General features: G+C 28.8%; 4 protein-coding genes across 36 annotated transcripts in view; 3 read left to right on the forward strand and 1 right to left on the reverse strand.

Moving 5' to 3' along the window:
- The window catches only part of LOC107445181 (SH3 and cysteine-rich domain-containing protein), a 181,208-nt gene extending 179,339 nt beyond the window's left edge, over positions 1 to 1,869 (forward strand). For all 3 annotated transcript variants that reach the window (XM_071184157.1, XM_043045475.2, XM_071184159.1), the window contains one exon: positions 1 to 1,869. This exon is cut by the window's left edge and continues 5,570 nt beyond it. The gene's annotated coding sequence lies outside the window, so the exon portion shown is untranslated.
- A 669-nt stretch (positions 1,870 to 2,538) lies between these two features.
- LOC107437335 (zinc finger protein egl-43) lies at positions 2,539 to 9,253 on the reverse strand. 28 transcript variants are annotated; one of them, XR_011637434.1, is made up of 5 exons: positions 7,946 to 8,415; positions 6,907 to 6,966; positions 6,545 to 6,622; positions 5,839 to 5,882; positions 2,539 to 2,913 (listed from the first exon to the last, which is right to left on the reverse strand). XR_011637434.1 is itself a non-coding variant. In XM_016049287.3 (5 exons), the coding sequence occupies exons 3-5, from the start codon at positions 6,563 to 6,565 to the stop codon at positions 2,588 to 2,590; spliced, it is 417 nt and encodes a 138-aa protein (XP_015904773.1). In that variant the 5' UTR covers positions 6,566 to 6,622; positions 6,907 to 6,966; positions 8,667 to 8,720; the 3' UTR covers positions 2,539 to 2,587. The 28 variants fall into 28 exon arrangements, 11 of the variants coding, with proteins under 11 accessions (XP_015904773.1, XP_015904772.1, XP_042901406.1 ...); XR_011637435.1 differs by having other exon boundaries at positions 5,867 to 5,882; positions 6,519 to 6,622; XR_001583226.3 differs by having other exon boundaries at positions 6,515 to 6,622.
- Positions 9,254 to 10,549: 1,296 nt separating this feature from the next.
- Positions 10,550 to 31,074, forward strand: LOC107437336 (uncharacterized). Of its 3 annotated transcripts, none has more exons than XM_016049294.3 (12): positions 10,550 to 10,920; positions 12,577 to 12,674; positions 14,137 to 14,252; positions 16,745 to 16,797; positions 17,241 to 17,304; positions 18,897 to 18,976; positions 20,602 to 20,658; positions 20,743 to 20,824; positions 20,901 to 21,025; positions 22,619 to 22,679; positions 24,431 to 24,529; positions 27,467 to 31,074. In XM_016049294.3, the coding sequence occupies exons 2-12, from the start codon at positions 12,646 to 12,648 to the stop codon at positions 27,766 to 27,768; spliced, it is 1,068 nt and encodes a 355-aa protein (XP_015904780.1). In that variant the 5' UTR covers positions 10,550 to 10,920; positions 12,577 to 12,645; the 3' UTR covers positions 27,769 to 31,074. The 3 variants fall into 3 exon arrangements, with proteins under 3 accessions (XP_015904780.1, XP_015904781.1, XP_071040322.1); XM_016049295.3 differs by having other exon boundaries at positions 10,610 to 10,695; XM_071184221.1 differs by lacking the exon at positions 24,431 to 24,529 and having other exon boundaries at positions 10,658 to 10,920; positions 27,467 to 29,873.
- A 14,611-nt stretch (positions 31,075 to 45,685) lies between these two features.
- The window catches only part of LOC107437338 (SEC14-like protein 2), a 48,927-nt gene continuing 22,523 nt past the window's right edge, over positions 45,686 to 72,089 (forward strand). For both annotated transcript variants that reach the window (XM_043045469.2, XM_043045468.2), the window contains exons 1-8: positions 45,686 to 45,807; positions 58,491 to 58,610; positions 59,722 to 59,791; positions 62,156 to 62,199; positions 63,767 to 63,829; positions 66,175 to 66,268; positions 69,085 to 69,179; positions 70,632 to 70,710. In XM_043045469.2, coding sequence (XP_042901403.1) covers positions 58,557 to 58,610; positions 59,722 to 59,791; positions 62,156 to 62,199; positions 63,767 to 63,829; positions 66,175 to 66,268; positions 69,085 to 69,179; positions 70,632 to 70,710 — 499 coding nt within the window. In that variant the 5' untranslated portion in view covers positions 45,686 to 45,807; positions 58,491 to 58,556. The remainder of the gene's footprint in view (positions 45,808 to 58,490; positions 58,611 to 59,721; positions 59,792 to 62,155; positions 62,200 to 63,766; positions 63,830 to 66,174; positions 66,269 to 69,084; positions 69,180 to 70,631; positions 70,711 to 72,089) is intronic.

Raw genomic sequence — 72,089 nt, forward strand, 5'->3', positions numbered from 1 at the left:
AAAGTTTAACTCTTTATTAAACTTTTTTATTTTTACTATTTAATTTATTTGATCATCTTCTACTTCTAAAAACGGAAGAAAATAGAAATAGCATTCCTTAAAATGAATTATTGAAATTTTATTCACATGCTTATTTATTATCTGTGTTGTGTCCAGTTTCCTTTCAATCAGCTTGAAAATTTCGTGTAAAATACAATAATAATTAATTGCTGACTCACAGGACCAAACACGTGTTTCATGTGAGGCGATATTTCCTGTTAAGCAAGTTCGTGTTAATGAAGTTCATCTGTATTATTTTCCAGACAAAATAAGGTGTCTACTGGATTTCAGAAAAATAAGAAATTATCAATGGTGGCCAAAACCAATTAAAAAGTATAAAAACGCTAAAAAAATATTTTAACAATAGAATATATTAAATGATAATTATATTCTCAGAGGGAAATATGTAACTATTTTTCTTTAATCTTGTAAGTATTAAACTTTTGAATTGAACTTCGAAAAGTTTAATGAAATTTTGGGTGATTAGGATACATCAATATCCAATTTAATTTATCAATCAATTTTAAAATAGAAGACCATCTTTATTGAAACAAATTTTTTATCAGTCTTTGAAATAGTATGCTAGAGGTGAAATAACTATGTTTCATCAAAGCTGTAATTTATAATATTTGAAGAATTTGAGATTATTAAAATTTTCAGCCAATTAAAGTACATTAATATAATTATCCAAATTTATTGAACAAATAATTTAATTGTAAAATAAAATAAAACTTTTTGTCTAATAAGCTAAAAACAAAATACTATGCATTTTCACTATGAAATTTATCACTTTTGTAACTAATAAAATTAAAGTAGTTTGGACTTAATTCATAACAGATTGGCAAAATTTTTGCATAATCATGTTATGCCAATATGTGACACTGTTATTAATTATTTTAAAAAAAGTCATTCTTTTATTGACACAACATATGGTTTTTAGTGTTTTTCGTTTTGGCATTATGCTGTAACACAAATAAAAGTTAATTGTGTTATCTATTTACAGTGATTTGATAGTTATATCACTAATTCCATTTATGTGATATAAGTGACGTAGATATAACATGTCACTCTGTAATGTGACATCTAATGGATATACAAGAGCTACACATACGAACGATCATCAAAACCCCCTTGCACGTGAAAATGGCTGCTTCAGATACAAAACTAATTTCACTTAAGTTGTACAAATCTTTTTCAAACATTTAATATGTTCTGCTAGAAAATCTTTAAAGTATTTGGTGCTCATTGGTGGCATACTGAAAGCAACTAGTAATACATACAGAGTTTTAAAAAAAAAATTGATTATTGTTAAAAGAATTTTGTAGGGTCAAGTTTCTATAACATTTGATGATCAAAATTAGATTTGCATGAAAAACTGGAGTTCTACAATAGACCAAACACAAATTTAAAAATATAATCCAAAGTAGTTATGTTATTTTATAAATATATAATTTTATGATGCAACGTCTCTTAATATCTTATTCAACTATGTCTGAATGATAACAAAATTTTGTTATTTAATTATTGATGATGATAAAACAATCATGTGTGGTTCTGTTGTACATATCTAAGGAGAAAGATTCCAAATGTGTCATGAATGTCAGTTGTTACATTCATTTTGTGTAAAATGAATGAGAGGAAGATATCTTGAAATCATACATCAAAATTCATTTAACAAGACTGCTGGACAATCACTAACTACTTTATCACAATAAATTTCGGTATGCTTTGTATAACTGCTATGATATTGTGTGATGTAATAAAATTTAAAAACAAAAACATATTTGTTAACAGAAATCTAAGTGTTGTAATAAAATGTGACATAAATTATGGGTCTCCAGTCATTTTTGTTACTGATATTAAGCTGAAAGATTTACTAGAGGCAAATATGCAACCAAATTGATTAATGCAATCTAATAGCAAACAAAAGAAATTTCAAATAATGGAGTGAAAAAAAAGGTGAAATAAGTAATCCAAAGAAACCAATGCATGGAGCTCAGAGGGTATATATATATTTTTAAAATTTCTTTTCCCTATCTGTATTGCAGAAATATATGTGTGTTTTGCCTTTCCCTATCTTTAATCTTTTCTGTGTTGTAGAAAATAGAAACATACAAATACATGCAATCTCAATTATTTTTAACTAAAGTTAAATAGAAATTGAACTGGGAGAAATGCAAAGAACCAGCTGTTGAAGTTACTCAACTAAATCCTCCAAAAAAGTGCAAAATAGCCTGTTTATTAAACAGGTAGTGAACTCAATTATAAAAAATTTAATTTCAATTACAACTTGTCAGAACAACAAAAAAAAAAGAAGTATCATATGTAAAATTTAAAAGGACTTAAAGCCATTCATAACTTTAGCATATCAAAATAGCGACACAAGAGCCTTTTTTACCCACATATAAACGGTAACTTTTTAACCCATTTACTAATCTCATTATTGATATTTCAAAAAGCAATAGAAAAATTTTACAAATGAAATAGAAAAACTTATGATTCTTGGACAATAGCAATTTTATTAAACATAGTACAGCAGAAATATAGATCACAATAAATTGTTTATATCATTCAATTGACTTATAATATCTTTGTGACAAAGTTTTACATGCCGATTTCTAGATGCTCTTTGGGTAAAAGCTTTAGAACAATATTTACAGATGTGCGGCTTTTTCCCTGTATGAGTATTTAAATGATCCACTAAATATCGTTTGTGTGCAAATACTTTAGAACAATACATACATGTTATTTTTGATTGTGGAGATACTTCTGGAATGGGTTCATCTTCTATGGGTTCATAAGGAGTAAATAGATAACCTCTGTCGTCGATAGAATCAGGGTACTGATCTAACAAAATATCACTTTGAAACAGGTCTGTAACAATATAAATTTTCACTTGTTATTAATACAATTAGATCCAATAATGTGAATCATTTGCTTTCAAAACCAGCTCAATCCACACTATTGTTAGGGTTGAAAAGTTTCATGGCTGAAAGTGGCTTTACTGTGCAAAGTACAAATCACCTTGGTAACAAAATCCAATGGTATCACAAATTGAGTCCAATGCAAAATAAGGATTTAATAAAAAATGAATTTTTGAAAAATTCTTTACCAGCAGCATGGGAAACTGAATAATGTATAATAAAGTTTTTAAAAAGATATTCAAAAACCCTAAATTTTAATTTTAAACAAAAAGTAATATATATATTAAATTGAAAGGTAAAGCAGTAAATTTTTAAATATCATTGGAAAAACTGTGCTACTCTTGAAGAAATCAAAACTCTAATCGAAACAAACTGATTTTTAATTTTTTGGAAATGAGCTGGTTTTCAAAACTAAACTATGCAATTATTAATGAATGTGATAAAAAAAAGCAAAACTATAAATTAGTTAATAAAATAACAAATTAATAATAAAATTATAATATGATAAATATTATTAATATTATTTTTATCAAAGTAAAAATATTCTGTTTATAAAAATAATAATAAAACTATTCAAAGTCTTAACTACAATATAAGATAAAAATATTCAGTCTCTAAATACAATAAATTTACGAATACAATGGAAATAAGAATTGGTAAAAAAAATAATAATATATAAATTATATAAGAAATTTAAGTCTTTAACCTGTTTATCTTAATTAGATAAATTTGTATTAATCGCTTACAACAACACAGGAAACAAAAACAAATTTATTTTGTGGAAAAATAACAAGATTTAAACCTAAATTGCAGGGTTCATAACCTGCAATTTTTGAATATGATAATGTTTATAAGTACTTTATAATTAATGAGTGTTTTGCATTCCAAACTAAACCTTATTTACGTAGATTTGGAAAAATCTACATAAATAGTGTAAAGAACTTTATAGCTGTTTTTCAAACAAATTTTAATATACTTGGAAAAAATATGCAAATTATAACATTAAAATTTTCAAAATATAATGTTAAAAAATTTTATTCTTTTTTTAAGGAAGTTTTCCTTAACAAAAATAAATTTAAAACAAAAGAATTTATGAAGTTCAAAGATTGATAAAAAATATTAAAGTAGTTAAAATATAACAGAAAGAAAAGATTAAAAAATTAATTATTTTATAGAGAACATATAAGACCTGCTACAATTACATTTTTTTAAAGAATACAAGGTAAACAACATTTTTTTAATAATAAATACCCCAAAAATAATATATATTTTGTTCATAAATTGTTAATACATATCAATATTATTTTACTATCATAAGAACTAGTTAAATCATTATCTATAACTGCACACTTGTATTTACGTTGACAAAAATTTCACAAAGTGGTAGCACATTGATGTTTTGAGACATTAAAGAGTTTTCTAAAAATTAAGCTACTTTATCCACACTTAAAAGCAAAACTGCCTCACTAATAAATCGAACATACTGATGTTTAAATCATTGATTTGTCATGATAATTAAACTATCTTCAAATTTAATTTTTAAAATTAAGATACTTATACAAAATGATAAATGTTACTACCACTGAGAAAATTCTTTCTCCTCAATTGTAAAAGTAGGCTAATTAATTATCAATATATAATCTAAAAATTATTGTGCCCCCCCCTCCCCATTGAAAGTTAAATTTTCCCCTCTAGTCAGTTAAATCTTTATTTCTTTCTGGAACATGTGCAGCCTCTCTTCAGAACTGAAATATAAGCAGATAGTTAAAGGATGGTATATTTAAAATGGTCAACTATTTTCAAAGAAAAAGTATATATAGAAGGCTCATATTTTTCTTAATTGCAAAAAAACATCAACAAAAATTAGCATACAAGATTCTAAGAAAAGCATGCCAGATTTTTGCATGTAAACTAAATTAACCCTTACATTTGTGCTTACTAAAAATAGAACAAAATTATAACATTTAAAACAAAACTAAAAGAAAATAAAAACAATCTTTACTTTGTTTTAATTTAAAAAATAAATAAAACAAAAACACTGCCAGGGGTCTGTCAGACATTTTGCGAAGGGTCCGTTTTTGAAAAATTGTAAAAAAATTACTCGTAATTTGTGAATATAAAATAAACGTTAAGTCCCATTCTTTCAACCAGGGTCCGCTTTTGAGAATTTGTGCAAATAGGATCCGTTATTGCAAAAAAACCTTTTCAAGGAATTTTTAAATTGTAAAGACATACAAGATTATGCTCAACACTGTAAAATTATAATTAAAAAAATTAAATTTTAAAAAATAAACAGCAATTGCAGCTACTAAATTAATGATGCAACATATAAATATTTGGTATTTAGTCTATGCTCCTGAACGTAGAATATTCACTTCGGACGAATAAAGGAAGAAGCGTCTGCCGAAGAGAAAATTTAGTTTGTTTACATCTGTCTTTCTTTCCCCCGCCCTTCCTGGGAAGGGTTTATTCGATTTAGAAAACAATAATGAAGATCAGCAAATTTGTGAAGGGTCCGATTAAAAAATAAATTATTTTGCGAAGGGTCCATTTTTAAGTTAAAATATTTTGTGAAGGTCCGTTAACGGACCCAAATTTCTTGTAAACAGACCCCTGACTGCATATTCAGCTTGATACATAATTTTTAAAAAAATAATGTACAAATAAACAGTACAAATTATAGTTATCAATTTCATATGAAACACATGTAATTACATTTAATTTTTAATATCAATAAAAGAAGTATGTAATGAAAATATTTCAAATCAGCAATAACAAAATATAAACTATAACATTAACCAGGTAAAAGTACATTTAAAAATAGTATATAACATTACAAAAAGAAACTTAATTTCATTAAAAAAATAAAATATACTTATATCATCGAGTAATACAATATTTACAGCATGTTCGACAAGACTAAAAAATAAACAAATAATTATTATTAAACATATTAAAATAAATCAGCCGAATTACTGAAGCACCACAAAAATCTTACTATATCAGTTAATTCTTTTAAGGACTTAAAAAATTGATGAAAAAAAATATTAATAAAATTTAGTGAGAAACATTAATTAAATTCTTTAACAATTTATGCTTAAGAAAAGCATTTTAATCACTTTTCATACAATATATACATCAAAAAGTAACAAAGATTAAATGATATCATCAAAATTTAACTTTAACACTTAAATAAATAAAAATAAAAACATTTTGTACATACACATTTATGCCTGAACTATTTTTGTCTTAAATATGGAAAATTAAATACTTATTTATAAAAAAAAATTTAATTTGTATATGTAACGTCCATAAAAGTTAATGTAGTTCATTGAGAATCATGGTTTATAGAATAGCGTCATCTTTAAAATAGATCTATCTTAAAATAAAAAATATTTTTCATAAAACAAAGAAAAACATTTTCATAAACTTAACATAATGAAAATAAAATAACTTATAAAAGTAATTTAATTTTCCTTAGATAGTAATCTGAAGTTATTAAAAATTATTTGTTATCATTAATTTTATAAGTAAAAAAAAAAATTATATACTTGCTTAAAAAAGTAAACAATTTTAATCACAGTATTAGATGGAGATCTCATATTTAAGCTGGAGCTCTCTTCAGGATGATAATGCAAGCTTCAGTCATTTTTTGAAGGCTAAAAAGATGTAACATTTTATCACCAATAAAAATTTAGAATACTTTTTGACTAACTAGGGTGCTGAAATTTCAATTAACACTCTTTCACCGAATACAAAACAATAATCCTCACCATAATGAGTAGAGTTTTATTGTTAATAGAAATTTATATTATTTCTTGAGATAAAATATAGTAGGTAAAAAACTCAAGTAATATAATAAAATTGTTTTTAAATAATATTTTTTAAGTAGAAGATATTATTTTATTTTATAACATCATATAAAAAAATGCGGAAAACATACTTTTGCTATAATTTTTATCACACCCTAAAATTCTCTCTCATTTTCCGAAAACGATGATTCCTATAAAAAAATATTTTCTCCGATTTAGTCAAATTGAAAAAACAAGATTTTTTTTTTTTTAGTTAATTAATTTTGTTACCGAAAGTATAAAAAGGCATTAATTGTAATATGCTTAATACTAGGGTATAATAGTTGATAAAAGGCTAATGACAAGTTTGGGGCACAATTCTTCTTCTGACTTGTCATTTTAAGTGATGTTGATATTGAAACAGTACTGAAAATTCAGTGCAAATCTTAAACACATATTCACAAAGATATTCATCATAAAATAAAGAAAATAAAAAATAAACACAAAATAAAGTAACACATATTAACAGAAAATTGATTATGTTTCTCATCAACAACACTTTCAAAATAAAACTTAGTTATAATCAATTTTACTTAGCTCTTTAGCTTCAGATTTTTAGTTTCGGTTGTCAAATCTTAATGGGATTCTTCAAAATATTAACAGGGACAAAATAAAATAATAAGCAAAATAAAGCGATTTTATCCAATTTAGCTACAATGAAAAGTTATACAAAAGTTAAAAAATTTCCTATTTGTAAATTTTTGGGAAGTTTTAGCATATTATAGCATATAAATATCTTATTTTGGTCTTGTGAATTTTGTTATTTATATTATTTTGTTTTGATAGTACACACGATAAATGCTTAAAATTCAAATTGTTTAACGTACTAATTTAAAAAATGTACTGAGTTGAAATTTCTTTTTTAAACATTTTTAACCCTGTTTATGTGCTTCTTTTCTTCTAATCAACGCATCACAATTTAAAAATTCTATTTCCTTTCATTATTTTTAGCTTGGGTTTCAGAAGGTAAAGTAACTCTAAGTTTAAGATTTTCAAGATTTTTTTGATACATAATGATATGAATTTATGTTATTTGATTAACAATGAAATGCTCAAATTTGAAATAATTTAAAAGTCAAATTCATTTGGAAAAATAGTACTAAAATTATTTTAAAAATAGGAAAGCACTACCAAACTGAAAATCATCGTCTGACGACAATGCATGTAACAGGACATCTTCTTTTTGAACTTAATTTATTTTCAGATAACAGGATCAAATGTCACAAAAATGAGTTTCATTTTTACATAGATATACAGAGAGAACGAGTGAGTGAGCTTATTTAAATTTGAAGTGATTAAGTCATTATTTAAAAAAGACACGTTTTGATAGGGAATAACTCCTGATTTAAGCTCATCATTATTTTATTAATTTTTTTAGAGAAACTGCAAAATACTAGTAAGCTTTCTTGACAATAGTTTAGTATTTCTATGTAAATCGTAGATATTTCAGCTTAAAAGCATCTTTTTTATAATTATTACATGCTTCAACAGGAGGCATGTTCAAAATTTCAATTTCTAGTACACAAAATATACTTTTTTTTTACAATTTTAGCAACAATCTTTATACTAAGATAAATAAGTCTGTGGTGTAACTACCACTATAAATAATAAATACCAATTCACTAGTATATAAGACATGTTAACTTGATTCTATCATGAGGTACCTTTTGATAGATGAAGGTTGACATAGTCGATAATTCCCCCACAAGTCTTTAAATATCAATTTGTATTTAAAATTAATTGTTTAAACAGACTATAAGTATTATAACTTAAAGAAAATGGTTTTCTTTTAATAAAGCGAAGGAACTTTTTTAAATATTTAATGTAAAACGAAATAAAATTTCTTGATTACACTTTTAAAAAACAAGACATTTAGACAAAGGTTTTTTGGAAACGCTCTTAACTGTATATTTCTGTTAAATAAGAGTACCAGGGTTGCCAGTAGAGCTGACCAATATTTTCCGGAACAGGTATTTTGCACCTGTTATTTAATCATACCTGTTATAAAAACAACAGGTTAGGCAGAAATTTATTTTACTACTTTTTTTAAAATGTATTATTGGCGATCGAAATGGGCTGCAGGTGGCGTAGAGCAGAACTCTCTACCTATGGCAACACTTCACATTCTTTCCCCATTAGCGTGTGGAAAGTCATAGAGGAAGGAAGTACGTTAGTTTCTCTCTTGATTTTCATATAGATTAAAATCTTTTAACTTGAAAAACTATATGGAACTGAAAACTGCATTAAACATAGTTCTAAAGAAAAGTATCATGGAAATTTTAAAAAATATTTTTATTAAATAAAAAGGAAAAATATTAAGAAAAGGGAAAATGTCGTAGTACATTCCTATACAACTGAAAAGAGGAGGAGAGGGAAGGGAGAAGGGCTAAAAGCATGAAACCGGTCTCTTCCCAGATGGCGTATTCGAGTGTTGCGATCGCCAATAACTTTCGGTTCCTTTTTCGATCGTGACCTTCAAGGTTACGAATCGACTCTCTCAATATCTTTACATGAAGGAGTGTCCTTTACTTCCATCGTAGTTATTTGTTGTAGCAATTCAATCAATGTTCTATGTGAAGAGTGATATTTGTCATTGTATTGAATTTCGTATGTTTTTTTAGCGTTTTTATACTTTTTAATTGGTTTTGGCCACCATTGATAATTTCTTATTTTTCTGAAATCCAGTAGACACTTTATTTTGTCTGGAAAATAATACAGATACAGTTGAACCTCATTAACGCGGCTTAACATGAAATATCTACATGTACATGAAGCACATGTTTGGTCCTGTGAGGCAGCAATTAGCTACCAAAGTAAGGGAGCCCCCTTCCGCAGAGGATCAAAATTATGATATCGTATCTTCGAATCATCCTCAAGGATGTTTCCCAGACCGTAGACCTAGACCGTAGACTCTAGAGCGACGTAAATAAACAACAACAAAAATTAAAGAAATTTTAATAAATAAATTATGTCTAGCAGGGGACTGATGGTAAAGACATAGTTCCCAGCCGAACACCAAAGTCAAGTATCGTGACCGTGGTCAGTGAGCGGGTGGTGATTATTTTGATCTTCCTGCTCAGTGACCGAGGGTGGGTGATATCGGTGCTCAGTTTACCGTACCGGGGGAGCCATTCTCTCTGCAGAGGATCAAAATTGTGATAGTTTGTCTTTGAATCATACTCAGAGATGTTTCCAAGACCATATCCAAATTGCCCATTGTGCATTGTTAATTGGTCCCGCAGTGGACTGATCGTTAAGACACGGTTCTCAGGAGATCACCGAAGTCAAGTATCACTGTCTACGGTCAGTGTGCGGGTGGGTGACCACTTGGATCAGTCTGCGTATGGGCCGAGGGTGTGCGGTATTGGTCCTCGTTAAACTGTGCTAACGTAAAGTGCTCGACTTCGTGCGCAGGTCGTTGGCTACCGAAGCGGGGGTGCCATCCCCTCCGCAGAGGATCAAAATTGTGATGGCATATCTTCGGATCATCCTCCGGGATGTTTCCCAGACTGTCGCTAATAGCCCATTTTGCAGCTGTAGTGCGACGTAAATTAACAACAACAACAACAACAGCATTGCTAATTGAAGTAAAGAAAGTACCGATCTACAGATAAATTGATCATATTCTTATTCGTTGTCATGAAAACAAGTTTATGAAATTATGAATGAAGTTAGGAATCACGAAATCAAGTCATAGTATTTTTTGAGGACGACCCACTAATTTGTCCTCAAACTATACTGAAATATTGAATGAATCGGAACGTGATTGGTGCAGTTTATTCGGATCAACCCGATCCGGATGTAGTACTCTTTTTATAAAACTTTGATGAAAAGAAGAGAAGAGATTTATCTTGATTTCTTGACATATTTTTGTCTGGCTGGTCTGGCTTTATTATTAGTTTCATTGTTATGTATTTTTACATAATTTATTGTGGCTAAGATGTGAATGAAGTTTATCTTGTATCTTCATACTAATTATTATTAATATGTACTTTTTAGTTGCTAATTATATTCTATACTGAAGAAGAAAACTTTTATTTATGAACTTGTGCCTATTCGAAAGTTTTGTTTATCGAATACATCTTTAAGTTTATAAATCAACTTACGTTAGTTTTTCATCTTATGTTTTCTTATGTAAAATGCTTAATTATTGAATTTTTTGTATTGATAGATTTTTGAGTTATGGAAACGCTATTTTACTGACTTCATTTCGAATTTAGAACTATCCTTATGTACATGTTTTCCAAAAGTACTATATTCGTAACCTTTGTTATATATCAGACTTATAAATGTTCTGTTCCGAGTAATATTTAAATAGTTCTCAGGCGTAATATATAGTTTTTAATAAAAATATAGGATGTCAAATCTCAAAGCCAACAATCCATTTTTCATTGAAACTAAAATGAAATATTGCTGTTTTTTTTTTTCTTTGTTGTTAATTCAGAGTGCAGAATTCTATCAAATGTTCTGAAACAAGACTTTTAAAATTTACGAATTTTCCATGCATATAACATTAAAATAACCGTAACTAGTTGAATTATTTCCACTTTCTTCTGTGCCAAAGTTTTTATTATTTTATTTAGAAAGCTAAAATTGCTTTCCTTTAAGTTAATCAATGTCAAATTTGTATAATTGCTTATATAATGAATCAGTAATTTACAGCATTGCAGAACTTGGACTTAAATATGCCTGTTCCTAAAATAAGTTATTATGCAGGGATTTTGATTGTTGTATGAGATAAACATCACTGCTTTGGTCATTATATCTTGCTTTATATCTTTATTAAGATCAGTTAATTATCATTTGTTCACAACTCAAATATTTTTATTTCTTTATTATTAGTTAAAATTGCACATTTCTTTATAATATGAGAATGCTTATAAACAAATGCTATATATTTGTTTTTTTTTTAGTGAAGTGGATTAGATTTTTTTTTATTTTCCATGAAATATAAATGGGAGATCGGCATTTCCATTTTCATTTGCTTTTCAAACTCTCCCTAGACTACAAAAATGATCTTTTTTACTAAGTTTTATCAAAAAGCTTTATTTGACATAATTCAATCAATCGAAAATTTGTGGCCTCTTGTCATATTTATTAAATAATAAAAAAATAGTTAAAAAGTAAAAAGAATATAATTTTCAGAGCAAACAATCTAATCTTGGTTGCAATTTTAGAATATTTTCTGTTAAGATTTATTTTTAAATAAATCCATGGTGATCACAGAATTCTCGAGAGAAGCTACTAGGGCAATGAAATCCGTGTATAGTTTGCGCCAATAGTTAACTGAAAACTTTAAAATAGCAGATCAATAGTAGCAGTCTATCTACCAGCTATTATTGTATTTGATTGTGTTAATTCCCGAATTATGACATAGTATCCTTTTAAAGGCAGTATAAAGGTACGTTTTAATGCATTTTAAAGTGTAAAAAAAAAAATTCTTTTTAGATATTTTACAAGATCATCTTGTTTGAATTGAGTATTTACAGTTAGCTAAGATTCAGGAAGTGTTATGTGAATCAAAAATCAACAGTAAATCAAAAACATTATTTAGGTACTTAAAAATTCAAACTTCATGTTAAAGTCATTTTAAAAACAAGTTTCCTGGCAAAATTTATCTATTGAACAACTAACTCATCTGTTAACACTTTTTTCATGCTCAAACTAATATATTTATATGTGTAACTTACATATGAATTTTAAACCGTACTTATATTTTTTTAGAAAAATTCTGTTTAATTATAGCTTTTTTTCTCCTTCAGTTTTCTTTGGATTATCTTCACTTAGGAGATAAGATTATAGTTATTTATCTGCAGCTGCAACAGTATTCCATGGATCGAGCAAGCAAGGTTTTACGCAGGTGACACTTACCACAGTTAATTTATTTTTAATTGTGTTGTATAGAATTTAATAGTATGGCTAAGGATATTGGTGCTGTCTTTATGAAACAAGTGGGTTTAGTCAAGGTGGACTAAGCCGAGAAACATGCAACATGTTTTTACAGATTGAGTTCACTTGAAAAAGCCAATCTTTATATTTACTTAGTGGGTTTTTTAACATTTCCACTTAATTTTCTTGCAATTATCTATCAGAATTGTTCTATAAAAATTATCAACTTATTGTTTGATAACTTTAACTTTCTATAAATTATATAAATTTGTTTACAAACTTTTTACAAAATTCATAATTTCTTTTATTTCTTTAAAAAAAAATTTAAAAAATTATCTAACTTTTCATATAAATTATATTATTTTAATGTAAACTAATTTAATATAATCAAATACAAGATAAAAAAGTATACAATTGAAAAAAAATATATTCCTTCATGTTCAGTAAGATTTTAAATTATATACTTGGAATGCTTAGAATACAAATATTTAAAATTTTTATTTATTTCAAAAGGACAAAGTATAACAAAGTTGTTAATTTTTTATACATTGTAGGACATATAAAGAATATAAGCATTGAAAGATACAAATAAACACACCATGTGCTACAAAAAGACATGCACATTTCATTTCATAAATATGTATTTATAATTTAAAACTAATGGTACAACATATTATACTTTACATTTTACAAAGATTATTTTCAGTAACTCTATTATTAAGTAATTCATTATACANCGTTTATACGACGTTTTTCGGGGGTCCCTTCGGCGTCGTATAAACGATGCTCCACTGTAATTCATTATACATTTAGAATGCAAAAAAAAAAATGATTGAAATAGTTATTTTATAAGCATTTTTTTTTATTAATCGCTTCAGTATGTACTATACATATAGAATATACTAGGAAAAAAAAACGCTCGTATCTCTGGGCAAAGCTGAATCATTTCATGAATAAACCCACTTATCCCTAACGAAAATTAGTTTTTTTCATGAAAAAACCCACATAGATTGTGCTTATTCTGAATCCTGTTGCCCTTTTTGCCAATCCTTAAAACAAGTGTTCAAAAAAGAAGAGAAAAACCAATTAAAAGCATACTAATACTTGAAAATTTAAATTTATAATATTAGGTTCATGCATTAATCATAATTATTCATTATAAAATTGTAAATAAAATTGATATGATATACTTTGTATTTAGGTATTAACCTTGAGGTTAATATTGATTTTAATTATTGCAGCATTTTGAGTAATAATCATATTATGCAGTTAATATTTCTTATACAATACTATAACTGTATGTTTTTGAAAACATAACATGACATTGACATAACTTGAAAACATTACATGAATGACATTTTAAAAACTAAATAATAATAATTTTTTATAAGAGTAAACTAGTTAAATTAATAGGTAAGCATTCATAATTACAGAAGTGGAGTGCGTTTAAAATCAATTGGAGCTGGTCACTCAGATTTGAACATGGTGATTTCAGAATTGAAAGACTTGAGGCATGCCACTAAAGCCTTCATGACTGCCCAAAATTCTGGTAAGGTGTTGCCTTCCTAAAATTTGTAATGCATTTTAAAATCTGTAATATACTATATTTTCTTAGTTTTTATTAGAGTGTTCAAAACTTAGCAATTCTCTTTTGTTGTTATTATTATTATTTAACTTTTAAAAAACTCTAAATAAAACCTCCAGTTTGTCAACTCAGAAAAATTAGTTTTTTTCCTGATTATGAGAAAGGTATCAGAGAATCATAATTGTTGTTTTACTGTTTCTACCCTACTTTTCAGTGCAAATTCAGTGTTGAACATTTAAATCTTTGCCCAAAATACTAAGGATATTCTAAACTAGTTATATATTATTGGCTATTTATTTAATAAATGGCTTTATTTTTTAAAAAAATTCTTTAACTGAAATTTAAGATACGATAATAAATATTTAAATTGTGCTATCATTAAAGTTTAAAACTCAATTACATGTTCATGATTAACAAGATTTCATTGTATGGTTCACTCAGCACGTTTTCATGGGTATCAAGTCAAATAAGCATAAATTTTCTGGCTCATAATGGCTGCTCTCTCTGAGAGCAGAGATAATCTGAAATTCTCTAGAAATTATAAAATACTGTACTGCAAAACCTCGCATTCTCAGTGAAATTTACCCTCAATTCTAAAATTTTTTGAACTATCAATAATTAGCAATATTTATCATATGCATCACTATATTTACTCATTATAAAGCATTTCACTCCATCATTAGGCACTTATATTTTTTCTTGTTATCGATTTTAATACATTATTCGTATTTAATTCATAAATAATTCTAATTAAAAATTTTAGTTTTACTATATCTTTAGACTTTGGTGAAAAAGTATTCTTCTAATTCTATTTCTACCTATCTAAAGCTTCTCATAAAATTAATTATGAGAATTTTAAATACAAGGGTTGTAAATTAAATAGTGGCAACTTAACCTTGAAACTCACAGAAGGGCAGACATGCGCAAATAGGATATGGGAGCGGTGAGGTGACGCTGTTGTCGATGTGTAGAGTTCAAAAAACAGTCAATCTGCTTAGAAGGGTAGTTGTTGTGTGGCGTTAAGGTGAAGACTTTCGTTTCCATCGCTCTAAAGCATGTTTTCTAAAGGCTTAATGTCGAAAAAAGATGAGATGCTTGAACCCATCGTGCTACTGTCCTATCCAGTAATGCATTTGCGCCACAGGCTTCCACTAATCCTCGATAGAATTCTGTTGCATTTTTGCCACATACAACCTCGATTTCAAGTCACGACCGTTGATCACCTTTTGAAAACATGCTTTAGAGCGATGGAAAAGAAAATCCTCACCTTAACGCCACACAACAACTACCCTTCTAAGCAGATCGACTGTTTTTTGCACTCTACACATCGACAGCAGCGTCACGTCACCGCTTCCATATCCTATTTGCGCATGTCCGCCCTTCTGTGAGTTTCAAGGTTAAGTTGCCACTATTTAATTTACAACCCTCATAGAAATAATAAAAAAATGCTTTTGTTCAAAATGGAAATTTTTAGGTTTGAAACAATTAACAACTTCAGTTTGAAAAATTAATAATTTCAAGATATTTTTTCCCCCTGTCTGTTCTAAATCCTGAATACATATAACATATAACCGAACTGTCAACTGTACTGGATTTACTGGTAGACTGAATTTTGCCAGTTTCTCATGCTCTACTGGTTCAATAATAATTCTTCTAATGTTTATACATTTTGGAAAATTCCCTAAAATTGAGTAAGATTCCTAAAAAAAATTTCTAAAATTTTCAGTTTATTTTCATTCAAAGCTTGCTTTTTAAACTAATTAAAACATTTTTTAACTATTAATTATAAATTACTTTTCCATTATTATTAAAAATTATGAGCTTACGTAATAAAAACATTTCAAACTCAAGCATAAATTAAAAATATGGCAGACCATTTATAGTTATTCGGGTACTAAAATTTTTGTACTATGATAATAAAAATTCCTAAAATTCCCTATATGTGAAATATTTACTATATTGTGCAAAAGTTATCATGAAATTTATATTTGTAAAATCTGCTGAATTTTTTACTATCCAAGTTGGCAACAATGAAACAAATATGTATATGAATTTTTAAGTAGTTATTAAATTTATATTAACTTGAATCATAGGAGTTTTCAAAATGTTTATTTTATTTAGGAAATTTTAGAAAATTTAGCTTTACATGGAGAGTGGCTACCTTGTAAGACTTAACTAGATTTTAAAGACTAATAACTAGATCCACCAGATTTGTCAAGTTTTTCATGTTATTATATGCTATAATAAACAAATAATTCTTTGATAAAATACATTTGTTGCTGTCCTTTCTCCTATTATTATATGCTCCAAATTAGAGATATATGTGATCCAAATTTGGAAATATGAACTTATACAGACCCAAGCTTTAATTTTAAAAATAAACTGCTTCTTTGTGTCGTTACATACTTTTTTAAGTTTATTGTTTTATGATTTATTTATAATTTTTTTTTTTACAGCTTCACAAGATATGGTAAAGTGGGCTACATGTGATGAAAATAGAGCAATTCAGGTTTGATTGTTATCTTTCCTATTGTTGTTTCTTTAAATGATATTAATTTTGTAAATTAATGTCCATTAGCTTATAAATTATTTTCTTATGTTATGAGAAGGTAATACTTAATTAATATTGTACTAATAAAAAGTTATGTACTAATTAAAGTAAAGTTATTGAAAATTTATGATATATCTATTTTAACTGTTTTCACATACTTTTCTAATCTAATTGGTTAATGCTCGCATGTTTTTATTTCTTCTACTTTTATTTTCTTTTAATATAAGAACTTTGACACATAGGGTGTTAGTATAAAAATTTAATGTACTTCTAGCTTGCATTCTTTCTATTTATTGAATCTTTTCATTCTGAAATTTCTTGATTTATATAAATTTATGATCTTATTTTTCAATCTTATTCAATTCCTTGCAATGAAAAAAACAATTTTTTTTTTCCTTCAGGATATAATGAGCCAACTTGGAGAATTGAATAGTATGTGGACTGATGTTCAGAAAGACTTCATAGGTATGATCAATAATATTTGTATACTTTTATTGCAATTACTATTTACATAAATGCTTATGTTTTCAACTTAATTGGACTACATTATAATTATTACTGATGAAATTGGCACATCACTTGATAAAATATGTATTACACAAAGGCATATTTATGAACAAATACGTAACGCATGCATAACATATACGTAACCAGAAAAATGAAGAATAAGAGTGCTTTAGGAATTCATGAACTTTCATTGGTGAAGTATTTAGATTAATGGTACTATAATTGCTAACAATTGATCTCAAAAACTTAGATTAATATTTAAAAAAAAAATTTTAATAATTTTTTATGTTATTACACTCTACTTGATTGTTTATTAAGTGCTTTTTATTGCTTTAAAGCTGGGTGAATGCAAATCTGTGTTTGATTTCCAAATTACATAAATACGAATCTTAATGTTACAGTTTAAAATCGTGTGAATATGAATCTCTATGTTTGGTTTTAAAATCATGTGAATATGAATCTCAATGTTTGATTTTAGAATTGCATTAATACAAATTTTGAGGTAAATTTTTGTATCACTTGAACACAAATCATAATACTGACTTTTAAATAATCCAAATACGAAACACGCTGCGCGATCTTAAGTCACATAAATACGGTTTGCAATGTGCGATTTTAAATCATTTAAACAGGAATCGACTTCTGTGATTTGAAATCAAGTTTGCATAAGTAGAAAAAAGAATAAAAACGAATTTTTTTTCTTATGAATTCAGAAGAGACAAGACTATCTTTGAAAGAGGGATTTTTTTATATTAAATTGATGAAAGTGGAAAAACCTCATCCCTGATAGATCATCCAAATACGAACCACTATATACAATCATAAGTCGCATAAATACAGTATGCGATGTGCGATTTTAAATCATTTAAACACTAATAGCGATGTGTGATTTTTAAATCATGCTTGCATAAATATAATATAAAAAAAAGCATAGAAACTATTTTTTTTTCTTGTGAAGTCAGAAAACGCAAACTTTCTTTCTGAAGGGGGATTTTCTTTATTAAATTGATAAATGTGGAAAAAACTCATCCTTGATGCCAGCAAACGTTGATAGAATAAAAATCTTTCTGCATGCCTTAATTAACTTTTGTAACTAGTTTCAACCCTTTCGTTGATTTTTAGTTTGAAAACAACGGGATTTTCTTAAAATGGTTAATTTTTATAGAACTCTATTTTGATTATTGTGTGTGAGTGATGAGTTTGGTAAACATCAGCACAGTGCTGAGTTAGGTAAAAAAACCAAATAAGTTGAAAATAGAAATCCAAAAATGTTATGTGCAAAAACACTTTTTAAATAATTGAAAAAATACCTGAAATTTGAGTAAGGAAAAGTGTATATAGGAAGCATTTATCTACATAATGTTATCAACATTTTAATGAAAATATCGATACAAGTAGTTTATTTAAATTGTTTGTAAAATGTGATTTTTACCCTGACTGTTAAAAGCATATTTTTACCAGTGGCTACACTAGATCCAAGCTGGAATTGGTGCCGTCTTTATAATATTTAGAATCTTGATAACTATATCTAACATTTTTATTTCTTTTAGAACACCTGAAAACTTTCAAAAGTCATTTTGAATTGATTCTGGAAGGGGAAAGACAGTTGGATATTGCTCAAAATCAATTGGTAAGTATTTGTTCAATAACTTATTTGTAATTTGTGGGTAGATTGTGTAAATGCAGGGTATCTGCGCGCCTGGAAAGTCATGAATTTCGGTTTTGAACAAAATTTGTCATGATTTTTATTATTTTTTTTAAAATATGGAAATTCATGGATTTAGGTTGACGAAAAATCTAATTTTTAAAATGGAATCCCCTCCCCCCAGTTTCATAGTGTTCCGAATATCTGAATTAGTAACAAAATCCCCACTCACAGTCATATTTTATTTAAATAACAAAATGTTTTTATCATGTTCTTTAAAAATGATGGTGTTATTTTATAATAGAGAGAAAAATAAATGGCGTTTTTTCTTATAAACATGTTCTAATATTCTGTACTTGTCTGATTTACTCTTTATAATTTTACAGTTTAATTTCTATTAATTTTAACATTAGTTTTATATATGAATAAAAATGTTCAGAATACATATACTCTTGTTTTGTAAAGACATATATTTCTTATACATTTTTTTTTTTAGAGTTTATATTTTAATTTTCTTTAGAGTTTCATCTTTAGAGTTTATATTTTAATTTTTTCTTCATAATAAAGGGTAAAACTTTTTTTTTATTTGCTCCTTTTTTTAACAAATTGCTTTAATTTTTAATATTTTATATGTAATATAAGAAAAAAATATTCATCACTAATAGGACAATCCTATCCAGTTGTCATATTTTGCATATTTTATTTTTAGAAGGATTTTTTTTATGAACTAGTATCTGTAATGCAGAGTAACCGTATATAAAAGAGATGCTATTAAATTTTAATATTAATAGCAAGTTAATATTTATTCATTTAAATAACTTTATGATTTATTAATAAAGTGAGATTATTTTTTACAATTTTATTTCTTTAATATTTATAAATATGTGCAGAAAAATAGAATTTTATTTGCATAAAGACTTGAAATAAACTTTTTTTTCCTTTAAAAATTTCACTCTTGTTTATTTTGGTAGAATCATGTAGGTGCAATGTATAAAATTAAATTAAGCAAGGATACAAAATTGAATTAATACGAAACTAAACGAANCAGTAAGGTTTTTGACGTGACGGTTTAAACCATGGTTTAAACTGTCAAAAACTGTCACATGTCAAAAACCTGCCAACCCTGGAATCTGAAATTTCTGCTTGATTTCCAAATTGCAGAATTAAAACAAACATTATTGATATCTGTGTTGGCTGAATGAGACAAAATGCTATTATTTTTTAAAATAATTTTTTTCCTTTATATGATGTATTTCTATTGCCTTTATTGGCATTTTTTCTCTGTATTATGGTGTTTTATTTTATTGATATAAAATGTAATGTATAAATTACAAAAATTTATATTTTTTGGTTTACAGTATATTTCGACCTCCTTACTATCAGTATATGCCACGATATTAGAGTGAAATTTTTTAAAAAATATATCTGGAATAGTCCGGGAAATTTTTTTTTTAGTTGCAACCTTGCATTTAAAAATTATTTTACTGATTAATAATTTTTTATTCTATTGTTTTTTTTTATTGTAAGTTATTTATTAATAATATATATACTTAAAAATGTTTGTATTACTGTTACAAGTGAAATTCTACAAAACTGAAAATTTCTTACAGGTTAGTTGTGAGCAAAACGAGCAAAGAATACGCAAAGAGCTAAAGAGAGCAGCTAAAGTAAGTAAGATATATTTTTTTTCTACAATTGTTTTTATTTTTTATTTTATTAAAACCAATTAATTTTATTTATTATTACATTAGAAAGCTACGGAGGAGGAAATTAATAATCTTGAAATAAAGTTGTCACAAGCAGAAAGAGCTAAGTATCTAGCACAACTTGAAGGTATGTTTTTGTTATTTTTCTGTACTTAATTTCTGAAGTTATAAACTTCTTTCATCTTAAATTTTTTTGTTTCTAGTTGTTGAATTAGCTCACAAAACAGAAGCCATCAAGGTTGTAAGGCTCAAAGATGGTCTTCTCAAACTTTCAGAAGCTTATGTGGAGCTTGCTAATAAATGTGCAATCATATTTGAAGCGCAAAGAGTAAGCAATATTTTTTTTTCTTAACTGTACCAAATTTTAAAAATGAGTCTGTTAACTGCCTTGACACGAATATTTCCATACATTTGGATTTTTTATTTATTTTCCTAAGAAAATACATTTTCTAGTTTTAACTTTTTTTAAATGTTATTTATGGTGCTTACATTTTGAGGCATTATTTTGTCAGGCATAAATTTTTAAAAATTCTTGATTTCTTGATTGGATAATTGTGCAAGGTAGTGTCAAAGTTGATTATATTTAAATAATTTAAAGTATACTAGATTTGAAGGGATACTTTTAGTTTGTACTAAATATAACTTCATTAAAAGAAAAAAAAACTGAGCACTTATTTGCATTTGAACATGAGAAAGAACTTATGAAAAATCTAGATAAACTATCTTGATTTAACCCCTTAACTGCTGAGTAAAATGAACATGATTCACTCCCCAGTGCCACTGTTTTTTGCTCAAGTGCACTTTCTTACACGGTGTTTTGGTTAGGAAAATGATGCACGCTTTGCAATTTAAAAACAGTTTAAGTTTTCAAGACAAGAAAAAGAAAAGAAAGAAAATATAAAATTTAAATTAAATAATAAAAATACAATATAAAAGATGTTAAAACTTAGCTGTTGTATGATAAATACTGAAACATGGTTGGACACATAAACCAACATCACATTCATCGCATTGATAGCGGGATTCACGACGAAATTTTTTTCCTTGAACAAACAGCACATTTTCGCGATGCATTTTTATTTGAAGGCGTTGGTGGAAAGAATAAAAAGCACCAAATACATACGGGAAACAGAAGCGAAAAAAGAATAAACCGACCTTACTCAAATAAATACACACAAGCGATTAATACGATATCACTTTTCCATAACTTCCTTTTCCCAATCCCCCTCCTCTGAAATTAGTAATACATTCGCAAAGCAAACACTTTCAAGGCCATTTTACTGCATTCTGAAGTAGGGGGTGTAGTTCTATTTATAGCAGCGCAATGCAAAGCATCGTACTTTGGGAAAGCGTATATATATACGCCTGCGGCAGTTAACGCATCGTCTGGCCGAGACGTATATATATGCCCGCGGCAATTAAGGGGTTAAAGTACCTTTTATTTATGTGTAAATTATTATAGTTCATGCATTGAAATTATTTATTTAAGTTAGTATGCTTTATTTCTTTTTAAAGTAGTAATTAAAATTAGTAGACTTAAGTTTAAAGAACATTTTTTAAAATATAAATAAAGATTCTTATCGAATAAATATTATGAATTTAGTTAAATATTTTATCATTTCGGTATAAAGAATATTTATTAAACATTTTGAGAAAATAATTATGAATAGAATATTGTTGCGGGGCCTATAATGGATCCTACTCTGCAAAGGGCAATTTAGTCTCAATTAAATTGTGTTTGGCCAAACATTTATTAATTATAATATTTTTATTGTCTTCTAGTATAAAAGTATCAATATCTAATATTTTAAGAAAAGCCCTTATGGACCCTGCTTCATTTATCATAATGGAAGAAAAGCTTTTCAATTAAAGATTAAAGTCATCTATATTAAAATCTAATTTTAAATATTTTGTCTTCTAGGAAGTATCTCACTATTTACCTGATGTTCACAGTCGAGATATGAATGAGCTGAAATATACAGGTAATTTTTACTAGTGTTGCACAAAAGCAAAATTTTTAATAATTGAAACAATTTTCCTTTTTAAATGTTCTCTTTTTGCTGAAAAACAATTGTAAATTTCCTTCTTTAAATTATTATTTTTCTTAATGTGTTTATTGTATTATTTATAGAATTTACTGGCATTTATAAAAATTTAGTTTGTTCACAGATCTTATAACTTATTTAAACCGTTTTCTATTTATGTATCGTTTATATGCTTATTTTATCACTAAATCGATTTAGCAAGTAATTTTAGATTATTTTCTCTCTTTTTTGTTTATTATTAAAGTTATAAAAATTTTGTTAAACTAAAGCCAGTTTGTAAAACTGGGAATTTTCAAAAGATGCTTGTTTGTCTAATTCACCCGAAAATTTTCTAAAAATTGAGAACAGGTAAATTGTCCTTCTGTTAAGTTTATCATTTGTAAGAAAATTTGTAAAGTAAATGAGTTTTTTTAAAACAATGTTATTAGATAATACATTTTTTAAAACATTTTATTAAGAAAATGAAGCATTTTAGAAAATACTAAGATCAAAATTCGATCTCACTAAAGTAATTTAATAACTTTATAAAACATTAAAAAGGTGATTTGAAGACAATAATTTTTATTTTTGCTAATTTATTGTTTAATTACAATTTATACAACGTTATATAAATTTTATTGTTGTGTTATCCTTTGGCTTTCAGTGAATATTTTATTTTAAGATAAAGGGTCCTTTGCAGATATTTGTTATTTATTTTCTCTGTTGCACACAGTTAGTCCTCTATAATTGACAAAGCTTATGTTTCCTTTTAAAAATTAGAAGTCCCTAGCTTCTACTTTTAAAATAAATTTACTGTCTTGAAATTATTTATATTGTTTTTATCATCTTAATGTTTCTGTTTTCATGCGGTACAGATTCTAGGTTATACAAGCTAAATTTTGTTTTAGATTATCCAGTAAAAAATATTAATTTAGGGTTTGCCAAAACTTTCAAAATCAATTTTTTGCTTTATATAGAGGAGTATCTATATGACATAGAGGTATTTCCTTTGGTTGGCTGAAAATATTTAAAACATCCATCATTTGTTCCATATACAAATCAATTAAGTTAAGCAGTGTTTTAAAGGAAGCATTATTATTATTTCAATCACAAAACCTTAATTTTTAATTGCTTAAAAAAAGTTAAATTTATTTTGTTTCCTAGCAGGTATGAGAGATCTAATGCTTAATTCTTTATAAAAATTTTAAAATTCATCTACACGTTATTCTGTGAATACAGGGTAATAAGCTTTACTCTTAATATTTCATAGATTGCAGAAATTCTAAAATTCCTATTAGCCAGAGATCCATTGATTAAAGAAGTTTTGATTATGTCTTTTCAAAACACTCGTAAGTAAATTAATGTGCATAAAAATAACCAGGAGCTTTGTGAATGCTGTTGTAAGTGTATCTGGTTTCTCTTTTTGGCTAATTTTTGTATTTATTATGTGCATTTATTGCAAGTATCTTTATATGTTCAGGTATATAATTATATATACAAAATATCAAGGGAAAAAGTATTAATCATTTAAATTAATATATATATTTTTTAATTCAAAAAGGTGAATGTTATTTAAAATATGTTTTTTCAAAGGAAATTTTCTTCTTTTCTGGAGCAGACCCACTGAAAACTAGGCATATTCTCATTGCCCTATTTTATGCTTTTAGATAATTTATACTTTTGAATTTTTAAATGTTTGTTGTTTTAAGGGTCTGGTGCTTGTAAACAAGCTGTTGCAAAAGCAAGAGACAGGGTTCATACTTACAAGCGTCACAATTACCGTTTGGTACCGGCAAGCTCAATCATAGGTATTGTTTTATTTCTCTTATGCATAGAGCTTTATTTGTTTTAAGTGTTTTTGTATGGTGAAAAAAACAAACTGAACAAGTGTTTCAGTTAAACCAACCTGTCACAAAATCTATATACTTTCTTGCTTAAAAATATTTCTAGCTCTGCCTGTGCTAATACTTAATTTGGCTATTTTCAACTGGTTTACTGGCTTTTGTAATTAAAACTTCCTAAAATTGAAAACTTCCCATGCAAATGTTTATCAAAATCGATTCTTTTTTTCAAGAATTTTTTAAAGTAGTGAGGTAACATATTGAGACTAAAACAATTTTACATTCTAGTCTTTCTATAGCAAAATTTACTGGTTCAAGTTAAAAAATCCACTATGAAGAAAATTTCATAAGAAGGAGGTTAAAGACTTTTGCCATTATTTTGTATAAATGTTATATTTTAAATGTGTGTCATTAGTTCAAAAGTTTAAAATTCTGAATTCTAATTTAAAATAAACTTATGTCTGTAATAAAGTTATGTGTTTGAAATTATTTTATCCCCTTAAGGCAAAATTCTTTGTTCGAGAGTTATCGCTAGAATAAATAACGCTAGTGGTTTTTAAAACAGGGATGTGTGAGAAAATTTGTTGCATAATATTTCTAACTTTCAATTATATCTTTGTTCCAAAATAACAAAAATTAAAAGATAAACATCTGAAAAATTCCAAAAATGACACAGTAAAGATCAACTGAAAAGTCCAAAAATAAAATCTGAGTGTTATTTAACATTCCTATTAAAAAAAATTTATAGAGAATATTGATAATACTAATTTTATGTTCTGTTTCCTACCTCCTTAGTTGAGATATTTGTTGTCAAAATCACAAGCCCAGAATTTCTTAAAGCTGTTTTGGCTTTTCCATAACTGGTCACCGTAATCTTTACACAATGTTTCATAAGTTTGGTGTGCGTTTTTTCTTTTACAGAAGTAAAATGTGGCGAAAATGAACACTTTGATCTTCCATGTTCAATATGCTATCAAATCTCCAAAACTTAAAGAAATAATTCAATTTTTTCTTTACAATGAAGTTTAAACTGACATTCATATTATTGTGCATGCTTCAAGTATTTCAGAAACTGCACTAGTGCCATCTGTTGCAAAAAAAAGCTACAACTTTTTACTCAACCTAATATATTGTTCATACATTAGTTTTATTATGTACTCTACGCTATTCAATAGAAAAATACTAATGTAAGAAGAAATTTCAGTACAATTTTGTCCTAATTTTCTGTGCTTAAAGGATTAACTCATGAGTTTTCTTTTTGAATTGAAAAAAGGTAAATTCTAGCTAGCTCCATAGCCATTTGAAGAGCACAGTTTTTGTCATAGTTCCTTGAGTTACATCACTGGTCAGAAGTAGCGCAATACAAGTGTGAAATTACTGAAGTTACTACTTTTTTAGTAGTTTGTAGTGTGCTACTTCTTTAAAAAAATTAATGTAGTGAGTAGTGGGATAAAAAAAAAAAAAGCAGTTGTATGTAACAGTTCCCGGCGGCTACTTTTAATGTTAGTTTAGGAAAGAAACACGGTTCTAACGCAACTAATTTTTCAAATTTGATGGATACAAATCTTCATGGGTCCGTCAATGGATGCAATGAAAATGACCCTGTGCTTTCAGCTGAGCAGTGACATGCATTTCACATTTAATAACATATCTAACTAATATTTAAACTAGCCATTAAGAAAAATAATTAATCACTTTCATCACATTTTCACATGCGAATGTACACTTGTGAAACAGTGATATTATTTCAAAGGAAGGGAGCGTATTTTCGATGTACTTAATTTCTCAAAAGAAATAAAAGAGCATTTAACAATTAAAAAATTTAAAGTATTTGATAATTTTGCATTTCTAAAATTCAATATTCTCTGTTAAGAGAGGCATAAGCAGTTAAAGATTGAATGTACAAATTCAAAAAATATGTTTGGGAGTAATGAACTAGTTCATTTAAATATAAATAAATGTTCCTTAATTATTCCTTTATATTTAAAGTTAACCTGTGTTTCTTTTTCAAAACCATTTTTAGCATAGGTGTAAATTAAGTTCAATAGCAAAATTCGTCTCCTTAAAGTAGTGAAGTTGTTACTACAATTCCAAAGTAGCTTGTAGTCACTACATTTAAAAAGAAATAGTTGTAGTTAATTACATTTGTTACAAAGTAATCGGTAACTACAAAAATAATGTAGTATTTCCGACCCCTGATTACATGTGTTATGAATTATACTTTCCATATTTTAAATATGAGGTGTATTGTTTTTTAATGCTGTAGATTCATGATTATTCGCTTTAACCGAGCTATCAAATATTTCGAGGATTTTTTGTTCTAGTTCATTTTTTATTCTTAAAACTTCCATGGAGAAAAAATCTGAATTTTAACTTCAAAACAGTTAGGAAAACGAAATGCAACAACTTGATCCAATGAAATGATCGTTCATATCGCCAATAATGAAAATGAATCTACTGAGGAGGATGAAGACAGTGACAATGTAAATCAACATATAAAAATCTCACCTACAGATGGACTAAAAGCTATTGTAAGTGCTATTGAATATATAGAACAGCCAGAAGAGGCGACACCCGCCTTCCTGTTATCCCTAAAAAAGTGGTGAAACATTGCTGCAGAAAAGTGCCAAAGTAACTTAAAACAAAAAACGATTAAGGACTTTTTTAAGTAAAAGCTCTTTAAATCTTGTAAAGTATGCTCCTTAGTTGTTTTTAAGTAAGCTTTTTAATATGAATCGCATTTATTAAATATATTATATTTATACCTATTCTTTTTCTTTCCTTTTTTAATAGTCTTCCCTTTTACTGAGTTTTCCGGTTATCTGAGTTAGGCATGGTCCACATTGACTCGGATAATCGATACTCTACAGTATTTAAATTATTTATAAAATTGTTTTCCATCAGAGGATCCTCCGCCGCCATATACGCCTGGTTACTACAATCCAGCTACTGGACGACCCTACGATGAAGCCACTGATAACCGCATTAATAGCCAACATCACCCTGTGATTCAGAGACAGAGAGCTGTTGCAAATATTTCAATTTTACCCTCATGCCCTCCCTACCCTTCACCATCACCACCTCATTACGATGAGACTTCCAACGCACAGAGTACAACTTCCACAGATCATATCACCAGCAGCGATGGCAACAACTACGAAGATGAGCTGTCTGGAGCAATGGGTGCTACACACATTGAAAATTAAAAGATAAATAAAACCCTTTGTCTTCTGGGTTTTATTTTATATTTTTCATTTGTGATTCCTGGGTGAGAAGTATATTTCCTAAAGAGAAGCAAAAAAGAAAAATCTAAGTCGACTAATTATGTTTGTACAGAAAGTATAACATTCTGAAAGTAATTATTTTCAAGTATATAACGTGAATTATATCAAACTATTTGCTGTTTCCATGTATATGTACCACTGACAGGAAGAGATGAGAAATGATTGTAATTTACTTGTAGGTATACTGAAGAAATATCTTGTTAACCTCTATGCTATGATTTATGTGTGTCATATTGTAAATCTGGTCCACTCTTATAATTTATAGATCAAAACAGAAATGCCATTGGAGAAGCTAGTCATTTACGGCTAAATTATTTTGATCCACTTCTGCATCCTATTTTATGTTACTTAAAATAATATTGAAAATTAAACCAAACATTTGTAATAATTTTAAGAACTAAAAAATGTGTGCTTAGCTGGCATTTTCCAGTTGCTGCTACCATTAGATTTTCAGTCAAAAACTTGCTGTTTTCTGGAGAATTTCAATAAGAAAAATTTTAAATAAATTATTGAGATTTTAGTTTTTGGACGCCACTATAAAATCTTAGAATTCTTCCTACACTATTTGTTTTGGAAATGTATATTTTAGGTTATATTCTTAGAAAGTAATGAATGACAATATTTGAAGCTTTTTTAAGCAAAGGTGTTAAATTTGGATACATGTAATGAACAGCATAGAGGTAAAGAAGTTAGTTCTAAGAATTATGTAAAAAAAAAATTGTTTTACTTAAAATAGATTTCTGGTAAGGTTTATATTTTATTTTTCAGGCCTTGATATGGGACATTTTGTTTAGAAACAAACAGCACTGTACTTAATTTAATTTCTAATGGTTTGTTTACCTTGCTTTAATTTGCAATCCCATATTTTTATTGCTGGGGCTTGTTGTAAATAACTAGTTTGAGTTCAACTTTAGGTTTTGACAAGGTTATTATTTTCATCTGTGATTTAATAACAGATCTTATAGTGTTATCTTATAAGTTTTGTGGAATGTAACTACCTTTATTGTATATTTTAAAATTGCATCATATTGAATATTTATTATTCTTACAGTGCTTCTCAGTTGAAGGCTAGTAGGAAATCTAATTCTGTCATTGTTTTGTTATAATTATTTGCTGAATGTTGCTAGCGAAAATAAAGTTTAGAGCAGTGGTAGTCAATTATTTTTTTACCTTGCCCAATTTTTTGGTAGTGAAATTATCCAACATACTACATTTAAACCCTATTTAACAAGGACTGTGAATAACAATTCATAATTAAATATTCATTAAATCTGGTTGTTTACTTATTCAGAATTTAATAATAGTACAAAAACTTTGAGCATAAGAAATAATTTCCCTAAATTACTTTGAATTTACCTTTACTGAGAATTGAAATATATTTGTTTATTGTTTAGCTTTACGATTTTTTTTTTCATTTAATTTTTGTCTTTAACTTAATGGATTAATTGTATCATCCATATTTTGTGATTGCTCTTCAGCACTAGTATGTGTCAGTGTTTTTATCAGGTTTCGTACTTCACTTGCGTTTCTCTTTTCTTTTAAATTTGTTTTCTTTTAAATTTCATTTCAATTTTGATATTTCATGCTTCCAAAAGTGAAAAAATAGCCCACTAAAAGGCTACACATTTATCTATACAATATTACACATTAATACATTTATGACATTTAAAAAACAATTCCTCATTATATCTGGAATATAACTGAGAGCAGGATTGTTATAAGTGGATCCTACTGTAATTTTTTAAACATGATTATAGATCTTTTTGTGTCCCATTTAATTGTGTTTTTATTATTTCTGTGATAAGATTTTCACAATTGACTTCACAAGTTTAAACTTTTTTTACTTGCCTACCTCATTTGCAATTTCTAAATTATTTTTTCTTACCTCCTGCAGTGTAAGCTGGAAGCTTGATTAAGCCACTAGAGGGTGTAAGATTTCAGGTTGACTACCACTGGTATAGAGGATTGTTAGTGCTGTATAAGTAGCTTTTTGATAATAAAAATAAAATTTTCATATTTGCTTTGAATTCTTTACCTCTCTATACGCAAAGTTTTTAAAATTTGGGATAATCTTTCAATTTCTGTCTTTTGTAACCTAGTTCATTTGTTTTTCTTGAAATATTGTTTTCCACTTCAAGATATGGAAACTTTAATACATATTACAATATCCTATAAAAATTGTACAAATGTCTCTGAAGTAAATTTTTTTTAGGTGAATTGTAAATTTGTGTATTATTAGTGAAAGCATATGTTCCATAAAATAAAAATTATTTATTGAGCTGTAAAGTCTCGAAATGTGAGATAGAAGTTGCAGTTAATGTTATTTGAGCTTGCTTAACATTGCGGAACATTTTTGTTTAAATTAAATGTAGAAAAATAAATAGTATGAAAGAGAGATACTCCAAGAGTGCCATTTGTCCTGATAATTATGGAGGTGTTCATTAAATTTTGCAAGTCAGCGAATTTTGATTTTTTTCTTCCCCAAGACAGTTTAATATTTTAGAGATTTCAACTTTTCCATGTGAATATTAATGTAAATTTAAATCGCAGTATAATTCCCAGTGATCTGGATAATAACCATGAAGGAGAATATTGAAAATAGCAAACAAGTTTTATACCTAAGTAGGCCTGAAAATAATCACCCGCCACGTTGCAAGTCGATGAGAAAAAGAGGCAACTTAAATTAAATTGGCAATCGGTCACTTTCCCACATCATTTTTCTTTTCTTTCTTTCTGTCTTTTTTTTTTTCTTTTGAAAATTGTTTAATGATAAAAGTACAGCAGAAAGAGACTCTGGAAAACATAATTTTCATTAAGATATGCAATGTCTCCTATTCAAATTTTGATTTTTTATAATCCATTAATTTGTGGTGGAAAGATTCATGTGGAAGGGGAATTCTTTAACAATTCATATATTTCAAAGTTGTAATGTGTGTATTAAAAGTATTTTACCAACCCCCCAAAATATTTTCAAATAAAATTCTTTAAAGTCATTATGTTTAACTAAATTTTGTCACATATTTGTTATTTTTATTGTTGAATTAATGTTTTATAGCCATAGATTATTTCTAATATGAATTTTTTTTTAAAAATCCAATAAAAAAAAAGTTTGCAAAAAGTGTCGTGTTTGTAAAATGAAAAGGGCCTATCAATATGGGTAAAATGGCTACTAAGTTATTAGTCTACCGGCCACTAGCTACTAACTGAAAATAAAATTTTTTATATCTATCCACTAGTGCTTATTTTGCTACATAGTTGTGTTCCAACACTTCATCTGCTGATTTATTTTTTTCACTGTGCCACACAGAAATGGTATCTTCTTTGCCATTGAGCTAAACAGTTATTGACTATTATCAACAACAATTTTCTAAAAGTATCCAATTATGAAGTTTTGAGTTGCTATTATAAAATGGTGATGTCTTCGTTATTCATATAAATGTTTGAGAAAAATATTTTTGCTATCTCATTTTTATTTTTTTTTAAATATGAAAATGATACTTTGAAGTACCCTCAATATATAAAGGGTTAAAGAAGTTGCTTTTATGAAAGATTAATGATAATTTAAAGTAGGGGTGCATAAACTTTTTTTGAAGACGGCTGAGAAAAAAATTCTTGCTTTTGTGTGTTTGCAATGAATTTAATATATCCGGTGATTTTCATTTTTCTTAGTGTAATGAAAGACAAAATTATGTGTTTAATGTTTTTGAATTAAAAAAAAAGTGCTTATTTTTGCATCCTTTGTCCTTAATGAAATTAAATTATGGTAGGTTCCTATAGCTTTCTTTGTTCATTCACTTTTTATGTTGTAAATTAAAATATGCTTACTTCTTAAATTTTTTATACTATTTTTTGAACTACATCTGTTTTGAATTTGTTTTTATTAAAGAAAATTTTATTTAAAGCATAAAATTAGATAAAGAATAAAATATTTTTGCACTTAAATTAATATTTTTTACATTTACGACTGCTAATGTTCAACTCCGTAGCCTTGTAATTTTGAACCCAATCCAGAAGACAAGGGAACTCCTGGATAGAGTACTGGGAGAAATTTACCTTCGTGGAGGTCTTTTTGATGGAGCTAACCCGCATTTGCGTTGCATGGAAAGGAAGTCATCTATCTAATATTTTAACAAACTCTGCCAATCTAACTAGTGGTAAACGGGAAAAGAATTGCAGACTTGGTAAGGAACAGGAAGATGCTGGTAATGTCGGCCGTAAATAGAAAACCTTTATGCTTACTTCCGGTATCAGTTTAAGCTAAACCGACTATTTTTCAGGTAAAACATACTGTTAGTGTATTAGTAACAACTATACTCTTACCCAATCAAGTTTTGGTCAGTTTTATCGAGGAATCAAATTGTCACATCAAAACATAAAAAATTGCATCCTAAAAATATTATTTTAAATCGAAAATAGTGAATAAGGGCGAATATTAATTTTCTTTATTCTGTTTCCAATTTTTTATAAACATGTAAATAAAATGCCTTTAAAAAATATCTTTTTTTTATTACTTAAATACACAACTATGCACTAACAAAAAAGTTCTATGGTTCTAAAGCATTCTTAAAGATTAACTTTAAGCGTTATGTTAAAAGACACGCTTTAGTTTTGCGTTAAGTTAAACTACTGTAGTTTTCTCAGAATCCTTTCTTGAAAAATGCCAACAAAAAAAAAATATATTTTGAACTTTTTTTTTAATGATTTTGTTCATGATTTAAATTTTATGCAGCTGTAAGACTAACTTCAAAATTACTTCAACAATACGAGTAATATTTAATTCGTGAAAAATTAAATAATTATACTATGCTTTTGTTTTAAATTTACTCTAAAAATTCACAAGCATATGGTTTCATAACTATCATCTTCGATTTTTGACGACCAGTTTTCGATGTCAAAAACCCAAATCATTACTACAGCAATTTTTATTTTTAAATTGCAGCAGCAAAAAGAAAAAAAAAAAAGTTTAAGTTAATAATTTTTTTAAAGGAATAGAAAACAAGCCCGGATAATTCTCATTGATTGTTGGGATTATACTGTATTGACTATTTTTAACATAAATAAAATAATTATATTAATCCTTAGCATTCTGTGTGTGTTCATATTAATGAGAAGCTCTGTGTCAGATTTCTAAATGTCAATCTGTGAAAAAGTGTCCTTGTGGTATTTACTCAAATGTGATATATTTTTTAATTTAACTCTATATATTATTTACTTCCTTCTCAAATGTTACTGATGTCATTTATTAATTATAACTCCTCTCCCATATTGCTTTGCGATTTCTAGGTACTTCTAGAATAATTTTGTTTGAACTAAGTGTATGTTTGCACAATATCTATGATTTAACTCTTTTTTTTCTTCTAATAACCAAAACAATACTTATGTTTGAACTTAGATTCTTAAATTTTAATAAAGTTGAGGAAAGCTCTGCTCTTAAGATGTATGTTGAAATTGGTTTTAACATGAAATATTGAACTAACGAATTGCTGTAGAATTACCCAAAAGTGTCAATCCGTACTTGTTTTATACTCATTATTCAAGATATTGTAACGAACAGATAGAATGTTTGCAGTATTGAAGTAGGTTTCAAAGGCCTTCAAACCGATTACTAAGATATATAAATTAATTTTTTTTGCAGAAAATTGAAATTGAATTACTAACATTATACTCTCATTGCAATTAAAGATAAAGTGTCTAAACTGCACGGATTGCTTCAAGTGATGCTCTATTTAATTGAGTAAAAAAAAATTTTTTTCATAAAATATAAAATTTGTATGTGTGTTTATTTTTTTTCTTCATGCGACTGTAGGAAAGCTGAAAGGGTTTTTCAACTGAATAGCAGGGCCGTGTAGAAAAGCATAAACTTAAAAGAGAGCACAAAAAGACGTACACAACTTCGAGAAGAGGCCATTATGTTCACATTATGTATAGAACCAACATGACATGCGCAATAAAAGAACAGAGGCACGGGTCGCCAAACATTTTTGATCGTCGACCCCCAAACATTTCATTATTCTCTTAACCACCTCAATAAAAAAGACGATAAAGAAGAAGAAAAATTACCTGTTTCCTAAATGATTTATTTTATTTCGAAAAATTCATACATTTTACATAAATCAATTTGAAGAATGAGCTTGACGCTCTGGAAGGTTAGCAGTATTTGGTTCGAAATTTGTTAGTTTCAATCTTCCACATTTGAAACTAGAATTAATATGACTGAGATCAGATTTAACCCTATATGAGCTAGGAAAAAGTGCAATCAAAAAGAGAAAGGTCGCGTTACAAAGTTTAGGATATTTTAACGTATTTTACTCACACTTGAAAGATTTAAAAGCATCTTTGCTTCTAGGTTATATAATAATTTAATGATTTCATATATAATGTGATGCTGGAATAAGAAATTAATTAAGTCATAATCTACTGTAAAAACTTCGCTGACTGCATTTTTTCTAATTACAAGCGGCTTTTAAAACTAAAATTGCGTTTACTGCTTTGCTATCAATAAAATTGTGATTCACTCTACCTGCGGCATTGGTATTCGTTCATCGACCCTTACTTATAATACTGTATCGGCCCTCAGAGGTCGATATCTACTATTTTGGCTTTATCTACCCTCCACTATCGATTAAAATTAACGGTCACCACGGGGCGACTAAATATAACAAATGGCGATATAGAAATTTTTTGCCAGTCACGGCTGTTTTCGTCGAATCTGCTCCTGGTGTATATTTTATTATTGAATAGGAGATTTTAAATATTTTATAATATTATAACAATTACTTTTTCTCACGTTTCTTAAAATAATTCTTTATTTTAGTTGACATATTTTGAGAAAGGCTTTAAAATAAATACCTTATATTATTAATATTAGCAGTTTCTTCGCCAATATTAAAAATAATGCGAAAGATACCATTTGCATTTGTAGGGTGAATATGCGAGTCAATAATCTATATATTCATAACCCAACATGAAGTGACATTTTAAGTAAATTAACTTTTAAGGTTCGTTACAATAGGAAACAAAGCCTTTAATAAGTTCACAACAAGAGATTAAGCCTTGCCTTTTGTAGATTTGCGTGATTTAAAGATATGGCAAAGCTAATATGTTAATGTTGTATAGACTAAAATAAGATTTTCCCTCGTAATATAAATTTAGATTGTTTTTAAAGAAATCTCAATTGTTTAATTTCTAGTTTAAGTATTAATGAAATACGCCATTTTTTTGTATTAAAAAATTGTTCTACATCAATAATTTAAAAGTTGTTTCTAATTCAGAGCTGACACTTAAATTAAAAAGGCAGAGTTTTCCTACTAGACTGACTGTATTAGATTCATTGGTGCGCCAAAAATAAAATTTAGAAAGTTGGTATAACATTAGAAATATTGCAATCAGTGAATATATAGTAAAAATATAATATTCAATTTGAGGTTTGTTATCCATTTCTTTAATTTATGATGTTAAATTTCAACAAATGGAGAGCAGCCATTACCTGAATTTTTCCAATGAAGAAAATTATGTAAATTTTTGTTACTTTATTATTCAATGTACATTGCGCAAAATAAAAATCAGATCACCCTCAATAACTATTGATCTAACGATCGTTCTAGGACTCAATCTTAATGGAATCGAAGGGGTGACGTGAAATATGTTAATTAACTAGTGCAGACGATATTTTAAGTTACGAAATTGGACACAAAAACGTTCTTTCTCTGAGTAAACATAGGTACCTTTTTTTCGACAAATTCGGATTTCTGACCCCCAAAAGTCTCCCAGTAGTTTGCCCTGGAGAGCGGTCACAAATTTGGACCCCGTAATATTAATTTTACTTTTTTTCACCACATCTCGAGAACTTTTTAAGCGAATTTAAAAATAAAAAAAAAATTGCACACAATTATAGAATTCATTAAATACCATGCAAAAAAATAACTTTTAGGAAGTATTATATATATTTTTTATTATTTTATTTAATGATAATCGCAAGAATGTTCAATTGTAAGGTATATAGTTTTTTATATCATTTTAAAGAATGTAATTTTGCATTACGAAATAATCGGTCGAATAGTTCCTGAGAAATCGAATTTTAAAGAAGCCGTGTTTTTTTCAAATTCGAATTCTCAGGAACTATTCGTCCGATTAATCTCAGATCTTGTAATTTGCCATGAAAAATTAAATTTTTTATTATGATGTAAAAAAAATTGTATGTTACAATTCAATTTTTTTTTTGACGTCAGAAATCCGAATCCGTCGGTAAAAAAAAGGTGTCTGATTTCGCAATTTAAAATATCGTCTGCACTAATTAATTAGCACATTTGAAGTCACCCCCTACGAACCTTTAACACTAGATTTGCCTAAGGAAGTCATTTTGATTGCTTTTTAATTTCAATTAGGAAAACAATGGTGTATACAATGACTCAATTTCTTAGAATTTTGTGACTTTTTGTACAACATACAATTTTTTTATTGTTAATATTTACTAATAACTTGTTATATAACTGTGTAAAAAATATTAAAAATTAATTTTAAACAAATTTTTCAACACATTAGTTGTTCTTTTACAATCCAGTCATTTTAACTTCTTTTGAGCAATATACTAAGTTTCAGTCTTTCTAGTGTTAAGATTAAGTCCTAGAACGTAAAGATCCGGAAATTGGGATAAAAAGTTATTCAGGCTGGCCCGTTTCTTATTTGGCGCACTATACATGACTTCATTTAAAGTATTCAAACAGTTATTGTTCATTTTCAGCTTTGACACTAAAAGTAAATCGTTTAACGAAACTCCTATGACTTATATATAGTCATTTTGTGTAAGATGACTCAGTCTTTCACTCAATATGTACAAGATGATGCATGTTTTATTTTAAACCTTAATATAATTCTTCAAACAACATAGAATACAATTCAATGTTATATAGAATGAGGTATGATTTCTCAATAAATAAAATCCTTATGAAATTTAGTTGGTCTGAATTATTATAAATTTAACGTGTCTTTTTTTTTTCGAACATAAAATTGCCTAAAAAACTTTTAATTCTTTTAAATAAAATTTTCTCTCTCCTTAATTTTGTGATTAATTTTATATCAAACATTGAATATTTAAAAGCTCTTTCTTAGACTATTGTAGGAAGCATAATTTATGCATATTGAGTTTAAACTAGTGTCATAAAATTAATTTACATCTATCAGAAAAGGCAAAATTGGTACATTATTATTTTCCCTAACATTTCTGTAGTTGAAGGTTATTAATTGCACAAAAATCTGATAATCAGAAATAACTGTGTTCCGCAGATCAACTACAAACTAAATATAGTAATAGTTTCTGGCAAAGTATTTAGTGTGAGCCGCGGTGGCTCAGGGGATAGAGCGTTCGCCATCCAATGGGCCGAACCGGGTTCGAATCCCAGTCGATACGAATTCCGCATCCGGCTTGCACCGACCACAGTGCTGACGTGAAATATCCTCACTGGTAGGCTGATCATGGGTTAGATTCTCCTTGTCAGGTCAACCGTGAGAGGTTCTCGTGGTCTTTCTCTCCATGTAACTCAAATGCGGGTTAGCTCCATTAAAAAGTCCTCCATGAAGGCAAATTTCTCCCAATACTCGATCCAGGAGTTCTCTGGATTGGGTTTAAAATTTCAAGGCTACGGAGTTGAACATTACTTGTCGTTAACCCACAAAATTGGGTCGGCTGTTCAATGACGGTTATAAAATATTTAGTATCGGTTTTAAAGTTGAATTTGAAAAGGTTGATGGTTAAACAGCTTTTCGATCGTGAATTTTCTGCTATTAGCATCTTTAAGCAATTGAAATCTCTTGGGTTTAATAGAACTATAAATTGATTATTGGATACTGATAGCTGTAACGATCGACCAAGGCCTGGTCGTCTTTACATTCGTCTGGCTCAGTTCGTACAAAAGAGCGCATTAAAAGAATTCGGGAAACGATACAAAGAGATCCACAAGGTTCTGCCAATTAAATGGCTGTAGAAAAGAACGTGGATCGGAAAACTGCACGAGTTATATTAAATGAAGACCTGGGTTTTTGCCTTTATAGCCAAAGAAAAGTTCAAGGTTTGACAACTGCACAAAAATTAAAAAAGGTTACAAATATGTAAGAAAATCCTGAACCGGCACGGTAGCAGAAGTGTTGACAGAATAATCGTTTCTGATGAGAAAATATTATGCCCAGAACAAAGTTATAATGATAAAAATAATGTTATACATGCAGCAACCTCCGATATTAAACATGAAAATGTTCCAACTGCACGACGTTTTCAGAACAAACATTCTGCAATGGTTGGGCTACAATGTCAAATAAAGGAACATTTCTTCAGAAATGCATCGATAAAGGAGTAAATATCAATGTTGAATGTTACAAAAAGGAAGTGTTGAAAACAACACAGGCTTGGTTTCATGTCAATTTCCCGAAGTTTATCAAGAAGATATGCCCCTGCCTTTACCGGATCTAAATCGTTTAGACTATTGTGTTTGTGGAATTCTACAATCTAAAATTAATGCTAAGCAGCGCAGAAGTTTGGACAAAGAAGTGAGGCATTATATATTCTTTGGTTTGGACAGAGCTTCTTTATTTCGTGAATGGGGCAAATTACCTCTTAAAATGATTCGTGCAGTCATCGGACAATGGCGTAAGAGATTATCTTTAGTAATCGATAAAAACGGTGGCGGATTCAAATAAACATTTTTTTTTAATAAATTCCCATTTATAGTGTTCATCCTGCTTGTGTATTCATCATTTTCTATTTAATATCTATAGGTAATATAATTCCATATTTGTAACAGTATTTTGTTGCCACCTTATACAAATGTTCAGAAAATACTCTAACTTAGTCTTCATTACTAGATAGGAAGGGGTCAGATCTCACACCATGTGATATCTGCTTGTGAGATTTGGGAAGGACGAAGTACCCATATGCAAACACTGATGAAGTAACGCATTACTCTTGCTGCATGTGTGGGGAACTGAAATTCTATAGGAATGTGTGCAAGTTGACATTATGCTGTATATACACCGAAGAGCCATTACATTATGACCACCCTCCATCTATAACAATTGGCTCGCTCAGGTTTTCATGGTTTCTCGCCCAGGAACAATGTTTTCATGGGGCACATTAGGACCCATAATCCTCATAGAACAATCCCTGACGTCTGTAAGCTACTTGAACATAGTTGCAGACCATGTTCACCCATTCATGGCAACAGTTTTTCCTGCGGGGGATGGTGTTTACCAACAGGATAATGCACCATGTCAAAAGGGTCGAATCGTTAAGGAATATTCCAGTGACTTTCAAGTCATGTCTTGGCACCCGAATTCACCTGACTTTAATCCAATAGAGCATTTGTGGTCCTACTTGTAAAACCAAATTCGTGCTGCCATGCTACCCCCTCGCAATGAGAGGGAATTGCAGGACCAGTTGGTGAGCGCTTGGTACCAGATACCTCAGACTACCTATCAGCACCTTGTGGAATCAATGCAAAGGCGAGTGCTAGCAGTTTTGAGGGCTAAAGGTGGTCCTACATGTTATTAGCAGGGTGGTCATAATGTAATGGCTCTTCGGTGTACATTAAGCATTTGTTCGGTGTATGAATTTTTCCGCCTATCACCCATCTTTGTACATTATAAATAAATCCTTTGGAACCTGACGAATCATTTAGTAATATAAAACCTTGTAATAATGCAATACATACTGATATATGGTACCAAAAAATTAATTTGAAACGTAGTAATATTATACGCTCTAGATTGGCTACTTTTTTTATTTATTTATACTTTTTTTTTTGTTATATCAGAGAAATGTTTGATATACTTTATTTTGTTAAATAGCAAGCACTAAAAATGGAAAATTGTAAAAGATTCCAAAATCGTGTTGTTTTTAGAATCATCATCTCAAAAAATTGTTCTTTTTCTAACTTTAGGATATTTTTACCACGAGATTGCCTAAGGAAGTCATTTTGACTGCTTTTTAATTTCAATTAGAAAAACAATGATGACACAATTTTCTAGAATTTTGTGATTTTTGTACAACATATAATTTTTTTATTGTTAATATTTACTAATAGCTTGTTATATAACTGTAAATAATATAAAAAATATTAAAAATTAACTTTAAGCAAATTTTTTATACATTTGTTATTCTTTTACAATCCAGTCATTTTGACAGCTTTTGGGCCATATAAGTACTTTAGTCTTTCTAGTGTTAATGCCAAAATAAATAATTCCTTAATACTAAAGTAAGTTTTGGAATACAACTTATTTTAGAGCTGTAATTTGTATGTTCATGAAATAGTTTTAGCTTATTTTTTCTTCTTTTGAGAAATTATAAATAAAACATTTTCTTAAATTTTTCCGTAAGGAGACAAGCATGTTAATATTTTATTGATGCTCAATTGAACCGTTTTAATGATTTCATTAACCCCAGAATTGAAATCGTTTTTTCACAAAACATTTTTTTCGTTTACTTGAAATAGATAGGAACAATTAAACTAATATTTATTTAAACTGATTCCTTTATTTTGTAGAGAGCAGGGAGGGAAAAGGCGGGGAAAAGCTCCGTTCACCATCATACTATGTATGGATTATATCATATAACTTCAGTAATTGTAAGCAAAAAATAAACTCCATCGAAATATGCTCTAAAGCAGTGTTTCCTGAACTTTTTTGTCTCGCAGACCCCTTGCCATGTTTTTCCGTTGTGGATAGACCCCCTGCTTTCCTGCTATTGATTTCTTGTAAATTCATCAATTTCAAATGTTTCTTTGATAGCTGTTATAGTGCTACTCACTATGAAAGGTTTAAATTCCTAACAGTAGTGAAGTGAAGTGTGAAGTTAATTCTTAGATTTATTAATTAAATTCAAACTAATTTGATTAATATGTAAATGGAATAAAATAATTCCACTGTAAAACACGTACTCCACTACTAATATTATAATTGCGGAAGTAAGTTTGTATACAAAACCGTAGTAGTGTATTGTCGGTCTGTTAATTACGTTTTCACGTAAAAACTATGCAGCGAATCTCCGTGATCTTGTGCGTAGATTAAGTTAGAAGTCTTGTTAGCTAAAGAGTTGACACAGGTTAGGCTACAATTTACAGCGGAAAATTACTTTTTTGTTGCAAAATAAAACCTTACACGCAGAGAAAATAAAAACATACGCGGGTAGAGGTGCAGGCAACTGCTAGTTTAAAATAATTCAGTTTCAAACATCAAAAAATAATCCTAATAACTTAAAATTTAATTTTCTTATGCTCGTAAAAGCAAACATCTGTGTTTTAATATTTTAACAGGGTTCATGCGATCTTTGACGTACTGTGACATCAATATTGTCATTTTAAAGTTATCTTTAACTATAAAATTAAAATTTTAAAACTTAAGATTTTGTTACCAGATATTTAGGGTTACTGAAATTGACCATTGAATCATGCGATGTAAATAAATCTAATGAAAACCATTTATCTTCGTGGTTTTGCAACCACTATTTCAGTTTTTTAAGGACCTTATAAGCTCTGTTTAAAATCTATCGCATCAGATATATGTTTGCATTGATGGCGAGAATCGTAAAGTAAGTTTATAATAAAAAGAATTAAGCAACCGAAATTGTAGTATCGATATTTGATGATACACGTAGATCAGGGGTTGCCAAACTTTTTGGATCATGGACCCCTACATAATTTTTCGAAATCTCCATCGACCCCCATAAAAGTAATTTTCTGTTAATTAAAATAAAACTCTATTAGATTCTGTGTTTGTACATTTATTTTATGATTTTAAACATTTATTAAAGTAATAGTACATAGTGTAACAATAGTTTTATGAAAAATATATTAATGTTGAAATATAAATACCTTAATATTTATGAAATAATAAGTAATTATAAGTAAGTAGGTAAGTAGAAATAATAATTAAAGTAACTACGGATTTATTGTTTCTTAATCAATGACATGGGTGTGCCTGGTGTTTTTTTTTCTGCAAGGTTCGTTATATTGGGTTCAAAATTGGTCAATTTTAATCTTAAATCCCCTCGAAACTCCACATTTAATTTATTTCTGTACTTAGTTAAGATTGAATTTACGTGACTGAAACTGGCTTCAACCATGTACGAACTTGGAAATGCTATCATAAATGGCTGAGCTATTTCGTAAAGTCTTACATATTTTTGCATTATATTTATATTTGTCCAAAATTTGCTTATTTAATTTTTTAAAAAGCGTCTTTGCTTCAAATCCCCATAATAATTCAGCAAGCTCATCTTGCAGGTTGATGTCCACGTTTTCAATTTGAGCAGAAAATGGCACAATAATCCAATCAGGGATGTCAATGTTTTCCAAATCAACAAAACGCAGTTTAAAATCGTCGCTCAATATTTGAAGATTGCCTGTATATATTTCCAAGTCTTCTTCTTTTATTTCTAATTGTCATATATCTGAAAAATACTGATAATCCTTCGACTAATCGACCCTTCCGGTTCGGATCGACCCCCATTCGTCCCCCTGGCTCAGATCGACCCCCGCTTATGCTAAATAGACCCCTGGGGGTCTATAGACCACTTTGGCGACCGCTGACGTAGATGATCATAATTGAGGAACATGTTGAGCGACATTTTATGAATTTTACATTTTGCGAAAATCGGTTCAGAATGTATAGAAACATCAGGATGCTATAGCAAATTATTTTTATCCAAAGAAAACTATGTAACTCATATACTTACAGAATGAAGTAATTTTTTGAATGATGAATCATATAATATTCTTAAACATACATAGATCATTGTTTTTAAAATACCAATTACAATTCATTATTTTTTCAATTATAGAAAAAAAGAAATATCGCGAATTATATATAACTTCGTGAATGTGTATAATAGTTATAATCTCTTCCAGATACCCTACATTTTTTTCCCGCGAAACCTTTCTTGCTTGGAAGATTCGATCAAAGGTGTAAAGACGATTTGCCCCACAACTTTGTATGGAATTAAAAGGAATTTTGGATAAATTTGGTTTTAGTACAAAATCTAGTAACTTAAAAAAGTTATAAAAACGCAAAGAAACACAAATAATGTCACATGAAAAGTTTTTGTGTTCAAATTCTAAAATCTTGGAAAAATCATGAATATTTTTTAATCAATTCTAATTTTACTATCAAAAAAGAGCAAAAAGAAAATAAAAATTGAGTTTTTGTCAGAAATCAGCCCCTAAAAAAAGTGTCTGTTGCCTAGAAACTTCGAGATATTTTTTTATTAAATACTAAAAAATAAGCTTTCCCGAGCTAACTGAAAACGATGAAGGAAAAAGATTAAATTTTTATTTTATTATTTTTTATTATGTCAACTTGGTTGCTTAGCAACGGAGAAACTCTAAGTATTTCTCTCTTGTTGATCACATAATTCGTTTAAGGTCATCTTAAATTGTGCTCCTGCTTATGGCGATATTATTTGACTGTTTTTTGGGGACTACGCCAAATATATATAGTTTCCTAGCACCCAAATTTATAGCCCAATATTTTCGAAACTATGTCTACTTTGAGGGTCAGGAATCTGAATAAATTTTTTTTATTTTTTATTCAGAGATAGTACGTTTTTGGGTGTGATTCCGTAATTTAATTAACAGTTAGTACTAATTAATTAGCACATTTGAAGTTACCCCAGCAAACCATTAAGATTGACACTTAGTACATGAGAATCGGATCATTAGAACAAAAGTTATTCAGAGTGATATCTTTTTTATTTTGCACACTGTACATTAGTTGTGTTTACATTATATCATACGTGAAAAGGTATTGATGTATTACTTTTTTAAATAAATGATTTTTTCTTGTAAAATTTCAAATCATCCGGTTTCACCCCATTAGTACACTTGTTAACTCTATGGAAAAATTAAAAATAATAAAATTTCAGTGAAAAAGTAGCAGATATTTCTATTTTATCAGACAATGTGAGAAAATTATGTCAAGGCTGTACTCAAGGAGGGGAGGGACTACTGAAGGCCTGTTCAAAATTCCTTAATAATTAAAAATTACTTACAAAGAAAGTAGCGCTTCTTAATTTTTTTTAAAAGAAAAATGAAGAAGGCTTCTAATATTTATATTGAAACTTATTCTTTGTATTAAGCGTCTCAAAAGTTCTACAGAATATGAAAGTAAGTCCGAAATAATTTTTTTAGGGATCCGGAAAAACCTTCGTTCATCCTTGGATATTCTTCTGCTGCACCGCAGCTTTCGAAGGCCCAGCATCAAGGGGGTACCTGGTCTTACCCCCGAGAGCAGATCGAAAGGGTTATCGAAAGGAAAGAGACTAGTTAGTTCTACTATTGGTCGAAATCTTTATTGTTTGTTTGAGTATGAATCTTTAGTAAACGTATAATTAGCTGAACAAAAAATGATAACTGTAATGACTTAATAATGAACAGTGCTATAACTCTAATGACCAATAGATGAAGATAGCCTAAAAACAAGAGAACATTAGAAAGTGGAGATAGTGGAAACAATTTTATCTACACAGGCATCTTGCATTAATCAACAACAACACGCTTCCTTCTTCACTAGTAAAATGCATTTCAGAGTTAATCCGCTGGGAAACATAACGAATTTCCATACAATAGAGGCACCAGTTGAAATTCATGTTTTTAAAAAAAAGTATTTATTAAGATTTTTCATTTAAACATGCTTATTTTGAATTACTATCTTGTTTATTTATAGTTTTTGCAACAATATTTTAAGTTTTTATATAATATATATATATATATATATATAAAAGTTCAAAATGAAGATAGAACATAGGAAAATTACAGACATATGACTAATGACTTAATAATAATATATATATGCATATTATTTGTAATTATTCCTCTTATGTTTTTAATTCATTACAACTCCCTAGTTTTTTTATATTCAAGTACTGCTATTATGAATTACAAAACTCCATAATATATTTAATTTTGCGCAATTAATAATGAATATTTATGGAGTATTTTAACTTCGAAATAAACACTTCGGTTGAGAAACTTTAACTGGTCACCCATTCTGGAGCGCAACCTTCACCCTTGACGAAAACATTTTATTAAACATATTTTCATGCTTTTTTTCTTCAATATTTTGTATTAATTTAGGTCAAAATAAGTGAAAAATATTATATTTAGCATTTTAATAATTTATGGTTTTGAAATACAAAGTGAGACACGTATGTCTTTTTTCTGCGTCAAAGCTAAAATCCTCCAAACAATATTTTTTCAAATTTGCATTTATTTAAATCTAAGAGAAACAGTTATTCATCGTTGAAGTCTTTAAATTAGGAAATCAATTATTGATAAATTTTTGAATATGGATGGAAAAACCTTTTTTTTTTGATATTATATTTTAATACAAATATAATTTCGATAATATAACAGATTTTTTTAATAACTATTAGACTGTTTTTTATAATTAAGAAATACCAAAATATAATATTACTTGTAATTGCAGCATCAGAAAAAAAAATAAAAAAAATATAGATAGAACACAGGTGTCCCGTGTGCGTCAAAGGATTAGAAGAATAGTATTTTTAAATTAAGATCGCTTCAACTTATTAACCTGATTTTTTTTCCAATTCTTTTTGAGTGATCAGAATTATTTTATAGAATATTATATTTTTATAATCATAACCAAGTTCCTCCAGCTATTTTACGAACAGAAACAGCTCGGTCAGAACGAGCTTTCTAACACTAATTCTCCTGGAATAGATTTCTGTTTTACTTCCTTCATTAAAATAAACGTGTATTGTATAATGATTGTTCCACGTACGTCAGTTTAGTGTATATAGATGGCGCTGATGTTATCAATTACTCTGATCATGAACATCTTTCGTACCTATAACCTGCATTCGTCTAAGGAAGGACAATGCAAGGAAAGACCTGTTGACCTACTATGCTTCTTATTAGATGTCACAACAAACCCTAGACGCAACTCTGCTTCTTGAAGGTAAGTCTATATTCACTGAGCAATTTCATTTTAAGTTCGTCTTCAATTTTTTAACGACGAATATAGTTTTTAGATGTTAAAACTTGGAAAAATACGATTATGTTGACTTCTGATTTATGCTTAAGTAGCCTTCAAATTGAAAATAACAAATTTCGTAGTAAAAAATAGAAATTAAAAAAAAAAAAAAAAAACTTTTTTTTTTAAAGAAACACGTATTCTTAAAAAAAAACATGTTTTATTGAAAAACTTTTTTTTCTCATAAGTATTTAATACAAGTTTATAAATGATACTAAGATATTTAAACATAGCTGTTTCTTCTTGTGATCATCATTTTTTTTAAATGTGGAGATATTTTATTATAAATGTAATTAAATCTGAATAATTTTGTTGTGGTTTTAATTATGCATTGTATTAAATGCAAGCACGAGTTCAAAGTGATGCAAAGTTTACTTTTATTTTTTTTATAAAGTAATGTGATACTCACCCAAATAAGAACCGCCTTTGCAGCTACATGTTTTGGATAAAAACATGTAACTGCAATTACGTGTTTCTTTAAAAAACATGTAATTTGCAGTTACAGTTTTTTTTAAAGAAAAAAAAACATGTTTTAAAGAAAAATTTTTTTTTTTATAAGTAACTTAAGACACGTTTATAAATGATAATAAGATATTAAGACATAGCTGTTTCTTCTTGTGATCATCATTTTCATTTCAAAGTTGAAATATTTTATTTAACGTGAAATAAATGTAATTAAATCTGAATAATTTTGTTGTGGTTTTAATTATGCATTGTGTTAAATGCAAGCACGAGTTCAAAGTGATGCAAAGTTTACTTTTAATATTTTTTATAAAGTTATGTGATCCTCAAGCAAATAATAACCACCTTTGCAGTTGCATGTTTTTTGTAAGATTAATTAAATAATATGAAATAGACGGCAATATCAAAAGTAAATATGTATGTTTAATTTAATTGCAGAATTTTTTTTCCCATCACACACCATAATCAAAACGATTTTATGTAAGTAATATAATTTGTGTATTTATATTTTTTTATTTATAATCGCATTTTATATCTTGAATAACCAAATATGTTATTTAAAAATTATAAACTTTAAATGGTTTAAACTAAATCCCTAACAGTAGCTTAAGTTGTTGACTGTGAATCTCATGACTCTTGTGTTGCTATGTCCATTCTATTAAATTATTGGTTCCCAAAAAGTGATCCCCGGAAACCTAGGGTTCCGTGAACGAGTTAAAAAGGTTCCAGTTGCTAGTTAGGACTTTTTTTATTTAGCATTTTTGAAACCTGTAATTACATTTAGATCCAATCCATAATCCTTTATTTAATACGCATGTCAGTTGCCTTTACGAAATTATTGAAAATAAAATGTCAATGAAAAAAAAATGTCAATGAAAAAAAAAGGCAATTTTTTTAAGAAATCTGTAATTTTTCTAACACCAATGTATTTAATAAATTATGAAAAAGACACGCATTTATAAAAAAGTAGCGTTCGTATTTCCCATCATGTTTTTCAAATCAAAGTAAAATAATTAAAATAAAATTCGTTGATAAAGAAATATGCTTCCTAAAAAACTATTTTCTACGTTTACAGCAGTTTTTGTTTTGTTAGTTTTTATTTCAACGTAAATCATAATTCCGCTTTTTTTTTCCTTTCAGACTTATGTACAAAATAAAATTCCTAACAAGACTATATTTAGTGCCAGGATTGCAAATTCAACTGCCGGGTATAAAACGAAATTTAAGATTATTTATTAATAATAAAACTGTGAAAAATTTTCCTTCTTCCTTTAAACTTCCATTTATTTTATTTTAAAACATCTGGTATTGAACATCAGACCCAGTTTAGGGTTTAGGACTTACAAAATTCACCTCANTTATTATGTTACGAAATTAGACATAAAAGCGTACTTAATCGTTCCTGTGAAATCGAATTTTAAGAAAGTCATATATTTAAAATTTGATTTCTCATGAACAACTCGACCGATTTCGCACCATATATATATATTCGATTCGAATCTTGCGAGGAGATTACAATTTTCTTTATATTCTTCATTCATAAAGTCGGGGTTCCACCGGAAGAAGATTGATTATTTAGAGTTCCATATCGGAAAATATTTGCAACAGCTTTATTAGATATTAGTATTAGTTTATTAGATTTATTAGATATTAGTTTATTAGATTTAGCTTTATTAGATTAGTATTTTCACTCTGTCACTCAATTAGGGTTCCTCTTCCTCAGTGTACCCTCTCCTCTAGGAAGGAACCTTTATCTGACTCGGAAAAATAAAATCAAGAAAGAGCATTTCTCCAACCGTTGTGTATAGCTATTTATTAAATTTATAATAAGCATTCTATAATAAGTTAATCTCAAATGCCATACCAGTATTTTAAACGAAATATTTTAAGAGTTGTTTTTTACAAGATCAAATATTGTTTAAATTCACGAATGAAGAGTTGGTCTCAATGAGCTCGTATAAACTAGGAAAATAATAACGTAAACAGCATTCCTGTATCGTAAGTGCTACTTAATAAAATATTTGGTTCTATTTTTTTTTTTTCATGAATGTCTTTTAATTATTCTGGGTGATAGTGGTCATAAAGCTTTTAAAATGTTTCCAAATAATTGAAAGAAAGTACCGTCATTTGGGGTTGTTTAAGCCGAAAATTTGATTTAAAATATCTTTTGATTTAAGAATATTTAAATTTAAATTTTTAGAAATTATTTAAATTTTGTAAAACTTTGGTTACTTGTATGAAAGTTTTCTAAATCGTGTAAATTAAGGACAAAAGTTCTAACTTCTAAAAATTATAACTTTCGTAACCCCTAAATATGGAGAAACTAAACAGTATATTGGGTAACTGTTGTGAAGGGATGACAAATGGCTAAAATAAATGCAAATGCTTTTCAAAACAATTATTAGTAAAGATTAAAGTGAATAGGGGACTTATGGGGACATTGTTTCATAAATTTTTCAAGAAACTCTCTCATTTTAAACATCTCTATTATTAAAATTTGAACATTTATATTCATTTTGTGTGTTACATAAGCTAATTTAGTTGCATACTTTTTTAATAATATTTTTTAATATGACGTATGTCATGGGGACTAGTGTGGAAAAGTCATATTAAAATGCACTCTTTTAATATGACGTATGTCATGGGGGCTAGTGTGGAAAAGTCATATTAAAATGCACTCTTGGATAAGTAATGGGGTTTATTTTAATAAAACTTAATGTACATGTAAATACCAACTTTACTTGATCAACAGGGGGACTTTTCTTGAACATTTAAAGTTGTCTTCTGATTTTTTAATTTAGTAAAACTGATTTAAAATCATATAAATGATTTTAACAAACATATAATTGCTTGAAGCACTTTTCTTACCTCCATTGCAACAAATTTATATATTATACGAATCTAAAATTCTTGCAAATATTAATTTTTATTTATCTGAACTATGTTCCAATAAAACTATTTCAATTACTTCTGCATTAAACAGTACACTACTAAAAACAACTTTTTAATATTCATTTAACAGAATTTTTTATTTTTCCGTTAAATTGGTTTTTATTTTATAAAGTAGTCATACATATAAGGTAGGAGGTATTCATGGAATTTTGAAAAAATATAAAAATAATAAATATTTTTCATTAAAATAAATTCAAACATATGATTAGTAGTAATTTTTTTAATAAATTTTTTAATTTTTACGTGAAATAATTGAAATTTAATAAATACAATGCACAAAAATCGTTATTAAATTGAATATTTTTTTAAAAAATAATCTAATATAGTATGTAAATACTACAATAAGTGATGTGTTAGAATTCTTATCACAGAAAGATTAATTATTGTCTTAATAATGGTAACGAATGTGAAATAAACATTGATCATTTAAAATATTTGTGGCAACCATTGTGTGTTCATTTGTACTGAGATTATGTATGTACGCGAACACTATTTTACCGCTAAACGTTAAAATGGTATCTTAAAAGATGAAATCCTTTCTAGAATTTACCGAGTTTACTTCTGCTATAGAGTTTTCCTTCCCAAAAATCCATGGGATGATAATGACCTGTCCAGAGCCACTGTCTCTCAGCTAGTCATTAGTTTTTAAAAGCTCATTATCCGTTAATTATAGAAAAGCGTATTAAAATAATTAATAAGCATAATCCATTGATAGTGAGCCGCGATGGCTCAGGGGATAGTGCGTTCGCCTTCGAATGAGGTGAACCGGGGATCGATTCTGGCGATGGCTGGTTGATACGAATTCTGCATCCGGCTAGCACCGACCACAGCGCTGACGTGAAATATTCTCAGTGGTAGACGGATCATGGGTTAGAGTCCCCTTGCCGTCAGGCTAACCGTGGGAGGTTCTCGTGATCTTCCTTTCCATGTGACGCAAATGCGGGTTAGTTCCATCAAAAAGGTCTCCACGAAGGCTAATTTCTCCCAATGCTTGATCCAGGAGTTCCCTTGTCTTCTGGATAGGGTTCAAAATTACAAGGCTACGGAGTTAAACAATAGTAGTCGTAAACCCAAAAATTGGGTCGGCTGTTCAACGACGGTTGTAAAATATAAAATAAAATCCATTGGTAGTGTAGTTAATAAATTTAATAAATATGGGAGAATTTAAATTAGAACAAAACGAAAATTCAAAAATAAGCATGTCAGCTAAAACAGCACTTCTTTAGGTACTTCTTTGGAAAACTACTTTTGAAATGTAGTCACTACTTTGCGACTTTTAGAAGACAAACTTAGCTGGAGAACATAATTTTTGCCAATATTCAAAATGATTTTGAATAAAAAACTGTCTTGCTTAAATATGAGGAGATATTAAGTTTTAATTCACGTTTACATGAAATAGTTTTTTTTCATTCTAAAGCATTTTTTACGAATTTGTTCTTTTAATCCTTCAAACTCTATGTTTTTTCTCGACAGTGATTTAAGAAATGCTAGGAAATTATCAAATATTTAAGTGATCAATGCTTTTTTATATCCTCCAAAAAATGAAGTACAGAGGGAAAAACAAAAAATGGACCACCCTGAATAATTTTTGATCTAATGATCGGTACTTCACGTTCTAGGACTCATTCTTAATGGTTTGAGGGGTGATCGCAAATACGCTAATTAATTAATGCAGATGATATTTTAAGTTAGGAAATCAGACACAAAAAAGTACTTTATAGTACTTTATAGAAATCAAATTTTAAATATCTGACTTTTTTTAAATTCTGTAAAAGTACTTTATAGTTCCCGTGAAACAGAATTTAAAAAAAGTCAGATATTTAAAATTTGATTTCTCAGGAACAACTCGACCGATTTCGCACCTATTTTTCCGAGCATCTGACGTAGATCTTATTAACGCTCGGTCACAGAGGCATTCTCATTGCGTTCGTTGACGGTCCCGCAAAGGATTAGATCCAATCACGTTCGAAATTTTTTTTGCGTTTAAACTTCTCTTTTTTTATTTAACTATCGTCAAAAATAGTAGCCAAGAACCGCTTCAAAATACTATTTTTTTGTATCGCATTACTCACTGCATTACTTTTTTAAAAAAGTAGCTCACTGCACTACAAATTACGGTAAAAAGTAGCGACTGCAGTAGTTTCGCTACTTATAGCGCTCTTCTCCCGACCATTGAGTAAAACTAATAAATTAAAGTAGTTAAAAGTTATTTAAGGCCTCACATACCTTTTAATAGGTAAAAAATGAGAGAAAACGAGCAATTTTCAATCATCTGCCAATTTTATAATAATTATTCTAAAAATACCAAATTTTGAAATATGACACTATACATAGTCTACATTTTGAAAACAATGCAAAAATTTTTTTCAAAAATTAAGAAATTTCTTAATTAATTGAAATTTTAATTCAATAAAATTTTTCTGTTTTTATTTGCGCGCAAGCTTCTGGAAAAAGTTTACATAATATTTGCTTGATTTTTTTTGTGAGTATAGAAATATATGGTAAAACTAAAATGACGAAGAATGAACAAATAATTTTACTTTTTTCTCTATGCAAAAATTTTTTTAAAATTTATTAAAAAATTTTAACAAAAAAAATTGCTATTTCATTTTTTTAAATGTCAATACATTAATCCCACCTTCAAATGGCTTCNAAGTAGTTATTTAAATTTCAGAAAAATGTTCCCAATTAACACCCAATTTCCAGGACTTGCAATTAGTTTTTAAATCTGGAATTAAAAGCAACAAATTTTTGTATCGCATTACTCACTACTTTTTTTTAAAAAGTAGCTCACTGCACTACAAATTACGGTAAAAAGTAGCGACTGCAGTAGTTTCGCTACTTATAGCACTCTTCTTCCGACCATTGAGTAAAACTAATAAAATAAAGTAGTTATTTAAATTTCAGAAAAATGTTCCCAATTAACACCCAATTTCCAGGACTTGCAATTAGTTTTTAAATCTGGAATTAAAAGCAACAAATTTTTGTATCGCATTACTCACTACTTTTTTTTAAAAAGTAGCTCAATGCACTAGAAATTACGGTAAAAAGTAGCGACTGTAGTAGTTTCGCTACTTATAGCACTCTTCTTCCGACCACTGAGTAAAACTAATAAATTAAAGTAGTTATTTAAATTCCAGAAAAATTTTCCCAATTAACACCCAATTTCCAGGATTTGCAATTAGTTTTTAAATCTGGAATTAAATGCCAAAGTAAATGACATTTAAAATTGCTCATAAGTATCTATATGTTTCATTATTATTAACTGATTATGTGTTCCTGCAAATCACTCAAAAGCCGTTATTGTACAAATTACCTTGCTAATCTCCGGATTTTTTAGAATAAAGAGCGGAATCGAGAGTTATCCCCCTATTATCTAGATAATGTGTTCATTAACGGTTCAAAAGCTTGTTTTGCTCTTTTCCTCATTTTATTAAAACGCAATAATATTTAAAACCATTTGATTCTTTGTTTTACATTTTTTTCAATTGATTGACGCTATTGATTCTATCAACTAATTTGCTTATTGTTTAAATGAATCAACTTGATTCTTTGGATATCGAAAAATAAACAAATAACATAGTGTTAATGAGATTGAACAGGAAGGTTGTTGCTGCTCTAGCATAGATATTTTTTTCATTTTAACAAATGGCTATTAATTAATGTGCAAATTATCTAGGAAATTCGCGGATTACCAAATCAGTTTATAAAATGAAACACTTTTCGGTACTTTAACGGATCACTCTAGAGCACATTACATAGATAAGTGGTTGGTTCTCAAATGGTGTGCCGCGAAACTATAGGGTTCTGTGGAAAGGTAAATGAGTTTCCACAGTAATGATTTTTGAAACCTTATTTATATTTAGATCTAATTAATAATCTATTACTTATTGATTTTTTTGGATGTCTTTATGAAATCATTTAAAGTGAAATTCCAATAAAGAATAAATAGTAAAATTGTTTGTTTAAAAAAAATATTTTTCTTATTACAATGTCTTGAATATATTATGCAAGGAATCTGCATTTATGAAAATTTGTATTAATTATTCCCATCATGCTTTTCAAATAAAAATAAAATAATTAAATTCGTTAAGAGAGAAATATGTTTCACTGTCAACCGTTTTTAAAGTTTATAACAGTTCTTTTAGCTTCCTTTTCAACCAAGTACATAATATGGCTTGTTTCATTTTCGCTTATGATTTCGCTGATTAGCTTATTTTATTTCGCTGTTATATTACCTCACAAACAAATTTAAAGCCAAACAAGATACAGCGCTAAAAGTGTGGATTAACTCTCCGATATGAAACCTAATTTAAGATTATTGATGAAAAATTCCATTCTTTTTAAATGTTTTCAAAATAAAAGACGTATGTTCACAATTGTTTTTATATATTTTATTTCATTTTGTGTTCACATACTTCGTTATTTATTATGTCGGCGTTTCGCTGAAAAAAGTTCAATCGTTTACGGTCCCACAGCTGAAAGAAATTAGGAACCGCTGACCTAGATAATCTGTAGAATAACAGAAGTAGTTCAGTTTACATTTACATTTTATAATATTTTCATTTATTAAATTACGCTTCATGAAATGTAATAATGACATATCTATTATAATTATTATATTTTATTAAATATAATAATTACATTTTATAAGATATAGTTATACATTTTATAAAATGCATCTTAAAAAATACAATTTTAATATGGAACGGTACTTGAAAACTATCATTGAAGTACTGATAAAAAGAATTTAGCAGTTAATTTGGTAAAGCTTGCTTTCCAAATTATTTTGAACAAAAAGTGTAAAATTCAAGGAAAATGTCGATATAATCTTCGTCATATTTTAGGATAATCTAAATAGATGACATAAGTTTCTCGATAATTATGGAGGAATAGGGAAAGATTTACTCGCTCATTTCGGTTCAAAATAATTTATAATTGGTTATCCCATACTTAATCATTCGAGGAAGCAGTTGAAACAGGTTGCATTAGTTTGAGAGGCTGTAATAGAACCGGTTCCAATACTATTATCAAGTGCAACATTTTATTAACGAAAAGTGAAAAAGAAATAAGTAAAAAATGAATAAAAATAAATAAATAGTAAAGGAAGATTGAAGCAATAATGAAACAAGTTGCATTAATATTGAGAGACCGTAATAGCCGTTTCAATACTTTCATCTAGTGTAAGATTTTATTTATGAAAAATAATAAAAATTATCTATAAAAAATTGGCAACAATAAATAATAAATGAAAATAATAGATAAAATTCAAAATAATAAAAGAAACTACAGAAAAAGTTTGATATAACGAGTGCGGCATACTGTGAGAAGTTCGGTATTTACGGCAAATTTCTAAGTCAACGTCAAAATGTATCAAATGAAATATTTTAATAAAGAATAATAATATAATATAATTTGATGCATTTTTGTATCAAAGATATAAAAATTGTATGTTTATGAAGAGTATAGACTTCTACTTACGACAATTCCTTTCTTCCTTTTTTTTGGGGGGGGGGATATATAATTTTATTATTATATGATGATTATTGAATGTTATTCTTAAAAGCATTAATTTTGTTTGAGAGGTTTACTCAAAATCAGCAATCAAGAATTAGCAATATTTTTCGCTTTGCCCTAGGTCAGTGTTTCCCAAACTTAGGACTTTTGCATACCCTTTCTAAATTTTTCGTAACGCTGAGTACCACTAATTAAAAAAAATGTATTTTTTACTATAAAAAAATTGCACAAAAGTTAAAAATCTCAACTGGCTCCTGACACCACTAATTATTAACTGTTAACTCTGCAAAAAATAGCCAATAGAAAAATATGTAATCGTAAATTTTCATGGCTGGATTTGTTTGAAAAAAAAAATTTTTTTTTTCTTTTAATTTTCGTTTTTTGCAAGATAATTCACATGAGAACGCGTACCGACGCTAATTTGTTCCAGTACCCCTGGGGGTATGCGTACCACACTTTGGGAAACACTGCCCTAGAGGAGAAAAAAAACGTTGTCTTCACTTTCCAAGCATTCGTGAACTGTAAATGTTACTCCAAATAAATATTTTAAATATGAAGGTTTCAGAGCATCAAATTATGCTTTCAGAAGACACCAAGTTTTAAAATTTGATCACTTAAACAAGCAAACAAAATTTTTTTTAATCACAATTCTAGTTCTCGCAGATTGTTAGAAGAATCAGATTGGTTTTCTGTTTTCAGTATAGGATTAGCTCGAGAAAGTACAATTCCATGCAATAAAATAACTTTAAGTAAATACTTTTTTTATTTTTTGTTATTTAATTTAAAAATAGTCGAAAAAAATTTAAATTGTAAGGTATAAAACTTTTGACATCATTTTAAAGAAAGTAATTTTACAAGGCCAAAAAAAAAAAAAAAAAAAAAAAAAAAAAAAAAAAAAAAAAAAAAAAAAAAAAAAAAAATGAAATGAAATTTAAGTCAAATAGTTCCCGTGAAATCAAATTTTAGAATAGTCTTATAGTTAGAATTTGATTTCTCCGGAAATATTCGACCGACTTTGCTCATATTTTGTATTTCACTATGCAGAGTTACAATATTTGAAATGATCTAAAAAGTCCTTACAATTAATATTTTTTTAGATTATTATTAAATAAAATAATATAAATAAATATATATTTACTAAAAGATATTTTTTCCATTGAATTATACTTTATCTATTTTGAATAAAGGAATTTTAAAATTGTGTGCAAAAATGTTTCGCTTAAAAAGTCTTAGAGATGCATATGAAATATGCATCTCTAAGATGAAATATGCAAAATGATATATGCAGTTGAAATATGCAAAAAGTGAAATTAATAATAGGGGATCCCTGTAGTAAGTAAGAGTAAAATTAATATTACCCTATATTTTGAGGATCAGAAATCCTAATCCTTTGGGAGAAAAAAGGTATGTTTATTTAGAGAAAATACGTTTTTTTTTGTTTGATTTTGTAACTTAAAATATCGTCCGCACTAATTAATTAGCATATTTGAAGCCAAACCTTCGAACCAATAAGATTGAATCCTAGAACGTGAATATCCGATCATCACATAAAAAATTAGTCGAAATGGTCCGTTTTTTTTTCCTTCCTTTTTTTTCTGCATTGTGCTTTCATATTTTTGAAGTAAATATAATTTAATGTTTCAATGACGGATCAGCGGCCATTGCTTCTTTTTAATTTTATTATGTAGTATTTACAATTTGTAAGTAATTATTTAAATTGTGAGCTTCGGAATGTTTTTAATTGCTCACTTCCTTCAAAGGCAGTTAAAAGCTGTCTGGCTCAGAGTTGGCGAGAGCGTCGGGACTTTTTGACGCGCATGCGCCAAGAACTAGCATAAATAAAAGAATAAGAAGTTTAATGTTTGCATTCTATTTTAAATTTTTTATAAATAAATCGTAATTTTGTAATAATTTATCCTGGTCTAAACATTCATTATCCTGGTCTAAACAAACATTAGACAAAAAATTTGAATCTATTTATTTCAAATTTTTTGTTTTATTATTTTGTTTTTTACCATTATTATTTTTTTTTGTTTGTTTTTCTTTTTAAATTCTTTTTACTAAGATTTTCTGTGTAAAAATCATTGCCAAAAGTAAATATTTCCTCTAAAATATAGAAATAAGATATTCTAAAAGTTATCTAATGAGCAGATTAATTAGAGTGATCCATTAACCTTTTAACTGTCAAGTAATTTTGATGACTTTGGTAAACTTTTTTTTCGGTTACTGGCAGGCACTTGGGTCTTTTCCCATTGCTACTCTCTTATCGTTATCCAGTGGGCACCTATGGCTAAGCCACGGCGGTGAGGAAGCGTCGCCCACGTCATACATCCACAAACCTGTTTATAGGGCGGGTTACATTCACAAATCACACAGGAGAAAGGACATAGAACACAGAGAAAGAGACATCCATGCCCTGAGCGGGATTCGAACCCGCAACCATTCGAATCCGCAGTCAGGCACGCTAACCACTCGGCCACCTGGTCGGCTAATTTTGGTACATAAATCGGTAATTTGGTAACATTTTTTTATTCCAAAAATTAAATGCTTAGTGCAAAATAAAATATACTTAGTAGTTAAAAATTGATATTTTGAATAACACGCATGAAAATTTTAAGGTTTTGTATCCACTGCATATTTGCTTGAGACGGCTGCCCCTCTACGTGGCAGTGGTAAAATTCGCTTCGAGTGGAGCATCATTTTCTAAAAATGAAAAAAAAAATTATTTATTCATTTTAAAAAAATCAACTATATAACGTTTCAAAGAACTGGATCCACTTTGCAACAAAAAAATGCCGCACTTTTTGAATATAAACCTCTATCCTTTAAAACCTTCAGTTAAGTGCTGCCATCTATTGTTCTAAATTGCATCCAAATTACCTTTTCCCGAGATAGATTCGGGTTTGACAAAGAGATGAAGCAGAAATAAACTTCTACCGATATATATTCGGGTATAAGCAATATGATACACTGAAAAAAAATCCCAGAGTAACACAATACTCGGGTGTGACATTGGAACACCAGTGCGGGCATGATAGTTAAAAGTTTAAAGAGCCAGAAAAATATTTTCATTTCTCAAGTTAAGTAGGTAATTTACAAATTATTTAGATTATCTGCACATTGCCCATTAGATACACTTTAATAAATAAAATACTTGAAAATAAGGTAAACTTTTTTGTACGCTCAAATTAACACGATATTATTCGTTTATTTTTCGATATCTAAAAAATCCATTTCCTACAATCCAATAAGCAGCACATTAGTTGATAGAATCAGTTCTTAATCACTTTATAAAGTATAATACCAAGATTCAAATGGCTTTAAAACATTTTTACAGTGAAGGAAATCAACATTATGTCAACTTTTTCTCGATGTCTAAAAATCAAGTAAATGCAATCAACAAATTTGCTGATAGAATAAGTAAAACTATCTTTTGAACTTAAACGATACAAAATTGTTAATGCGTACATTACTTAAGTGAATTGCGAAAAACTCATGATTCCGCATTTTAACTTTATCACCCAGATAAACTGTAGATTAGCTCGGTAATATATATTAACGGCTTTCGTGCTTTAGAGGTAGCACTTATAATTCTGTTGTGATATATAAAAGCAGATGGAATTATTTTTTGAATACCAATAATTATTATTATTTCTTTATTTTTTTTCTCTTTTAAGCAACAACATCGGAAAAGTTCCATCTTTTACTGAACAATGTTATATAACAGCTAAGAATATTTCAAAATGAGTGGTCACGTTGGAAATCTTAGTCCGGCCCAAGATCATGCTCTCAAGCAGGTGAGACTTTTATATGGGGAGTGCTCCTCCTCCCTTTACATATATTTTTAGTAGGGGAACGTGGGGTATAACTGGTTTGCCACGATTCGAAGGAATGTTGGAGCTAAATTGTTTGACCTAAAAACTGTCAGAATCAATTAAAATATTCATAGTTTTGTTGTGTACAAAATATATGTCATGAAAAGTCATTGATGTACTACTGCTATTTTTATAAAAAAAAATTTCTAGAAAAAGTCAAATCATCCGATCTTACCCGTGGGGTAAAATCGGCTTCACATATTATTTCTATGGAAAATTTAGAAATACTGGAGTTTCAGTGAAAACAATAGCAGACATTTCTGTTTCATATGATAATTTAAGAAGATTAAGTAATTTATTTGTGATGTAGTCAAAGCCGTACTCTAGGACGGAAGCGAGAGAGAGACAATTGTCCTGGGGCCCTGGACTGCGAAAGACCCGACTGAAATTCCTCACAAAAATATAGAGCTTTAGTTTTTTCTTCTTCTTTTTTTTTGGTTAGAAAAAATTGCAGAGAATTTCTTTATATCTTCATAAAAACTACGATTTTGAATAAAAGGTCTTCAAAAATTCTACAAAATAGGAAAATAAAGCTTCTTGTGCTTTAAAGAAGGGACTAACATAATTTTTGTCCCGTGGCTCATAAAACCTTTGTTCAGCCTAGGATATCGTTTTCTTCTTCCTTTGTTGCACAACAGCTTTCGTGGGCCAGCATTGACATGCCCTGCATTACCCCGAAAGGTTATCGATACCAAACAGAAGAGTGCTACCTTATTGTTTGCGGACGTATGGATCTTTTGCAAACGTATAATAAGCTGGACGTAAAAATAATATTTGCAACTCTAATGACCAATAAATCAGAATAGCTAAAAAACAAGATAACATTAGAGATTTGACATAGTAAAACAAACTTATCAAAACACTCTAGTATGATAATTCCTCCTTAACTGGTAAATTGTAATTCAGAGTTTATCAGCTAAAAAACAGAACTAATTTCCACACAATGGAAGTAATCGGTCCTACCCCTCTGTCCCTTTCATTATTCTACTATAGATATATGGAAATCCATGTCAATTTATTTTTTATATTTCAGTTTAAAGCTGCGCTATCTGATGTGTTGAAGCCAAAGCATGATGATCATCTTTTGCTACAGTTTTTGAGAGGTAATAAAAAATGAAATGATCTAANATCGCCTACAAAGATGTTCACGTGGTTCGCGTGGAAAAATTATAAAAAGTATCTATATATATATATATATATATATATATTATTATTATTATTATTATTATTATCAGCAGAAATTAGGTTGAATATTCAATAACTTCCAGAGTGAAGGAATGATCCAGAGTGCAAAAAGGAATGAGGGGGGAGGGTATAGGGGCTCTCTCCAATAATTTTCTAGCAATTTTAGAATTCTTTAAAGTTATTTCTTTCTTAACTCCCCCCTCCAATAAAAGCTATTTATAATTTAAAAGTAAAAATTAAAAAAAAAATATTAAAAGGAAAATTTTTAGACAGGTTCAAAATTTATTGAAATAATTTTATGATTATCCCTTTTACGAAAGCGGTTGCTTAGAATATATTGAATGACTTTTTTTCGAAAGAAAAAAATATTGCTGCAGGTCGAATTCAACTATTTAATGTAACAAAATTTAGGTAACATATTTGTTATTTTGTAATTGTTTTGAATAGTTATTGTTTTATAAATTTTGTTTATTCATTTTTTTCCTACAAAAGGTTTTTAGAATCATTTGTTTCATAGTGGCAAAAAAATAGCAGTATGTGTCGAACTCGAAATTTATGTTTAGATATGTTTCCAGCTATGTTTAATATCCTTACAAAAATTAAGTTGCAAATAATATATACAGTCGGACCTCTATTTAACGAAGTCGCTAAATCCCGATAATAAGTTCGTTATATGGAAAATTCGTTAAATAGAAAATCACCTTTTGAAATACTTAAACAGCGCAAAACAAGTTTTAAATTCATAAGCACTAGGCATAATTGAAATAGCTATTGATACACCTTTTTCTTGTAAACTAGTATCTACTTTTTATTTTATAAATAGTAGATACTAGTTTAAAAGAAATCGCATAGAAAGCAAGAATAGAGCAAAACATTATCTAGTGTTACACAATCATGCTACATATATTTTCAACTAAAAAAAGCTAAATTTATGTGTGAAATTATAGCTGCATTTATTATAAAAGTAATTTTAAACATACATTAGCGCATGCGTTCTTAAGTTACTGATAAATTCCGTTAATTTTGTTTGAGTTTTTCGTTTGAAATGCTAACAAAAAGGTATTTCACTGCTCTCTCTAAAAGTTAGCAGCTTCGAAAATCAATTCAAGGTCATTTCTCCCTTAAAATGGGTTAACAAGTTTGAAATGTTCTGAAATATTTTGGGAAAGTGGATCTCAAAGAAAAGTTCGTTAAATGGAAAATTCACCTCGCTATTTGGAAATTTTTTTTCAAAAAAATTTCCAAAATGTTCTTGGTTCCGCGAAAAAAGAAATCGCAAAATGAAAGTTCGTTAAATAGAAATCCGACTGTATATCTTAAAATACATGAAATTTCTTTTTGTTTTAGGTCAATCTTGAAATGAACTTGTTTTGGGCACAGCTCGAATGCTTCGTTTCAATGTTTAAAGAGTAAATCCGTGTTTATAATACCTCTTTTTAAGCAGTACTTCAATAAATGAGAAAAAGTAGGAACCCATCAGAAGAAACATGAGTCAAACGGGATTAAATTTAGCAAAATATTCTTATTGATTTCTTTCAGATTATCATTTAAAAGTATTGTGTTTATCATTAGTAATATAAATATGTTAGTTGCAAATGAATAAGCTAAATTGGAATATCCAATTCATTAAATAAGTGCACATTAAATGACGGCACTAAAAAACAACCATTACGAAGCAAAAATAGCACAAGATGGTTGAGTACATTACAAATGTTTTGAGTTACTAAATAAGAAGAAATCAGTTTCGTTTAAACCACCGAAAACCACTCCCAAGGGATCGAAAGATTGTCACGATTATAAATAAAACATTGTCTTCTCAGTATTACTGATTTTATGGAATTTTAACCTTTTTTTATAGGTCTCTTATAAAAGGAGGGTAGAATTTTCTTAAAAAGCCGTTGATTAAAGAGTTATATTAAAAAAATGTATAAAGTGATATATGCGTTGCAAGTTTAATGCAAATTTAAATAATTCTGTAAAAAATAAATAATAATTATCGGTTTGAAAAATGACTATTCGTTTAACATCCGCGTTTATTTTTTAATCATGTATTTTGAGCAGTGGTGCTAGTTTTTAAAACTCGCTTTTCATGAATTTTTTTACTTTCTTAAAAAGACTGTTTGTGCTACAACCATTTTTAGAAAAATCTGGTTTGATTGTGTAAATCTGATTTATCCTTGAAATTTCTTAACACTTTGGGAAATATTGTTTTCAGTAATTACTAAGTACAATTTTACATATTTTTCATAAGTATTCAATTTTCTTTTTGTTTTCAATTTCAGCAAGACGCTTTGATTTAAAAAAGGCAGAAGAAATGTTTCGAAGGGTAAGAATGTTTTTAATTTTTTGGGTCGGCGTAATTTGGGTTTTTAAGTGACCGTAATCAATTCAAAGAAATTGATTTGACTCAATTTCAAACAAATATCAATTGTTTAATAGAAAAATTTTTTAAATAGTGATTAAATTTTGTCATTGAAAATTTAAAGATCGAAATTTTTAAACAAACAATACATTTTATAAATTACTTCAAACAAACTATACAGTCAATAAAATTTGAGCAACTATTTAGCATGCTTCATATTTTTTAAGAACATATTAATACGTTGAATGCCATTGGGGGCACCGGGGACCGGCACTGGTTTTGTTCGTAGCGCCACTGGGGTGACCGGTGACCGGCGAAGCCCAGATTATTAGAAACACATAATTCGAGTAAATTTTTAATTTTATAATATTATTATCGTTACTAAAATGGTTTGAAGAAATTAATGCAATAAAGAACACACAAAAATAGTTTATTTATATACACAGAGATGCCAACTTGCTCCGGAAAGCGAATAAATATTTTCAAGTGGTAGTTTATTAATTGTGATTTTTGGTTTAATAAATTCAATTTAGTAGATTTTTATCCATCACTATTTCTAAACAATTCGTAGGCTTATATAATTCACCAATTTTTTTAGATATGTCATGCTAAACCTTTTAAAAAAATAGCAAAATCTGTCAAATACTTGAAAATTTAGTTTGTCGTTTTGTAGTTATTTACAGTTGTGGTCAGACGGGCAAGCTATGTAAAATTAACGTGGCAATCAACGTGTTGACAAAAATCTTTTTAAGTTTCAGTCGCAATATTGAATGATTTTTAGAAAGTGCCTGGTTCAAGTCTACTGAAAACAGTAACGTGGATATGCTTAAGTTAGATATAAAACATTGAAAAATTCTCATTAGACAATAGTAGACTCGTTAGACAATTCTCATTAGACAACATTTCTGTATAGTGACCATTTCTTTGTTTCAGCAAGAGTTGTATTAAAATTTTTTAAATTAATTAGTATGCAGGAATGAATTATTTCAGAACAGATTATGAATATCTAAGTAAAGCTATTGCTTTTAATGTTTTTTATTTAATTAAGAATTTTTTACTTTTTCTGATTGGTCATAAGAAAGGGGGCAATTTCTAACTAAACATCAGACGTAAACAGTTCTGCATGTTCCCCTCCACTAGTACTGTCATTAATTTTTTCATAGCAATTTTCTAAATTGGACAAAAAAATAAAATATATTATATTATCAACGATATTTTTATTATTTATTCATCGTACGATTATATTTTCATTCGTTATACATGTTGTTAAGTCAATTTTAGGATGTAGTTTAAAATAAAAATATAGTTTTTTTTAATTTCACATAAAAATATAGTATTAAAGTCATTAGCTGTGGGAAAGAAATGTAAATAGAGAGCTGTCGGGGATTGGAAAACGATAACTAGAAAAGGCCGCTAGTTATGGAAATAATAGATTGTTTGTTATCCTTGGTGGAGGATAAATGTCTTAAAAATTATCAGTTTTATTTTTGTTGTTATGAAAATAAAATAATTTTTTCTCTCTTTAATTTAGCATCTCGTATTTCGTCAAGAATTTGATGAAGAATATTTAGTGAATGAATATATTCCACCTGAGGTAAGGAGATTCTCCCTAGTGATTGTCTGTATTGTTTTTTGTTACACAATCAATTAAAAACGTATACACAAAAGTTGGAGCATCCCTCTTCATTGTATTTCCATAACAAAAGGGTTTCAAAAGACGTTTGGGTTATTTTGATACATACATATATTATATATATATATTGAAATATTGAAAGCTTTTACAATTTTTATTTTATTCTTGTTATTTCTGTGCCTTCATGTTGAAGAGTGGTCAATAGATTAAAAAGTGAAATTGGCTAAAAGTTGAGTTAGTCAGAAAATGCACAATATTTTACATGACGATAAGCTCCTGGAGATTATAATTCACGATATGGCTTACATAATTGGTGACAGAGCAATAAATTCTGCTTATAGGGGTAACGAAATACGTAAAGCTCGTATTGTGCCGAGAAATTGAAAACAACAACGTAAATACTTTCCAATTTCGAGAAAAGCGTCTTGGCAACTGTTTTCTTTCTCTTGTAAATACAATCAGTACTGAAATAGAATTTCAGGAAACTTATAAAAAATACTCATTTTTGAAGAAAGAAATTATTTTCAATATGTAGTTTATCATAATATATACTGGTTATCATAAATTAAGGAAGAATTTTAAAAATAGCTATCATAATAACTATATATAATAACTATCTCAAAAATAAGTCAATCTCAATGAAATTTGAATATGTTGTCAAATAAGTGTTGCTAAGAAAAAGGACAATATGTAAATTAGTGGTACTGCAATGGAAAGACGTCACATGCAATAAGCATAAAATTGTATATTTGATCGCAAGCTTGAAAATTGCGCCGTGTTTTTAAAATTGAAATTTAAGATAGCCACTTTGTAATTATGGTCTCCTGGTATTATTTGTTCGAGGAACTGTGATGAAGATTTATTGGAGGACTAGAAGTAGGACAAATTCAGATAAAAGTGGCTAGACTGTTAAATGTGAGTCCTTCTGTGGTTCACAGACTTTGGCAACAATTTCTAACCACAGGTTCGGCACCTATAGAAGGTTCCGTCAAGAATGGCCAAATGCTACAACGAGCGCGATCTCCGAATTTTATCGTCATGTGCACAAAGGAATAGAAATGCAACTCCAGGTCAGCTCAGATAATCTCTTTGTGCAGCCACCGGATGATTGGTGACAACATCAGATGTGGTTAGAAAGCTTCAGGAACGTGGATTGTTTGCTAGGCCATCAGCCAGTTGCCTGCCACTCTCAACACGCCATAGAAGGAAACGTTTGATGTTGCTGCAGCAATATGTCCACTGGATGGCTGACCAATAGATCCCTGTTCTCTTCATAGATGAGTCCAAGTTCAGCCTCCAAGGCGATAGTAGGCTTTGTTTGATTTGGAAAGAACCTAGAACCCAATATCATCCGTGAAAGAGATTCATACCTAAAAAGCAGTGTTTGCATGTGGAATCTCTTTGGGTGGATGCACAAACATGCATGTTTTTCCACGTGTAACCATGAATGCTTACGTGTATAAAGATAATTCTTGATCATCTCTATACACGTGATCCATGATGATTTGACATCCTTGATGTTTATGTGCGCTCTTATGCTGAAGCAAAAGATGATGATTTCCTGCTACAGGACGATAACGCAACACCACGCAGGGCTCGCATCGTGGATGATTATCTTCAGCAGCAAACAATTCAGCTCATGGAGTGATCAACTTGATCACCGGGCCTGAATCATATCGAGCACGTCTGGGATGCTTCAGGTAGAATTGTAGCTGTTCTCAATTCTCCTCCTCAGACCTTTGCCACGCTCACAAATGCTTTGCAAGAACAATAACTCACACAATAGAAAGCATCACACATCGCTGTGTGTGCTGCATTGCTCCTAGATGTGACTATACTTCATACTGAAGGTACTTTTTCTATTCCAAACAGACGCTTCTGATTCATTCATTTCATACATATGCTAATTTTTGTAACACCTTAATTGTCAGGTCAATACTTTTTATGTCATTTTATCACAGACAGGCATGCTGACTGCTCGGCCATCTGGCCGTTCCCTTAATTTATGATAAACAGTGTATAAAAAAACCTCGATTTAGTTGGAGCTCTGAGCTTATTGAAGTTATTAGAGAATTTATAGCATTAACGATAAGTCGTTGATGACAAGAACAGATCTGCGATGAATATGACAACAAGATCGCAGTCAGGGATGTGATATAATAGAAACCTATCTCTGCTTAATTGGTATCTGTCATACGATCATAAAAGTTTTATATAGACGAGGGTATAGGCGGAATTAATGAATCTACATTTTTTGAACATATTTCTTTACTATTCGCATGATAGAAATGAACTTTTTCTTTCAGATCCTATTTAAACATCTGTTACCTCCTCTATTGGGCTATGATAAAGGCGGATCACCCATTCGAATCGTCAAAGTTGGCACCACTGATGTGAAAGGTATTATTAAAACTCACTATTGCTTATCAGAATGCTACTGGAGGGCAAATATGTTACAAGAGACAAAGATAAAATCTTTAGACGACGCAAACCTTTGTCAAAAATAACTTCCCACATAAAGAATACTAACTATAATTTTTATTTATTTTGAGTGTAACTATAATTTTATTTGATCCAACTCTTCTTAAAATTCAGCCTAATGAATAGTCGTTCAATTTCACGTGCTCATTCATTAGCCTTCATGTCATCTCCACAATGATTTTAATTATGAGTGTGAATTCTATCTGTGTAATAAGTTGCTTAAATTACAAAATAAAGTGATTAGACCATGTGTGGATAAGAATTATAATTGAAGATTATATGTAAAGGCCGAGCGTCCCGCAGTGAACTGATCGTTAAGACACGGCTCCCATCAGATCACCGAAGTTAAGCATCACTGGCTGTGATCAGTGTGTGGGTGGGCGACCACTTGGATCTGTCTGCGTAAGGACCGAGGATGAGCGGCATTGGTCCTTGTTAAACTGTTCTACCGTAAAGTGCTCGACTTTACGTGCAGGTCGTCGGGCTACCGAAGCGGGGGTGCCATCCACTCTGCAGAGGATCAAAATTGTGGTGGCATGTCCTTAGAGATGTTTCCAAGACTGTCACCAATAGCCCATTGTGCAGCTCTAGTGCGACGTAAATGAACTACAACAGTTACAACAAGTAAAGGCAGAGCTTTATATCATACGGGGCTCCGGAACCTGGGCCTTATTGATTAATCTTTTATTTCTATGTTTTGTGAAGCATCATTAGTTTAATTAATTATTACAAATTACTTTAATGTACAAGTAATTTTTCAGTCTTTACGCTTATGCTGTATTTATATGAATATAATAAGAATTCGATTTTCTTAGTTATTTTCAAAACTATTATTAGTATTCTATGTTAGATTCATAATTTAGAATTTCTTTATAGTAGAAAGAGCAATAGTGTATATACAACCTTTATATATTTAAAAAATATATACAGATTTTGACAAAATTTTATTTTTTTTCTTTATTGAGTCTTTTTGAAATTGCAAATTAAAAATAGCTCAATTTAAAATAACTGAATTCTAATTAGGACACTATACCGAAGTTCACGTTCTGGGGCCTAGTTCACCGAATTCGGGCCACATGTAAAAAGTTTTGATTTGAAAACTTTTTATCATAGAGCCACTTCAAGAGTAAAATAGAATCGATTGTTGTTAACTTAAATATACTATAGCACTAAAAAGACTTTCGATAAAGTATATGTAGGTATCGATCATTTATGTCTATATCTTTATTTCAACATACGGTTCAGATTATAATTTCGTAAAAGGTGCTAAAAAGACCCTTATTCCACTAACAGAACTTTAACAGTGAACATAAAAAAATAGGGAAAATCTGATTTTTTAGGGCTTGTCTAACACTTTTATTGGACTGTCACCCGCTTATTGTCACCTGCTTAATGTGTTAAAAATTCCACAAAAATGTATGGAAAAATTAAATTTTCTAAAGTATAACTTTTGCTAAAATAATGATCTCCAGTGTATATGTTATTCTCAAGAAACAGAGCCCCTGACCCCTATCTTGAAATAAATTCTTATAGATTTGAAACAGTAAGGAGTTTTACTTACTTAGGATCAATTATTAACGTTGACAACAGAATTTCTCCTGAAATAAAAAAACGGACTCTATCTGGCAAATAGGACTGTCTATGGGCTGAGAAGATTTATTAAATCTAGGTTTCCTTCTAGATAAACAAAGTTCTTGATCTACAAAACTCTTGTCCGGCCAGTCTTGACGTACGCTTCTGAAGTTTGGACAATGACAAAACAGGAGGAAAATTGTATCACAAATATTTGAGAGAAAGATTTTGCGGAGTATACTTGGTGGTGTAAATGAAAACAATAACTGGAGAAGAAGATTTTACTTTAAACTGTACAAGATTTATAAAAAACCTGATATTATTAAATACATAAAAATAAATAGAATGAATTGGATGGCCCATGCGATTCGAATGAGTGATGACAATACAATAAAAAAGATACTGCTTTTTAAACCCANCAATACAAAATAAAAGATACTGCTTTTTAGACCCACTGGAACAAGAAAGCGGGGAGGGCCGCGGGTAAGATGGGCTGACTCAGTGAAGTCTGATTTTCTCACAATTAATGAAAAGAATTGGAGATCAAAGGTAAATCGGAAGTTGTCATGGAGAAATCTTCAGAGGAAGGCATTGGCTCATATTGGGCTGTCTGGTCAACTATGATGATGATGATGAATGATCTCCAGTGACATTGCGTACAGTAATTTTTGAATAAATAAAAACAATTTGGAATTCTAAGATATTTTTAGAAGCTTCATCGTTACAAAACAATATTTTTAACGTTTAAGTACTGTCTTATTAAGCATGTATATCAAACCAGTCTTAACTATTCACTTTTGAAATTTTAGTATCGGTAGTTTTATTTATAATTTATATTAATCTTATTAGTGCAACTTGCTGTGTCTTTTATATTGCGTCCTGCTTAAGAAACCACTTTATTTATTCTCACCAAGTTGCAAAGTTTGTCACCAAGTTAGACAACAGATGGCGCTGCTGATTAAGAAATATTAATGGCAATGGCTTTTGACATTCTAAATTATTAATGTTGTTGTACTGTAAATTTTCAAGAGTCTTTAAAGTTGTTAAATGAGATTTCGATGAACATTCTGATTATAAGACGATGTAATAAGGTAGTTTCATTTCCTATTTATTTGTTTACCTAGTTTTTTCTAAAGATAATATTTATGCTTTTGTACTAACAGGCATATTGAGCTGCTTTCGACGACGAGATGTCAGAAAACTGATCACGTGGTTCCTGGACACGGACAAAGTAGAAATGAGAAGACGCAGTAAAGAGGTATACTTTTTAATCTCGTATAAAAAGCAGATTTGTTACACGTGGTTTTGACTTCTTGATTTTTATTATAAGATTACTAGTAGTTATTGGTACTATAAATCACAACTACAATTTTATTAATTACTTATTACGCTGTCAAAGTAGACTATTGATTTTTGTTTCATAATTTCCACCGATTTTTGGAGGAAAAAGATATTTTAATTAACCACCACATGTCAACAATTTTAGTAATAATATTTTGTTCTAAGGCTGAAAACGGTTTTATTTTTTAATTTAAGGGAAATCTAAAATGGCTCCGATAAAATATTTCGAAGGCATGCTTTCGGCAATTTTTAATCTCCTTCCCTTTATTAGTAAAAGTAATTAAAATTACTAGAAATTAAAACGTAAGAAATACCCCCAAATTCCTCCTTGTTTTTGCTCTTACTTTGACTTTTATTTTAGTAATTTAATTTTAAATTTCAATGTTAATGGTATATGTTCTTTTGCATAAAACAAAATTTACGTTTTAACCTATTTTATAAAAGTTTAAGCAGAATTTTCTTAAGAAATGCCTTTTTTTTTTGTTTCTTTTGTGCATTTTCAAAACTATTTAAAGAAATTGCTTCCAACTTTTTCTTTCCCAAATAACTTTTTCAAATCGGAAACTTTCGAAGTTTAATATTTTTTCAAATTTTCAGTTATTTTTGTTTTTAGAAAATTTAAAATAAGGGAATTTTAGCGTTATTGTAAGCATTGCTCAGATTCCTCCGCTCCCCTTGTAACAACAATGAGCAAATCATAAAACCTTAATTTTTTAGCAATATCTGAACAACATATATTGTAACATATATGTTGAATATTTTTCCACAGATTAAATACTTAGCTAGCTTCTGTCGACAACAATGAGGGAGTTTTTTCTTCGTAAATATTTAATCAAAACCGAAAAAATTTTTGTAAAATTGCCTCCTAGGAATTGTGTCCACGAAGAATTGTACTTGCGACGAATTATACTTACAACGAAATGTACCTCACAAACTGTGCGCGACGAATGTCGCAGAACCTTAATTACCGACCTCTAATGCTTAACTTGAAAAGATACTAAAAATGTATATAAAAAGTCGCAATATGTAAATATGTATTGTTTTTTTTAGCCAGTTTTGGTCCCATACTTTTGTGCATGTAATTTTAATACCTAAAATGACATACTTCGAAGAACTAAGTTCAGTCAGTTTCATTTATTTCCTCCATTTTTATATGGCCTCTCATTTTGTGGGAAACGTGTAGCTAAATTATTATTTTTTATTTGTTTAACCAAGAATAAGAAAATTCATATTTTACTTATTACTTTACAATAGGCTCTTCAATTTGAAAACTGCTCCAAAATATTTTTGATATTCTTTTTTTAATTTTTGTATTATTATGTTTTTAATTATTATTATTTTATTATATTTATTTATTTATGTTTTGCAGACGGGTGAGTGGGTGGAGACGAGAACATTTATTTTCGATTGTAACGGACTTAGTTTAAAACAGATATATCACAGAGAAGGTGAGTACATACACAAACTGCTTTAGTTCTTTTTCTATTTTGGAAAAGATGTCGTTTTTCATCTTATCTAGATTGGGGTTGTTGGGTTATTTTGCACACGTAATTTTCAATCTAGGCTACATGACGACAAAATAGTTTTTTCCTCTGACAACTTAACATATAGGCGGAGCAGTATCATTTTCTTAGGGGGAGACATTCAGACTAATGTATATGCAGGATGTCGCAAAAGTTCAGGACCTTCCATACATTCAGAAAACCACATTGGATTGAAAAAAAGAAACTTGCTTATATTATTTTTAAAAAAGTTATGCACTGATACTAAACTAGATTCTGACCCCCGGCAGAGAACATCATCTCCGAAATTTTGCTCTACTTTCGTTGAATGTTTTATTGTGAATCGCCTGCCTCTCTTCTGTTGAATATCCTCAAGTAAAAATCAAACCTATCCGTACTGTAACGCAACAGATTAAATTAATACTTGCTCCATGCTTAATGCTATAGATCTTCACACCTGTCGGTATCGGTAATTTTATTTCTAAGAAGATGACTACCTTTTTCCGGTAAATGATTCTATATGTTTATTTATGGGTCTGCATAAAATTTCGAATAAATTAAAACGCAAGAGAACAACTCACGTCTTAACTTATTTATAATAATCTCGGGTAGTCATACTTCTGTGAATTTTGTGAATCTGTGAGATTATGTGAATTTTTGTCACGAACACCTCGGAAATCTGTGAACTGATTTTTTTGTTGATTTCCCCCCCATCTAATACAGGATAGAAATTATTGAGGTACGCGACAAATGAAATAAAATGTTCAAAAAACTACTAAAGTAGATAAAATTATACGAATTTTAAAAGTATTAAATTGCGAATTTGGATAGAGTTTATGACCTCTTCGATAAGCTTACCATGAGCTTACTTACCAGTTTACTACAATATGGAGCAGAGCCGTGGTGGCTTAGAGGATAGAACGCTCGTCTTCCAATTGAGATGACCAAGGTTCGAATCTTAGTGATGACTGGTCTATACGAATGCCGCACCCGTCTCCCACCGACCCCCGTGTTGACGTAATCCCGCATTGAATCGAAGTGTCGAGCGAATCGATGATCTCCTGAAAAAGTCCTCTCTGCAACAGCGGTTCCCCAATGGTGTTCCGCGAAAGGGTTCCGAGAGTTAGCAATGTTTTTTTAATTAGTAGTGTTTGTCGAAACCTGTAATTAAATTTATATCCAATTAATAATCTGTTATTTATTTAAATTTTTTGTAATTTTTATGATTTCAATTGAAATTTATGATTTCAATGTGTTATTTTTCAATTGAATTGCCTGTGAAGAAAGAAATTTTAACAAAAAGTTTATTCTAATAAGTATACAAT

This window comes from Parasteatoda tepidariorum, chromosome 1 (genome assembly GCF_043381705.1).
Source record: "Parasteatoda tepidariorum isolate YZ-2023 chromosome 1, CAS_Ptep_4.0, whole genome shotgun sequence".
NCBI classification, from domain to species: domain Eukaryota; kingdom Metazoa; phylum Arthropoda; class Arachnida; order Araneae; family Theridiidae; genus Parasteatoda; species Parasteatoda tepidariorum.

Bases quoted from the DNA above. Each gene is read 5' to 3' on its own strand.
- LOC107437335 (XM_016049292.3), bottom strand. From the start codon at position 6,565: ATGAGATCTCCATCTAATACTGTGATTAAAATTGTTTACTTTTTTAA. The intron at 5,883-6,518 runs GCAAGTATATAA...TTTATTTTTTAG, and splicing joins AAAATTGTTTACTTTTTTAA to TCTTGTCGAACATGCTGTAA. The intron at 2,914-5,838 runs GTATATTTTATT...ATATTGTTACAG, and splicing joins TGTATTACTCGATGATATAA to ACCTGTTTCAAAGTGATATT.
- LOC107437336 (XM_016049294.3), top strand. From the start codon at position 12,646: ATGGATCGAGCAAGCAAGGTTTTACGCAG. The intron at 22,680-24,430 runs GTAATTTTTACT...TGTTGTTTTAAG, and splicing joins GAATGAGCTGAAATATACAG to GGTCTGGTGCTTGTAAACAA. The intron at 24,530-27,466 runs GTATTGTTTTAT...GTTTTCCATCAG, and splicing joins ACCGGCAAGCTCAATCATAG to AGGATCCTCCGCCGCCATAT.